This window comes from Phragmites australis, chromosome 23 (assembly GCF_958298935.1).
Source record: "Phragmites australis chromosome 23, lpPhrAust1.1, whole genome shotgun sequence".
Lineage (NCBI taxonomy): Eukaryota > Viridiplantae > Streptophyta > Magnoliopsida > Poales > Poaceae > Phragmites > Phragmites australis.
This window is the reverse complement of record NC_084943.1, coordinates 16,910,480-16,982,568: the sequence shown is the minus strand read 5'-3', so window position 1 is coordinate 16,982,568 and position 72,089 is coordinate 16,910,480.

Sequence of the window (72,089 nt, the reverse complement as noted above, 5' to 3'; positions counted from 1 at the left end):
CACAATAGACTTAGGTCAGCGGCAACTACCTGCGCGCATACCGATCGGGATTCTTTTATCAACGGGAAAAATGAGAGAGCATGTTTTTCTCGCACAATTGAGCATCTCACCAGACAGATTAAACATATGGATTCTAGAGAGAAAATTTGAAATAAAATTCGAAATAAGAACTGGAAAATGAGATTATATATTGACAATTTTGTACAAGGTTCGGTGACTTACATGGTTGGTGGTAGCCCCCGGCCAACTTGGGCAGGGGGGACCCCCGGCCTTGTTGGTCCGAGCACAAACATATCCACCTAAGGATAGAACTTGCACAGATGCTCGATATTCCACGCGTTTGGGAGCGGCTGCCCATCCTCTGCAGCCAGCCGAAACGAGCCTTGTCGCGGGACACCGATCACAGTAAAGGGGCCTTCGCACATGGGGGACACTTTATTCCTTCCTTCGCGCGATTGAACACGTCGGAGAACTAGATCCCCAACCTCGAGTGACCGGGCCCGGATGTGACGCTGATGATAGCGCTGCAGGCCTTGCTGGTATCTGGCTGCTCGGACGGTGCCATGTCGCCTGTGCTCTTCCAAGTAGTCGACGTCGTCGTGCCTTCGCTGTTCCTGTTCGCCTTCGGAGTAGGCATGCACCCGAGGGGAGCCAAGAGCGAGCTCAGAGGGGAGGACCGCCTCAGTGCCGTATAAGAGGAAGAATGGTGTCTCTCCAGTGGCTCGGCTTGGCGTGGTCCGATTGGCCCATAGCACAGCAGGTAGCTCATCGATCCACCCTTTCCCGTGCTTTGCGAGCACGTCGTAGGTCCAGGTTTTGAGCCCTTCAGTATCTCAGCATTGGCATGCTCGACCTGCCTGTTGCTCCGAGGATGAGCGACAGAGGCGAAGCAGAGCTTGATGCCGAGGTCCTCGCAGTAGTCCCCGAACAGGGCACTGGTAAACTGAGTGCCATTGTCGGTGATGATCCTGTTCGGGATGCCGAAGCGACTTGTGATACCGCGGATGAACTGAAGCACTGTGTTCTTGTTAACCTTGATGACTGGAACCGCCTCTGGCCACTTAGTGAATTTGTCGATGGCGACGTAGAGGTACTCATAGCCCCTGATTGCTTGGGGGAATGGACCCAGGATGTCCAGCCCCCAGACCGTGAAGGGCCATGACAGGGGGATGGTATGAAGAGCCTGAGCTGGCTGGTGAATCTGCTTTGCGTGGAACTGGCACGCCCTGCAGAGCCGAAACAACTCGGAAGCATCCTGGAGAGCTGTAGGCCAGTAGAAACCTTGCTGGAAGGCCTTCCCGACCAGCGTGCGAAATGATGCATGGCCACCGCACTCACCCTCGTGGATCTCAGTGAGAAGCTCACCACCTTCTGCCCTAGTAATGCATTTCAGGAGGACACCGTCCGTGCCGCGCCGATAGAGACCCCCGTCTGCTATGGCATAGCGTTTGGACTGCCGTGCAATCCTCTCGGCAGAGGCATCATCCCTGGGGAGGATATTTTCTTCAAGTACCCTTGGAAATCGTCGATCCAGGAGGCATCTTGAGAACCGCCGGTGAGCGCGGCACACTCACCGGGCGGCGGCACCCTGACGGGGTTCCCCACTGAGGGCGCTGCCTGGGTTCCCTCAACTAGGCTCGAGGGTTCCCCTTCATCCTGGTCGGCAGGCAGGACGGAAGGCCGTGTGAGCCTTTCTTCAAAGGCTCTGACAGGGACGCGCGCATGGGAAGAGGCCAGGCGAGAGAGGTCATCGGCCAGAGCGTTGTCACGGCGAGATATGTACCGCAGCTCCAGGCCGTCGAAGTGCCTCTCCAGCCTCCTGACTTCCGTCACGTACGCCGCCATCTGAGGATCCGTGCACTGGTATTCCTTGAACACTTGGTTGACCACCAGCTGGGAGTCTCCCTTGACTAGCAGGCGACGAATCCCAAGGCCCATCGTGGCTCGGAGGCCAGCGATGAGGCCCTCATACTCCGCCATGTTATTGGTTGCTCGGAAATGCAGCTGCACGACGTACCGGAGTTCTTCACCCGTTGGGGAGGTGAGAACCACTCCAGCCCCCGCGCCTTTCAGCGTGAGGGATCCGTCAAAGTGCATAGCCCAGTACCTGGGCGTATCGTGCCCGGGATATGCGGAAATCTCTTCAAGGTCGATCTCGGGGAGGGGCGTCCACTCTGCCACAAAGTAAGAGAGCGCCTAGCTTTTGATCGCCTGGCGACTGACAAAGTGCAGATCGAACTCCGCCAGTTCCACCGCCCACTTGACGATACGCCCAGTGCCCTCTCGGTTCTGGAGGATCGGCCCCAGTGGGTACGTGGTAACCACCGAGACCTTATGCGCCTGGTAGTAGTGGCGCAGCTTCCGGGAAGCGACGAGCACGGTATAGAGTAGCTTTTGGGCTTGGGGGTACCTTGTCTTGGCATCTCAGAGGACTTCACTGACGAAATACACTGGTCGTTGTACACGGTGGGCCCGGACTGTGGGTTCACTCGAGGGTTTGTCACAGCCCCCGAGCTCTGCGGCGTGGTCGGGGCTGGCCGAGTGCTCAGGCTAAACTAGGAGCCAGGTGCTCGGGCTCAACTCCCTGCTCGGGAGGAGCCAGGTGCTCGGGCTCGACTCCCTGCTCGGGAGGAGCCGCGAGACTGTAGACTGCTCGGGGGCGGTCGGGAGCTGGGACCAACACCTTGCCCTGAGCCCTTGTCACGCTCCACCACCAGTACCATGCTCACGACCTGAGGTGTGGTCGAGACGTAGAGCAGTAAAGGCTCGCCATCGAAGGGGGGCTACCAGGATGGGTGGTGAGGTGAGGTACTTCTTCAAGTCGTGGAAGGCCTGCTAGGCCTCCGGCGTCCAGTCGAAGCGACCGGTCTTCTTAAGGAGTTTGAAGAGGGGGAGTCCTCGCTCCCCGAGCATGGAGATGAAGCGCCCGAGGGCTGCCATGCAGCCGGCGAGGCGCTGAACTTCCTTGAGTTGAGCCGGGGGTCGGATTTGCTCAATGGCCCGGATCTTCTCCGGGTTGGCCTCGATTCCTCAGCTAGAAACCAAGAAACTAAGGAGCTTGCCTGCGGGCACCCTGAAGACACATTTCTCAGGGTTGAGCTTCAAGCGGGTAGTGCGGAGGCTGTTGAAAGTCTCAGCCAGATCTTCCAGCAAGGTGGCGCGGTCTCGGGATTTGACCACGAGATCGTCGATGTAAGCTTCGACGTTGCGACCAACCTGCGAATTAAGGGTAATGCGCACAGCATGCTGGAAAGACGACCAGCGTTGCGCAAACCAAATGGCATTGAAACATAACAATAAGTCCCCACCGGAGTGGTAAAAGAAGTTTTTTCTTCATCCTCTACGGCCATGCGGATTTGGTGATAACCAGAGTTTGCATCTAGAAAACATAAAAGATCGCACCCCGCGGTTGCATCTATAATCTGATCTATGCGGGGTAAAGGAAAAGGATCTTTGGGGCAAGCCTTGTTCAAGTCGGTGTAGTCGACGCACATGCGGAGCTTGCCGTTGGCCTTCGGGACGATGACTGGGTTTGCCAGCCACTTGGGGTGGAGGACTTCTGGGATGAAGCCGGCGTCAAGGAGCTTACTTACTTGCTCCCGGATGAACTCCTGGCGCTCGGGTGCCTGCCACCGAACTTTCTGTCTCACCGGCCGTGCGTCCGGGCGCACGGCAAGGTGGTGCTCGATCTCCTCCCTAGGGATCCCAGGAATATCGGACGGCTGCCATGCAAACACGTCGATGTTAGCTCAGAGGAAGGCGATGAGTGCGCTTTCCTATTTGCCGCTCAGGTCACCGCCGATTCGGACGACCTAGGAAGCGTCTTCACCCACCACGACCTCCTTCGTAGGAACGGAGGCGTTGGCGGCGAGTCGGGGTTTGGATGAAGAGGGCCCCGGGCCCCCTGGGTGTCCTTCGACCTCGGCCCGAGCAGAGACCAAGGCCGAGTATAGCTGCTCGGCACAGGTGATGGCGCTGCCTGTCTCGGCGGGCACGGAGATGGGGCCTGCTGGGCCCGGCATCTTAACCGTGAGATAGGCATAGTGGGTGACCACCATGAACCGAGCGAGCGCCGGGCGCCCGAGGATGGCGTTGTAGGGGAGGGGGACTTCCGCGACATCAAAGATGACATTCTGCGTTCGAAAATTGTCCCGGCTTCCGAATGTTACGGGCAACTCGACCTGCCCGAGGGGCAGGGTGTGCCCGGGTGTTACCTCGTAGAAGGGGAGCGATGGCTTTAGGCGCTTGGAAGGCACCTGCAGCTTCTCGAAGGCCTCCCGGGAGAGGAGGTTCAGGCCTGCACCCCCGTCGATGGTGGGGGACACTACCAGTGGTAGTCGCCCCACGCCCGCAGTACTTGCGAGGTGGTCGGCTAGGCTGAACATGATTGGGGAGTCCGACCACTTCAGGGGCCTTGCGGCCTCCGTGCTCGGGGTCGCCGAACAGACCTCGCGCCGCATGGTCTTGACACAGCGGCGGGAGGAGGGCGAATACGCGCCTCCATCGATGAAGGCGACGGTGTGCTCAGGCACTTGGAACCCGAGCTCTTGGTTGTCGGGGGCGGCTCTATCGCCGTCGTCCCTTTGGCACTCCTCGCGGTCCTTCTGGCGCCGCTCGATGAGGCCTTTGACTGTGTGGCACTCCGTGAGGTCATGCCACTCGGTCTGGTGGATCTGGCACCACTTCCCCGGCTCGGGCCTCGCAGGAGCGGGGGCCCTTGTGGGAGCAGGAGCCCTTGCGGGAGCCGGAGCCCTTGCGGGCGCAGGCCTTCTGTCGGTGGCCGCCCGGCGCGCTGGCCAGCGGTCATGCTCCTCGGCCAGCCTACGGGCCGGGCCCTGAGTCGGCACGATAGGGACAGCTCCGTGCCTTCTTCTCTTTTTCTTTTCCCGCCTGTCAGAGCGGGAAGGACCTGGTTGATCGGCAGCGGGTTGCTCAGGGCGCGGAACGTGCCACGCCCGAGCCTCTGCCACCTTGGTGCACTTGTCGGCCAACGCGAAGAGTTCCGCGGTGGTCTCGACTTCGTGTGTGCCTAGCTTCTTGAGCATCCGCTCATCGCGGACACCCTGCCGGAATGCGACAATGATGGTGTGGGGGGTTATCCGTAGGATGGTGTTGCGGACCTGGCTGAAGCACTGTATGAAGCGCCGCAACGTCTCCCCCTCTTGCTATTTCACGGCATGGAGGTCGCACTCCAGGCCGGGGCGCATGAACGTGCCCTGAAAATTAGCCACAAACTGGTGGCAGAGGTCATCCCAGGAGCCGATGGATCCTGGGGGTAAGTTCATAAGCCAAGAACGGGTAGAGCCCCTCAAGGCTACATGGAAGCCTGTGTCGTACCCGGCACGGCAAAGCTCGCTGGTGAAGGCACGGCAGCCTGTGTCGTACCTTGCTGCGCAGGCAGCGCCCTTGGGCAGTGAACGCCGGCGAGCCTGGGAACCCTAGCGGTCATGGGCCGGCATAGAGGAAGCTTATTCCTCTACCTCAGCCTCATGCCGAGACTCCCGTTGGTGCTCAAGGGTAACACGCGCGTCTTCGACGGCCCTTCGCTCGTTGATATGCAAGCGGAGGTCCTGAGCTCTGGTAGTGGCCAGGGGGCGGCACTTCGCTTGGAGGCCCCCCGGCCGGTTCGGCCGCCACCTGAGGATGGACTGGCCTTGGTTGCGCCGCGGTGGGAGGTAGCTCGGGAGCTTTCGGCCAACACCTGACGGTGAGTCATGCCCACCAGAGTGGCCACCTCCTGGAGCCAGCGGCCCTTTGGGGTTTCCCCCGCCGCCTGGATTGGCGGGTGCCTGAGGAGAGCTTGCCCCGCAAGCAGCGCACTCCCAGGACTGGCATCGCCGAAGGTGAGCCTGCACCGTAACGGCGCCCGACGCTGTACAGACGTGGACCTCGTGGCAGGAGTTTTTGCCGCTTGCTGAGGGTTAGGCGGTGTGCTCGCAATGGCGGTGGCAGCTCTGCTGGGCCCATCTCCATGGTCCTCGTGGGAGGGGAGCGCCGTGAGGGCGGACTGGGGCTGCTGCTGAGGAGCAACAGCGACTGGGGCCTCCTGTGCGACGGGCTCCATTTCTTCACTGGAGCTGGAGCCGGTGCGTCGAAGACGATGGCCACCTGCCATTTTTTCCGCAGGAAAACAAAACAAATTCAGAGATGCAACCCCCCTGCCTGGCGCGCCAGCTGTCGGAGGGTGAACTCCTCAAGCAGGGATCCGGAGGGACCCCCTTTGAGATTCAGCCGGGGGGATGATTCTGAATCTGTTTTACGGGTGAAATAAATGGAAGTAAATGCGAGGCAGGTGGGATGGAAGGATCGGATGCAGAATGCAGTAAATGCTCAGGAGGTTTTTAGATAGGTTCTGGCCGCACTGAGCATAACACCCTACTCCTGTGTGTATGCTATAAATGCTCTGAGAATGTCTCTCAGAGATATTGCTGGTTACAAGAATATTTATCTAGCCTAGAGCTTCGGGCTCCTTGTTCTTCAGTGATCTGAGCTTCTGTGCTTGTACTGAACCTCTGTCTTCTTCCTCGACTTGTTGTCCTCAACCCCCTTTCTCTGGGGAGCCCGCCCCGCCTTAAATACTCGCCGAGCGATAGCGTGCCTAGAAAGGGAGGGCGCGAGCTCTGAGGCGCCATAAATGGAAAGCAACCACCATGGGCTGCTGCGCGAAGTGATAGGGAGGGTTGAAAACGCGCCCCCGTCCGGTCTTGTTCGTCATCATGCCGTTCTGCAACGGGCGCTGCGGAGAGCGCCCACCAGGCAGCCACTGAACAGCCTGGCGTGCCCGCTCGGTCTTGTATACCTGACACAGTAGGGTGGCAGGCGGGGCACCTTGGGCTTCGCGATGCTATCCTGAGGCGCGCCAGATGTCCCGCGATGGGACCTGTGCATTAAATGTCCCCACGCCTCCCTGCCAGGTCGTGGCAGGGATTGACAATGAGCGTGGCAGGAGCAGTTAGAAATGACAGGCCACGCGCCCTCTTAAATGCGGCATTGGGCCTTTCACTGGTTGACACCTCACCGCTGGACCTTTGTGGGGGCCACCGGCGAAAGACTTCTGAGGCCGTCGGGGAACCGAGTGCTCAGGGGTCACTGTTCACAACCCCGAGCACTCTCTCCCGGATATGCCCTTTCTTGGTCCTCGGGGAACCGAGTGCTCGGGGGCTACTATTCACGGCCCCAAGCACTCTTTCCCAGAACTGACTTCCCTCTGGTCCTTGGGGGACTCGGGTGCTCGGGGGCCACTGTTCACGGCCCCGAGCACCCCCTTCCCGGCACTTGGCTTCTCGGGTCGTCGGGGGACATGAGTGCCCGGGGGCCACTGTTCACAGCCCCGAGCACTCTCTTCTCGGCACTTGATCTTCTCGGGTCATCGGGAAACTCGGGTACTCGGGGGCCACTGTTCATGGCCCCGAGCACCCTCTCCTGGTGCTTAGTCTTCTCGTACCTCGCGGAGATGATCCCCGCAGGAGGGCGCCACGTGGCAAACTGCTGATCTGGCCTCGGGACTCGGGGACCCCTGGTTCCTGTGTCACCAACAATTGCCATACTTGTAACAAGTACATGAGCGAGGTGAAGACTTTCGTGAGTGCTGCGGTGGCAGATATGGAAGGTTGGGGTAAAACGGCAATATGAGTCCATGCTGTGATGATTGCAAGAATGAGAAGAAGTTTTCAAAACCTGACAATGTGTACGATCACTTGTTAAGGTGTGGATTCAAAGAGAGATATCACATTTGGAACAAACATAGCGAGGAAGGCCTTAACGAAGGGGAAATGGATCAGGTCCTCCCGGACGACAGTACAGATCAAGGACTCCCGTTAGCTAGTGATATGGATGATTATCTCAGGGACACAGATATATTAGGATTCAATGATGACTACATGGATTTCATAGAGAATATGAACCAAATGGTGCGTGATGCCAAGGGGCACGGAGAGTATAGTGATGGTGAGTTTGCCAAATTCTAGGAACTCAAAGACACCATTTTATCCGGCTGAAAGGAGAAATACACGGTGTTGTTTGTGGTGCTTACGCTTATGCAATTGAAGGAAACCCATCGTTGGTCTAATAGGAGTTTCACAGCATTGTTGCATCTGCTAAGGATATGCTACCAGAGGGGAACAAGGTGCCCAAGACTGTCTATAACACGAATAAGATAATTTGTCCTTTGGGATTGGAGGTAGAAAAAAATACATGCATGTAAGAAGGTTTGTGTGCTATTTCGTGGAGAGTATGCAGACCGGGATCAATGTCCTATTTGTGAAACTCATTGATACAAGCGTAAAAATGACGGTGGTGACGTGGAGGAAGGCAGCAAGAGAAAAGAGCCTCCTAGGAAGGTGTTGTGGTATTTTCTTATAATTTCTCATTCGAAGCGTTTGTTCTATAACAAAAAAGAGGTCTAATTGCTGTGGTGGCACAAGGAGGGTTGTAAGAACAACACAATGATACGACACCCTGCAGATTCAGCTTAGTGGTGAACAATTGGTTTTACATTTGGTTGGTTCATTGAAAAATTAAGAAATATTAGGTTTGCTATGAGCACAAATGGCATGAATCTATTTGGTAACATGAGTACCTCACATAGCACCTGATCTATTGTACAGTTTATCTACAACCTTTCACCATGGCTTTGTAAAAAGCAAAAATACATTATGTTATCGACCTTAATTCCTAGTCCGAGGGAACCTGGTAGTGACATTGATGTGTACAATATGTCTTTGGTGGATGACCTTAAAGCACTCTAGTCTGAAGGTGTTGAGGTTTAGGATCAGTACAAACGAGAATACTTCACCTTGCATGCCATGTTATTCATAACCATCAATGATCTGCCAGCGCTTCGTAACTAGTCAGGGCAGAGTAAAAGAAAAGGTGAAGCTTGCCCCCAATGCTTAGATGACACTGAGAGTATGTGGTTGAATGAGTCAAAGAAAATAGTATACATGCAGCATCGATGTTTCCTTCCAAGGAACCACCCGTACCAGAAAACGAAGTCTCAATTTGATGGCACAAGGGAGAAAGCATTAACTCCAAGGCATTTTAGCGCGTAAGATGTCTATGATAAGGTTAAGGATATCAATGTTGTCCTTGGCAAGCGAAAACAATCCTCCACAAGTGATGAAAATGGATTGTGGAACAAGAAATCAATTCTCTGGGAGTTTGATTATTGGAAATACTTAGACATTCGTTACTCTATTGACCTCATACACATAGAGAAGAATATCTATGATAGTCTCCTCGGTAGAATGCTCAATATGAAGGGGCAAACAAAGGATCATGAAAATGCACAAGCTGACCTTGAAGAAATGAGCTTAAGGCCGGAGCTTCATGTCAAGGATACGGATAAAGGGAAATTCCTACCCCCATCTTGCATCACCCTATCCAAGGAGAAAAAATAATTTTGCGAGTTCTTGTACGGTGTAAAAGTTACATCCGGTTACTCGTCCAACATTAGAAGACTTGTTTCAGTGAAAGAGCTGAAAATGATTGGCGGTATAAAAACTCATGATTGCCATGTGATGTTGATGCAGATGATTGCGATTGGATTAGAAACATGTTAACAATTGGTGTTCGAGAGGCTATCATGAGCCTGTGCTTTTTTTCCAATGCAATTGGTCAGAAGGTACTTGATCTGGAAGTGCTAGCCGAGCTAGAAAAAAAAACTTTAAGACTCTATGTCTTCTCGAGATGTATTTCGTGCCATCCTTTTTTGATATGATGGTCCATTTCACAGCTCACCTTGTGAAGGAGATTTATTTTTCTGGCCCTGTGTTTCTGCATTAGATGTATCCATATGAGCAATTCATGGGCATTCTCAAGTCATACATAAGGAATTGAGCTTTGTCTGAGGGTTGCATCACACAGGGTTATTCTACAGAGTAGGTAGTGGAGCGGTGTGTTAATTACATAGACCCAGATAACCCAATTGGTGTGCCTCATTCTCGCCATGAGGGTAGGCTCGCAGGGCAAGGCATTCTGAGGAAACATGCAATTACTCTTGAGCCGAAGGCATACAACTAAGCTCATTTCCTCGTGTTGCAACAAATGAGCAAAGTGTTCCCATATATCGAAGAACACAAGCAGTTGCTTCAAGAGAATCCAAGGAGGACCGAAGCTTGGCTTGCGAAGCAACATGTGCAAAGGTTCAACACTTGGTTTCGAAATTGAATCAATGAATCGAGTACTTCTACAAGTGATTTGATCAGGAAACTAACAGCAAGCCCTATAATGAAGGGATACATGTAATATTTGTAATATTCAGTTAAGACTCCATACCTACGTTCTAGCCATAATGAAGGGATACATGAATCAATGTAACCTCAAATGGTGCATATATATGTTTCCTGGCATGATATGTTTGCAGGAGAAGACAACTGCCAAATCATGACTTTGCTTCAGGATGCAGCCATTATATAGGTAAATCCCTTAGAGGGATCAACACATTAGTGACGGGGGATAAAGTCACATGTCACTAAATATATCATTAGTGATAGGTGAATTTACCACCCATCACTAATGACTGAGTCCCAGTGCTGGGTGGTAAATCCAATCATCATTGTGACCCGGTCATTAGTGACGGGTGGTAAATTAACCCGTCACTAATGATGTGTGTATATAATACGGGCTCGGGAACTCTAGCTACTGATTTTTCCTAAGTCCCGATGCCTAAGCTCCCTCCTCGACACCCTCAGCCCTCCTCCTCGCTATCGCGCCGCTCGCTCCTCCTTGCCTCCTTCTTCCTGCAGTCCCTGAGGCCTCCACGATCTCCCTGCCATCCCCATCCTCCTCCCCAATGTCGTCTTCCCCTGCGCCCTCATCCCCGACTACCCCGACATCGAGGATCCCATGCCACCATCACCGAGGACCACCACCCTGATGCCGAGGAGCCCACCGCCTTCTCCCCGATGAGCACCCCGACACCGAGGAGCCTGCCACCTCCTCCCTAACGAGCAACCCAACACCGAGGAGCCTATGCCACTGTGCTCTGCACCACCATCATCCACATCCGTCGAGGTAGGCCTCCCACCGTCCCCTCCTCACTGACACCTGCCGCCATCATCCTCATCCGTCGAGGTAGGCCTCTTGGCTCACTTACTGTAACCAATTATCTGCGTGAGGCCACAGGTATGTGCTTACTTGCTTGCTTGAGCACTCTAGCTTCATTGATTTTTAGTGTTTAGTGATAGATTGAAGGCTATGAAGTTAACATTGTTTAGCAATATGAGTGTCAGTTCTTGTATACTTGGTCGTGGTGAATATGGTTCATGCTTAAGCGTATTATGTTCTTAACTTCTTATGCTGCTAGTTTGTACATGATCTTGTGGACCACAATGTCTACTGATATTTAAAAATTGTATTGGATCATTCTTGTTCCTATAACATCTTGTTTTTTATTAGCTAAAGATTAAGAGAATGTCATGCTGTCTTTATATAGTTTACTTCTCTTTGTGATTTCTATTATACAAAGCTTACAGTTTTTGTTCCTTCTTTGTGACTGTTGGGATGAATTCTTTGTGACTATTATTTCAGATTCTCGTATATTTCTCTTTACCAGTTACTTTCAGTTATGCAAGATCATGTTATTAGAATGCATTTGCTTCAATACACATGTTGTTACCTATTTTTTCTTTGATGATGAAATTTTGGAAATTAAACTAAATTTGTAAGAAAATCCCAAAGTGTTTGACTATAAATATGACCTGTCCACTCATCATATTTATGAGAAGATGCTCCTGAATTGTCCACATACTTTGGATAGTTCGAGGATGTGGCCTGATTAGTAGGTTCCTGTGCTCTTGTATGGTTCTAGAGAGAATTTCGGTGACATCTTCCTATTGTTCTCCGGATACACACCCTCTCGGCTCGTTGTTGAGATGTGTATTTGGAGAATAATGGGGAGGTGTTGTAGAAATTTTTTCTAGAATCGTACAAGAGCATAGAAATCTACTCGGGTCACAAATCCTCGAATGGGATTAAGACCTATCTTTGCCTATTAGAAATTATCTAGGGTCCTTCTCTTTAGATAAGAAATACATCCTATTTTCATAAATTCATGTAAAAGTGAATATAGTTACTAATCCTGGATCAATTGTATTTGCATATTTGTATCTATTAGATGTCTGCCAACCAGTCTTCATCGGGATCCTCTGACGAAGCACAAGCTCCCAGTCAGATGTCTGAGCAACCAAGTCCTAGTGGAGCAACAGTATGAATGCCAAGGGCATAAGCAAAGTGTCCGACGGACAAGATTACTGTCACAGAAATCGATGATGATAGCAAGCCTACGGAGAAGAAGGCCCTACAGATATTGCAGAAGCTCACAGGCCTTAATGCTAAGCAAAGGGGCTATTGACCCTTCCGAAGTTCGATGACCTCACAAGAACTCCTTGTTCAATGATGGTGTCAATATGTTTCTGGAATTTCTAGAGAACAAGAAGGCGAAGGCTTGTAGGGCTGCTATGGAAATTATCACCAAACTTTGGAGAAGCCACAAGAGCAAGCTTGTGAATGAGTATATGGCAAAAGGGTTGGAGCCTTGCAGCAAGTGCCCATATATTAAAAGATAGGAAGCTTTTGTGAGGTTGAAGACCTCAGAGGCATTCTAAATGGAGAGTTCAGCAAAGAAGCAGCTTCGGACAAAGAACAAGCAGAACCACAACCTACGCATAGATGGGTACGTGGGTGAAAAGGATGCAAAGTTAGCCAACGAAGGCTGTGTGAATCCTTGGTTGCAATTCCTGGGACGACCACAATCTTACTTGCGAGAGAGGGGTTCACTGTTAGATAGTGGAGAAATCACTTTTAAATCTAGCAAAACTGAGTCAGCCACTGAAAAGGTGAAAGAAATAGCAGCCCACTCCTCTGAAGGTTCATTTACTAGGTTTAGGGAACATGACGTGCTCTCCATTGCGCTGGAAAACCCTGAGCACCCAGGTCGCGTTCGAGGTGTGTCTAGTTCCTAGGGTTGGAAGTTAGGCTTCCTCGAATACGTCATGATATATAAGAAGAAGAAGAGGTCGATCCCAATCGATGTGTAAGCACTGACTTAGTCAATAATAGAGATCATTTATCAAGATGTCCTGAAAATGTTTGTGGCACGGGGAGTCATAATTCTTAGTGCATCAATGGGTGATAGTCCCATTGTTGGACATAAGAGTAGTCAAGCCTCCAAGGAGGTTGAACAACATGTCTCTCCATCCATGGGCCTCGATACTATAGACCTTCTCGATGGGCCCACACCTTGCTCGCTGGTCACAAGACCTGGTGGCTACTATATTTAGGTTGCAAAGGGCCTGGTGCATCCAGAGGTCTAGGTGTTACATATGGTCCCGATATGTCCTGGTTATGTCGTGGTCTTCATGGATTTTGTACATACCAATGCCATGGACACAGATTTGCCCATCCTCTCCCCCACCCCACCAAATGATGATCCAAAAACTAGGTCAAGCTCATGTTCAAAGGATCCAATGGAAGAGGGGGGACATCGTGGTGCACACAGAACAATCTAGGAGCCATCCGCATGGATGTTCAAGTGCACCGAATTTCCTACCCCAACCTCAGCCTTGAGATGCGCTAGTTGTGTCGTCTTTGCTCACTCCGCCATCTCTAGTTAAGCAACCTGAGGGCAGCCTAGAGAAGAAGAAGAAGTCCAAGCCAGGGTCCAAGAAGCAGCTGCCGAAGAAATCCAAGTCCTCTGGTAAGGACTCAATCGCCGAGAAGCGCTAGATAGCGGCAGCTTGGACTCAAGACAACCCAAAATTCAATATTTGGAAGCCCATGCTACCAGCAAATCCACTTCGGAGGGCGGGACAACCTTGTGTCTAGTTGCATAATTACTGCCTACAAGGTTGTAGAGAGAATAAGATGTAGTCTTTTACCAAAATCGTCACTTCTTACAAGGCGATGCTACTTCCTCGTGGGCTTCAATGACTTATACAACCTTTTCAACCTCGATAGCTTGGACATGGGGTTATTGTGATGCTTTATATTGTAAGCCCTTTCAAACTAGATGTTCATTAATTATTACCACTAGTTCTCCAATCTAACTAATTTCTTATATGTAGACACTCGATGCAAGAAACGAGGAATAAGGAGCCATTCACATTTCTTGACCCCCAAATTATGACGATTACTGTGATGGAACAACAAAGGGGATTAATTGTGGCAAATGTGGCTAACACAATGAGCCACTTTTCAAAGAGGGACTAACTGACGGCCGCCCAAAACACGGGTGACCATTGGATCTTACTGGTCATTGTCTCTAAGTGAAACTTGGTCTGGTACCTCGATTCATCAAGACCAGTAGTAGGACCTAATGGTGAACTGGGAGTATATGACTATACTTTGGTCAAACAAATCCTTGACGACTAAGTTTTTCATGATTTAGGTTACATATTGAACTTTTCAAACTTACACCAAATGTTGACTATTGGATCTCTCTTCGTATGTAGGGCTTTTGACAGGTATATGCGATGTGATCCAAAGTATGATCTGAAGAAGCCCCGCACACTCACACATAAGACCGCCTTCACGGTAAGTGTCAACATACATATTTGCAAACACTCTACTACTACTTTTTTTTGAACTGACTGCTTTTTTCCCTCTCCAGTGCCACCAACAACCACCGGGCAACGTCTACGGCTTCTATGTTGTGCGTCACATGCTGCTAATCTTGGCAGTGAAGGATATGAAATCCCCAGATGTAAGATAATAGCATAGTATTTTTGTAACTACTTTTATTCATTACTAATATCTGGTGATAAAATGATTTTGCTCACGCTAATTGCATACTTTTTCCACAACTACTTTCATTCAGCAGGAATTTGGCTTATCGGACGATAACATCGAGGAGTCTGCACTCGCCAACATTTGAGGAAAAATCGCCGCGTTCATAATGACTGAAGTCATCTCTTCAAAAGGTGAGTTCTATTGTAGGGACACGGTGTCCTGACTTATGTAATTTGTGGTTGCACTTTCGACTATGTAATTTGTAGTTATCTTGATGTGGACTTGCGCCTTTGTACATTCTAATTATGTATATAGGTATATCTCATGACTTGGTCCCTACAATGTGGGTATCTTGAAAGGCATGGTGTGGCATGAATGTTTTGAGTGATTTTGATGTGGGTATCTGGATGTGTCTTGTTTACAGGAGAAGACGGCTGCCAAAATCCTGACATTGCTTTAGGATGTAGCCAGGAAACAAGTAAATTCCTTCAGGGGATAAGACTATTAGTAACGGGTGAAAATTTCACTCGTCACTACAAAGGCCACCAGTGACATGTGGTAAATTCATCTATCACTGATGACCGAGTCCCAGTGACAGATAACTTTTCAATCCCTCATTTGGACTCGATTATTAGTGACAGGTGGTAAATAGACCCATCACTATTATCTTGATCATTAGTGACCGATGATAAACAAACCTATCACTGATGACTCTGTCAACAGTGATGGGTTGTAGTTACCATCCATCACTAATGATCGAGTCCCTAAGACAGATTAGAAAGCTACCCGTCACTGGGACTCGATCATTAGTGATGGGTGGTAAATACACCCGTCACTAATGACCGAGTCTCTAAAACAGGTTGGAAAGCTACCTGTCACTGGAGCTCGATCATTAGTGATGGGTGGTAAATACACCCGTCACTAATGACAGTCACAGTGACGGGCAACATACCTTCTCAGGTCATAGGAGACGCACTTTAGTGATGGGTCTCAACTATGATCCGTCACTGGTGACAGTTATTAGTGATGGATTCCAACCCGTCATTAATGTTTCATCATTAATGATGCAATAAAAGTGACGGGTACGATAACCGTCGCTAATGACGGTTGTCACCTGTCCCTAATATGTTGTTCTGTTGTAGTGTATAGCAACGGCAACTTAACAAGCTAACTGCAGAAATAGAAAATGAGCTCTGCGGAATTTTTTTTTTTGGACAACATCATTGTCGATGTTCAACCTGCACAACTTGTTAAATCCGTCGCAACTCTGCACCTACATTTGATGCACTACACTGTTGACATATTCTGTTTTTCAGTTTCTTTGGTCATGCAAGTGTCTCTGCATATACTTTTGTTTCAGTATACTATCGTAATATATATGACTCAGCTCGTGGACTGGACTAAGTTTTACATTAAGTAACTATCAGAAAGCATGCCATCTCTGTTCTGTTACATACAATATGTGATTGCTTCTGTTGTAATAATTACAGTTGCAGATGATTCAAAACAAACAGTTAATGGAGAAAGCATGCATCTGAATGTGCGGAATACTTGTTCTTGTTTAATTGTGCACCCTTCTCTCCTATCATCATAATCCACCAAACGGAATCAGATTCCTTTTCCACCTTGGCACATGCCTGACTCTCTGAAGCAAACTACATCATACACTTGATTTTAATAGCACATATTCCAACAGCATGGTAGGCCATGTCATCATCCAAGTAGACCAAAATCACTTAAGTCACAATTAAGAATTGTCATATTAGCAATGCTCTTTTGTTTAGCTGTTAGGTTACGATTCTTCAACATCTTACAGCGTAGCCTCCTGCAGCTTCAGACCAAGTGGATTAATCTAATTGCAAGTAGAGTCCTTCATAGTCTCTATCTTACCTTTCTAATTCAGCTAGCCCTTGATGTATCTTCACGCCATTCAATCCAACAATTCAGAACCCGCACTTGCAACTTGAATCGATCCAAGCCTTTATTGATTTGGAAACGAATAAGTCCTCTCCAATACAAACATGCGCCCTGAACTTGCATTGCGTGTTGCAAAGCCACATAGCATGAGCACCCCAACGCTCATGCTCGTATGTCTTCGTCACCGGTCTTATCATTGTCTCTACCATCCGCGGTATGACCGGCCTATCACTGGAAGTCTATCCGCCTTGCACCATGGTTTGTTCACCCTCCAAGTGAACTATCCGCTAGCCATCCCTAGATTATCCTCCTAGTCCTACGAACTATTCGGTCCTAGTCTCATAAGACTATGGCTTCCTTGGATACACACAAGGTGAATTCGTTCATCATTGTTCATATTTTCTTAGTAAAGAATAGATTACTACTAAATTCTTGTGATGTTTTAATGCTTAGGAATATGGAAGAAGCATCACAAGCTCACCTGGATATCATTACTCAAAGGCCAAGTCTACTTAGAGTCAAAAATGAGTCCTAGTCGATCTCCAAATTCGGCTCGGAATCTCAGGACAACACGTCAGTAAAACGGGCATAATTCTCCCATACGAAGTCCGATTGAGGTGATATTGGACTTGTTGGAAAGCTTATGAAGAGTTCTTTGCAATGGATCTATGCTCGACCAAATATTCCTTATAATTTAGTCAGGGTAATAAGGCTGTTTTGGGCCTTATCAGGTCTTATAATCGTGTCGGGATCGGAGACCCAGTTGTGTACATCTCTATCCATAGTTGCACAAACCTAGGTAGACCTCCTCGCTTTCTGATATGGAAGGTGTCTAGATCTTCACGATGTAGGATCACAAACAAGATAACTAGCTTCAAAGAAGCCGGATAACTAGCTGCAAGCAACCGGATAACAGTGCAACGTGGCAAATAAAACTCAAAGCCAACTACCATCTTTAACTGACAACCTGAATCGAGGATTCACCCAACCACACTCTAAGTTACCAACCAATACAACCTACAACCAAATGGAGTAGGAGCACCAATTGGGAGATGTCGAACGTCCGCTTATGTAATTCCATAAGGAAACCACAAGAGCAAAGGGGTACGCGGAGCTGCTCGAGGAAAGGAGCACCAATCGTGGTCACTGTCTCTTCTTCGTGGTTGAGGATCTCGAGGCACTGCTTGTGGCTGGTTGAGGAATACACGACGCTGCTCAGAGATAGTCGAGGATCACATAGCGCTGCTCGGAGCTGGTCGAGGATCACATGGCGCTGCTCAGAGCTGGTCGATGATCACGCGGTGCTGCTCATAACCCTTTGCATCCAGATCAATGTCCTTCTCTTCATGTGTAAATCTTAGCAAAACAAATGTACAACATTTAGGTAGTATAAAATTCTCATCAATATTAAAGTTCAACTCAGTAAGAAGCGAATTCACCTCTTGTTGTATCTTTTTGGCATGACCTCATATAATTGGTCCTTGGACTGGGGGTGAAGCATCTTTGTTTACATGACTAGCTAGGATGTCTGCATCATCCTTCCCCTCTTGAAAAGGAGTCATCCTTGACTCTGACTCATCTCTATCGATAAAGGGTGACAAATCAGCAACATTAAATGTTGTGATTACACCATATTCTTCAGGAAGCGCAATCTTGTAAGCATTATCATTGACTTTGTTCAAAACTTTGAATTGTCCATCTGCCCATGGCATCAACTTGGGTTTAAGCTTGTCTGGAAAGCGCTCTTTGCGTAGATGTACCCAAACCAGATCACCTGGTTCAAGGGTTAGCTTCTTTTGATGCTTGTTGTCCTTTACAGCATAGCATTTTGCTTTCTTCTCATTTTCTTCCTTAGTCTTTTCATGTATCTTCTTGACATATGCAGCATGCCTTGAGACTTCCATGTTACTTTCTGCAATGGTAGAGACAGAAAATCGATAGGAGCAACCGGTTTGAATCCATATACAATTTCAAATGGACACATGTTAGTGGTAGAGTGTACTACGCTGTTATAAGCAAATTTCACATGTGGTAAGCATTCTTCCCACTCTTTCAAGTTCCTCTTGATCATCGTTTGCAGCAGCATTGAAAATGTTCTATTCACCACCTCAGTTTGCCCATCCGTTTGTGGGTGACATGTTGTGGAGAACAGCAACTTTGTTCCAAGTTTTGCCCACAACGTCTTCCAAAAAGAGCTAAAAAATTTCATGTCATGATATGAAACAATTGTCTTCGGCATCCCATGTAATCTCACAATTTCCCTAAAAAATAGATTTGCTATACGGGAAGCATCATCGCTTTTATGATATGGTATAAAATACACTATCTTTGAGAATCTATCAATAACAACAAAAATTGAATCCCTTCCTCTCTTAGTTCTAGGTAATACCAACTCAAAATCCATAGTAATGTCCTCCCAAGGAACACTTGGAACAGGAAGTGGAATATATAAACCATGGGGATTCAGTTTTGACTTAGCTTTGTGGCATGTGACGTAGCGTTACACGAATCTCTCAACATTTCTTCTCATCTTTGGCCAATAGAAATGGTCGGCCAGTAGCTCATAGGTCTTATCATGTCCAAAGTGACCCATCAATCCACCTGCACGTGCTTCCTGGCTTACATTCACAGGAGTTGGCCGGTCCTTGATTGCCTTCACCTTTGATTCATCCACTTCAATTTTCTTTCCTGAAACAACAAAGCCAAGAAACACAACATGTTCTGTACAAAAGGTGCACTTCTCAAGGTTAGCAAATAATATTTCTTTTCTAAGCACATCCAAAACTTGCTGAAGATGATCAACATGCTCCTTAAAAGACTTGCTGTAAATTAGGATATCATCAAAGTAAACCATAACAAATTTTCCAATGAAATCTCTCAAGACATTGTTCATTAATCTCATGAAAGTGCTAGGAGCATTAGTCAAACTGAAAGGCATAACTAACCATTCATACAGTCTAAACTCTGTTTTGAAAGCAGTTTTTCATTCATCACCAATTTTCATTCTTATTTGATGGTAACCACTTCTCAAATCAATTTTAGTTATATTATGGAACCACTTAACTCATCTAGCATATCATCTAGCCTAGGAATATAATGATGATAGCGAACAGTGATATTATTGATGACTCTACAATCAACACATATCCTCCATGAACCATCTTTCTTTGGCACCAAAATCATAGGAACAACACAGGGACTTAAACTTTCACGCACATAACCTTTATTTAAAAGTTATTACACTTGCCTTTGAATCTCTTTTGTTTCTTCGGGGTTGGTGCTGTAGGGTGGTAGATTTGGTAGTGCAGCACCTGGGATGAGGTTGATTTGATGTTCAGTGCCACGCAAAGGTGGAAGTCCAGCTGGTGTTTCCTTTGGAAAAACATCTTCATAGTCCGGCAAAAGATGAGACACAGTACTCAGAAGAGATGTTATGTCGTTAGCTGAAAATAATACATCTTTTTACACAAGCACAAAGAGTACTTGATCTGCGTGATTCCTCGCTTCTCTCATTTCAAATTTGCTGGCTAACATGACTAGATTCTCTCCCTCTCTTTTCTTTTTAATCTCTCACATTTGGCATGTGGCTCTCACTCATCGAATTGTGGGTGGGACTCGGATTATTCCTTTTCTCTCTTTCTTGCTCACGCTCTACTTTCACTTCTGAACTCTTTTGCAAATGTTCAACCATGATTTGTTGAGGGGTCATGGGCTTAAGCAATAAATCTTTTCCTTTCCACTTGAGAGTGTAGCTGTTGGTGCGTCCATAATGAAGGGATGATCGATCATATTGACAAGGCCTTTCCAACAATAGATGGCACACCATCATGGCACCACATCACACTCGATGGTGTCAATATATTCTCCAATCTTGAATGGAACTTTTACCCTATATGCAATCTTGATATCTCCTGAATTATTCAACTATTGCACATGATATGGGTGTGGAAGCTGCAGCAGCTTCAACCCAAGCTTCTCAACCATCTCTTTACTTGTAAGATTATGGCAGCTCCCACCATCAATGATTACCTTGAAACCTTGCCCTCAACCTTGGCTCTTGTTTGAAACAAATTATGTTGTTGTCCATTTTTCGTTTCCTTCAGCTGCACAATCAAAATTTGAGCCAGAACAAGAGAAACTCCACTCTCATACTCACATAGTGTGGGATCCTCATTTTCAAGAGCATCCTCAAATTTTCCATCTTGTTCAACAACTTGCTCTTCTTCACTAGTCGATTCATAATCACCATGCTCATTAAAAAGTATGATGCGGTTATTTGGACACTCTTTTATAACATGATCATGTCCTTCACACTTGAAGCACTGAATTCTACTACTCTTAGCGGTAGAACCCATGGAAGAAGTGGTAAATGTTGTAGGTTTACTGCTTGAACTTGTAGCAGTGATTTCCTTTCCACTAAGAGTATTGGAACGGAAACCATCACTCGAGCATGTAATGGTTCCTCGAGCTGCAGTAAACTATGAGGCATTCTTGCTTCTATTGGCTGCAACTCTAGTGCTATAAGGGATGACTTTTCTTGACTTCACATCTTGCTGCAATTGACGCTCGACTTTGCTTGCTTGATGTACTAGTTCAACAAGATTTTGATATAGCTAAAATTCAACAATGCGCTGAATATTATGGTGTAAACCAGACATAAACCGCACCATAGATTGTTCTTCATGCTCATTTATATTAGCCCTGATCATGGCCTTCTCCATTTCCTTGTAATACTCTTCAACGGAAAAATTACCTTGCTTCAAATTCTGCAGCTTATTAAAAAGATCACGCCGATAATGCCTCGGCACAGATTGAGCTCTCATTTCTCTTTTCATTTCAGTCCATGAGACAATAGCAGGCTGTCCCACTTCCTTAGGATCATGGATAATTTTCTCCCACCAGATTAGAGCATAATCATCGAACTCGAGAGAAGCCATTGCCAACTTCTTTTCTTCAGAATAGTTATGCATGTGAAATATCTTGTCAATTTTCAGCTTCCATGTGAGATAAGCTTCAGGGTCAGATCCTCCATCAAATTTAGGCATGGTAAATTTTAGTTTACCAAACCTCTCTTCTTGGGGCTGATTACGTGCTCGATTGCCTTGACGTCGGCAACCATTATTTTGTAATGGTTCATACTCAACCTCTTTTTCTTCTTCATAGTCATTATTCCCTCGACCACAGCCTCTTCCCCTGCCATGCACATAATTGTTTTCATGTTCTGGATGTGTGGTTGATGACCATGGAAAGCATCACGTTCTTGTTATCATCTTGCACGTAGTGCATCAGCTTCTGCATCGGTTTCATTGACTTCCTTGTTTTGATTACTCTCACCATCAAAGGCTTGTTGACGACCATGAACAAGATTCATGAGGGCTTGAATATCTTGTGAACTCCTCTCCAGTTTCTCCTCAAAGCTTTGCTTCAGCTCATTAAATTAAGCAAGAGACACACATTCCTCTGGATTAATCGCCATCTTTCCTGCACGTCAGTGATACTCGAGTAGAAATATATATGGAATAGGACAATATGTGGAATCGCACAACCTCACCATCTCTTACCAACCCAAGATCTTATGTTTTCCTTACAGAATACAGAAGTAGCATGTGCTAGTAAAAGTGATGGTTAAGCGAATACATAACTAGTTTTCCATTTATGGTGGCTTGTTTGTGGTGCTTGGTGGGGAGTATGATGCATAAGGAGCAATATGAAATTCTAGTTATTGTAAAGCTAAGTAACAATCCAAACTAGAGATTCAATACCTAGTGCTGATCACAAGATATGAATAAAGTATATGGATCAACTCACACACAAAGAAAATTTAGATTTGATGCAAACAAGGAGTATGCCCGGGATGAAAGTGTTTCAATCAAACCGAAGCAAAAATTTTGCACCAAAGAAATGATAGCAAATCGGTTGTGCACTTAAGGGACAGTTTACACTCTGCATACTTTGACGAAAGTATTACAACTGATTGCACAACTCGATTCGAGGTTTACTCACTTGTTTGAACTGACCTTTCTCACTTCTTTGCCAATATCTCTTTCTTTCTTTTTTTCAACAACTTTCTTTCTCTCTTTCTCTCTTTTTTTGACACTTTTTTTTGAACTCTAACACCACAATACTAGATATATGACTATCACAGATTAGAAGACAAAAACCCAACACAACCAATAGCTAGAACTTGATGGAATCAAAGTTTTCCCAAAGGGTGAACTTGGCCTATGACTTTTTTTGTGGGATTTTCACTTGTAGATATGAAACGACACAAGAATATAGAACAACACAAAGAACACATGAAGGATGGATGATCAACAACTAAAACAAAGGCTCTAATGGACAGAAACTTAACTAAACTCACCAAAATAACATATGCAAAAACAAAGGGTTATGACAATTTTTTTTTTGGCTTTTTACTGGATAGGATGAACACAAAATATATGTAGATAGGGGTATGACAATTTTTTTTTGGTTTTTTACTGGATAGGATGAACACAAAATATATGTAGATAGGGGTATAATGATTCTACCATGGCAATAGAGGCTCTTATACAAGATGATATGGAGGGTATCCTAATATTCACGACGTAGGATCACGAACAAGATAACTAGCTTCAAAGAAGCCGGATAACTAGCTGCAAGCAGGGGGATAACAGTGCAACCTGGCAAATAAAACTCGAAGCCAACCATTGTCTTTAACTGACAACCTGAATCGAGGATTCACCCAACCACACTCTAAGTTACCAACCAACACAACCTACAATCAAACAGAGAAGGAGCACCAATTGGGAGACGTTGAATGTCCACTCATGTAATTCCACAAGGAAACCACAAGAGCAAAGGGGTAGAGATCACTCTCTCTGAAATTGTTAGCACATAGCTAAACAATAGGGGTGGCGTGGGGTGGGGTTTCGATTATCAAAAGTCTGCGTATAATAGTATACAAGGGTTATTTATACTAGGAACAACCCTCTAAGCTAGGTGTAAAGGTTGCTTAAGTTTCTTTAAAGATAAGCTAGCTGAAAGATCTAAAGCTGAGGAGCCTCGCACAACCTGTTTAGCTTCTGGTAGTCTTCAATAAATTGGCCATTACTCCTTATTGGGAAGTCAAAATGATGAGCCAATTGTTGAGTATGAAAGTAGACTTGATTATCTTTCCAACCATGTGTATTATGCATGCTGAATCATCACAGGCTTGGTCGCATGACTCATGAAAGTTGAAGCAATTGTCACAAGACTAAGAGTGTTGAAGGTTGTGGAGGCAGATGAGGCCTCCTTTTCATGGTCGACGAGGTGGTTGATGAGATCGACCACTTGCTCTTCATGGTCGCTGTCTCTTCTTCATGGTCGAGGATCTCATGGCACTACTCAAGGCTAGTCGAGGATTACACGGCGCTGCTCGGAGCTGGTAAAGAAGCACGCGACGCTACTCGGAGCTGGTCGAGGATCACATGGCGCTGCTTGGAGTTGGTTGAGGATCACATGTGATGCTGCTCGTAACTCTTTGCATCCAGAGCAATGTCCTTCTCTTCAGGTGTAAAACTTAGCGAAATAAATGTACAACATTTAGGTAGTATAAAATTCTCATCAATATTAAAGTTCAACTTAGTAAGAAGGGAGTTCACCTCTTGCTGTATCTTTTTTGGCACAACCTCATGTAATTGGTCCTTGGACTATGGGTGAAGCATCTTGGTTTATATGACTGGTTGAGATGTCTGCATCACATTCCCTCTATAAATATATATTAGCCATCATAGTTTAGGTTTGGATTTTGCTTAGATTATTCTGTTTTAGACTGTTTCACCGTATATCTATTTGTAAAGTCCTAACTCGAGTACTTCATTGGTAATCAACAATATTCAGATTGCATCTACCTGTTCTTGCTTGTGTTCTCGATTCACTTGCAGGAAAAGCCTTCTTGGCGAGGTCAATCGCGTCTTGGAACGGTTGATAATCACAGAGTAGTGGTGTAGTGGTTGCGAAGGTTTTCGATCTATTCTGGTCAAAGCCTTTGGATCATCAACGTCAAAACTCCACTAAATCGACTTATCATATTACCTTTCAGAAGATCGGGCACCCCCACCTCCCACCAAGTGGTATCAGAGCTTCAGTTGCATGTTAGGTAATCTCGTTTATCCACTTTATTTTGTCATGTTCCATTACCTAGAGTCCAGAAAATTGCCCTACAAAAAGATTTAGATCTTAGTTTTTCTACTGTCCAAACCACTTTGTATCTTTCGCAGTTTTGATTTCAGTTTTCGCGTTGTTGAGTTCGAGTCCATCATCGGTGTCTTTGTTGCTGGTCAAGTCATCATGTTCTAGTTCATAGCGTCGAGTCTATGTCATTTAAGTTGTTGAGTATTTTGGGATCGATCACTAGTCGTTTCGACCGCCTACTTGGGTTTGATCACTAGTCGCTTTGGCCATCTAATCGAGTTCGACCACTAAATGATTCGATCACTAGTCGGGTTCGACCACCTTTATGGGATTGATCACTAGTCGCTTCGGCCACCTACTCAGATTCGATCACTAGTCGCTTTGACCACTTCTTCGGGTTTGAATACTAGCCAAAATCCGACCACCTACTCGGGTTCAACCACCTAGTTGGATTCGACTCCACAACCTAGTCGGAGTTTTTCTGTTTTTGGTTACTCTCGAACACCCCCATGCACCCTTCATATCGAGCATTTTAGACAAAGTTCGAGTAGCAACTCGATAGACTATATAGTCAAAGACAAAGTTTAGAGAGTAGTTGAAGAGTTTTGAGTTTGTGTCTTAGAAAAAAGTTTGTGACCCACATACCTCTTTGGAACTAGAAAAGTTAGTCGAAGAGTTTTAAGTTTGTGGCACATTCGAAAAAAAAAGAAAGCAAGCAAGAAGCAAAGAGTGCCAAAAAAGAGAGAAGCAAAGAGTGCAAAAAAAAAAAGCAGTACAAAGAAAACAATCAGAGAAAGGAAGAAAGAGAATTCAGTTTGTATTGCGATTTTTGTTCCATTGTGCTTGTGTCTATCTTATTTTCGACTTGCTTGAGCTAGTTCTAGGAACATGTTCGGGTCAGCAACTGTGATGAGTACTGTGGACTTTTATTCACTTTACTAATTTGATTTCAATTATTGCTATTCCTTGCTACTAAATATTATCTGTCCAAGCTCCACCTTCTCTCAATCAGAACAGTTCTCCCTTTGCAACCACCTCACTCGCACTTGATAAGGTATCACGAATCAGCCACCGGTTGTGCCACATGTTGTGATTGGTAAGAACACTTGCAAGAGTGTGGTAAGATGCTTGAGAGTGTGTGACTCCACCTCCACTACCTAGTAGTCAATAGGGATAATTTATTTTTTTATTGTTTTTATCTTCGACTAACCATGGCATGAGAAACATCCGATGCCCAAGAGTGTGCTTTGAGGGAAAAACTCACGATGGTGTTGGATGAGCACCACCATTCTTTTAATGACACTATTGATAAGAAGTTTGCAAAAACAAATATTGTATTGTAGTGACTCAATGAGAGTATTGCAATGTTCAATGCACGCTTTGATCAAGTGGTTAATTAGTCACTAAATCATGGATGTGTGTATTCTCATGTTGCAGCCCATGAACATAAGGTTGTAAATGATAATGAGATGTGCAGCCTTGACGTCTTTGATGCACGACAATGGAACCAATTGAACTTCAACCATCAAGGTATGGGAGGTAATAATATTTAGCAACATAATGCATGTATTAATGATGATCCTTTTGCTAATGTCAAGTTTACCATACCATCTTTTGCGGATGCTTATGATGCGAAAAAGTATTTAAATTGGGAGATGACGGTAGAACAGAAATTTAATGCTCATTTAGTTCCTAATATTCATAGAGTTAAGCAAGTCACTAGTGAATTCAAAGGTTTTGCCATCAACTGGTGGAATATGGTATGCAGTGAAAGGTTAGTGCCTACTACATGGGATGCTTTAAAGGTAGCTATGCGTAACAGATTTGTTCCACCCTCATTTAAATGTGACTTGCATAAGAAACTGCAACACCTAAACCCTATTGCAAAATGTGGAAAAGATGAGCATCATTCTTGTGAGGAGGAGCCCTTTGTTATGCCTTCTCCTATGTCTAACCTTTTATAGGATAGTAAAATCAACAAAACAATGGATGAAGAGAAGAAGAAGTTGATTGAGAGCCACACTCATACTGCTACATCTCCTCCCACAGGTCGTAATACCCTCTCATCCCTTCCTTCTTATGATGTATTTGGTGCCGATGAGTACTTTGATTGAGAATCAACAATAGATAAATTTTTTGAACAATGTAGAATATGTGAAAACAGGAAGATTAGAAATGCCGCTAGTGTTTTAACTAATTGTGCATCAATTTGGTGGAAGACTTTATGTGCATCTATTGAGTTCCCTTGAACTTGGAAATAAATGAACATTCTTATAAGAGAAAGATTTATTACTCAATCTCATGCATCTAACTGTAAAGAAGAAGTGCATCTTTCGGAGAAGCAAACCCTTGCTGCACCTCCACTTGTACCTAAAATTTTGCAGGAAAATATGAACAAACAAGAGGAGAAAAATGAGAAAAAGAGCAAGGGGATAGAGGAGCAATTTATTGCCCCATGCATACTTTAAGAATGTACAAATGCTAGTGCACCGATATCAGCTGAGGAAGAGAATAAAGGTAATGAAGAAGGTGCTACAATCACTCAAGGTGAGAATTATTTTGATATGCTGAAATTGCCCACCACCCATGCTATTGTAGAGAAACCATTAATGGATCATATTGCTGATTTACCTTTGTCACAAGATGATTTGCTTGTTGTTTCTTGTGATAAAGAAGAGTTATGTGGTAATGCTTCATTTATACCACAACCATAACTTGTGCATGAATGTGTTAACTATATTTTAGCAATGAATAGTTGTTCTAAAATTAAACATGTTTAATGCATTGCTAGTGAGGAAGAAGAGCTGAAATTGCTATCTTCTCTAAATATTTTAGGTCATATTAAATTTAATGTTCTTTGTAATCTAAATATTTTAGAGGAGAAATTAAAACTTAATTTTGATTTGCCATGCTTGTCACATAATAATTTTCATGTTATTGGCAAATACAATGATAAATTAGAGTATATGGTGCATTGAGTTTATATTTGTTTAAATATGAAATCTTCTATTATTGTGCCACAAAGTGAAGAATTAGATGACTGCAGTAGCACTATTAAAGTTATGTTAAGTTTTTCTAGTTCTATTTGTAACTCATCAAATAGTTCACAAGAATGAGAGCATTGTTAGCTGCTAGCATACACCACAACCATCACTTCAACTTTCTTTGTACAGAAGAAACAAATTGATATCAGGTTATAATACAAGACACTTCTTTTAAAGGAGGGGACCAAGATGTGACACATGCATATATTGTATCAATGTTGTCTACTATGACTAATTATGATTATGTACAATTATTTCAAAGAGAATTATAATTGTTTGCTAAAGAACTCATGATATTACATAACAAGAGTTCCTTGCACATTTTGCTATGTGTAGAAGTTTATGGATAAGACAATGCTATAAGCAAACCAATGATGGTTTGTTGTAAAGAATGGGAGGATGATAAGACCATAGCTCCCTTGGATACATACAAGGTGAATTTGTTCCTCATTATTCATATTTTCTTCATAAAGAATAGATTACTACTAAATTCTTGTGATATTTTAATGCTTAGGAATATGGAAAAAGCATCACAAGATCACCTAGATATCATTACTCCAAGGCCAAGTCTACTCAGAGTGTCGAGTCCTAGTCGAACTCCAAATTCGGCTCGGAATCTCAGGACAATACGTCAGTAAAACGGGCGATATGAAGTCCGATTGAGGTGATCTTGGACTTGCTGGAAATTTTATGAAGAGTCATTTCCAATAGATCTGTGCTCGATCAAATATTCCTTATAGTTTAGTCAGGGTCGATGAAATAAGGTATTGTATCATTATTTTGGGTTTATTAGGTCTTGTAATCGTGTCGGGGTCGAAGTCCCAGATGTGTATGTCGCTATCCATGGCAGCACAACCCTAGGTATACTCGCGTGCCCCCTATATATATATTAGCCATCATAGTTTAGGTTTAAATTTTGCTTAAATTATTCTATTTCAGACAGTTTCACTGTATATTGGTTTGTAAAGTCCCAACTCGAGTACTTCATTGGTAATCAGCAATATTCAAATTGCATCTATCTGTTCTTGCTTGCGTTCTTGATTCGCTTGCAGAAAAAGTCTTCTTGACGAGGTCAATCGCATCTTGGCACGGTTAATAACCACGAAATAGTGGTTTAGTGGTTACTAAGGTTTTGTTCTTTTCTAGTCAGAGCCTTTGAATCATCAATATGGAAGCTCCACCAAATTAACTTACCTTTTGGAAGATAGGACACCCCATCTTCCATCATGGTCTGTCTGCCTCTAACAAAGCGCCGGTGGGCTGATTTGCTCCTCAACCATGCTAGCCTATCATCGGACTCTACCACTAGTTAGCCCCGTCCTAAAAACACCACTGTCAAGCTCCTACCAGTTACCACATATACCACGAACAGACACCGCCGATAATCTCTGCTCGTCGTGAGCACCGCAACAATGTCTTGAGGTTTAGCCGACCGCAACAACGTCTTGAGGTTTAGCCGGCCGACTTCCTCCCCTCATTCGCATGTAGCAATTTTCATTAATGCCTGCTACCTCCTGTCGCACTATCACACCCACGCACCTCGCATGTAGCAATTTTCATTAATGCCTGCTACCTCCTGTCGCACTATCACACCCACGCACCTCGCATGTGTGTCTGCATGACACAACTCATCACCATGTATGTCGGTCTGTCTAGCATCTGACCAAATCATTGGTCTCGCTGATCGCCAGGTCTATTGCCAAACCTGCACGTCATCCTCGAATAGCTGCATCATTCTAATACCACACATATAGCTCCATTGATTTTGCCGCAAAGTTCATGCCGATCTGTCGCACGCCGCAATCTGCCGCATGACCTCCTGAGCCCTGTTGTCCTCACGCGTGAGTCGCCATGCCCACTGGTCCGCTCTCTATGTCAATCCCATGACAAGTTCACACAAGCCGCACACCACCAGCACCTGGATAGATTCAAGATTAGGGCTTGCAATCGATCAGGTCAGATTTAGTGGAGCAAAATTATGCTCGACCTAAAAACTCGTCTGCCCTAACTCGATCCGTAGCCAAATTACTAAATGCGTGAAAAATCAAACCTAAACCCGAACCCATCGAGTTTTTTTTATGCCCGTCAGTTTAGTTTAGCAGTCTTGTGTTTACACGTGGCGGTTGCTAGGCGACGACAACAACGGGGCGATAGGGTAGGGCAGTGGGGTAGAGTTGCGGCCAGGCGATGGAGGCGGGGTGGTGTGGCGGTGGCCAGGAGATGGCAACGGCAGGGTGGCTACAACAGTGGCCAAGCGACGACAACGACATGACTATGACGGTCTGGACTTGTTGTCTAGATGGTGGCCAGGCTGCAACCTCCAGTTAGGGTTTTTACTTTTCATGGGCTAGGCTATAATGCGGTGGATTGGGTTGCATGCAATGTACTGCATCTAATATCCTTAGGCAACCTATGGGTACCTGTGGATAAAATGTAAACTAACCTGATCCTATTCCGATACCCAACCTACCAAACCAGCTGACGCCAATTTAGATCTAAACCTGGATTCATAAGGTGCAGAACGTAAATATCCGAACATACTGATCCAATTGCCGGCAGATAGAGAATAGAATAAAAAAGAACGATGCTACCCATCACATTAGCATCCTGCTATTTTCCCTTTTCTTCCTTTTTCTAATCGGCCAACCCCCTTCAGCAACACCACAGTCCCTTTGTTTTCTCTCTCTTTCCGATCCGCCAACCTGCAATTGCCCCATCAGCCCGAAAATAATCACAATAATCCTGATCTCATGCATTTCATTCACGAGGTGACACGTGATGTAACTATATTTTTTAATAGTGAAACTTATTTCTACTGTCTTCATTAGAAGTAAGGTCGTGCCATCGGGATGTGAGTCGGTTCGTAGGTGCAACTACCTGTATAAATAATACTATGTGAATTAGTTCCATAGCACAACATAAATAGAACCCAGTCATTAAATATATGAGACTAAAGGTCTTAATTTCCCTGCAACCCTATGAAAAATCCATGGGGGGCCACGTGCCGCACCTTCCTTCGCCTCATAGCCGTGCCTGCTCCTGCGCACGCTTATTGCGCCAACTGCCCCATTGCGTGCAGGACCAGGACGACTCCGTTCTTGGGTCCGCGTGCTCCACCTGCACGAGCCACCGCGGCTAAGCTCCGCCTCCGCCTCCGCACGAGTCACGCCTAGCCTGGCCTCCCTCGCTTCGTGGAGTTCGTAGAGGACACCATGGCCCCACGTAACACGCGCTCCGCAGCCTTGGCGCATGATCAGGTGTCGAATTAACTTCCTCCAGCCGTCCATCCGCGCCCACCTCCACGCGCATGCCGGTCTCAAAGTGGACACGCCACCGACGCCGCCTCTGGTCCACGTATGTAGGCAGCCTGCGACGCCGGCACCTGGCCCCTCGACGCACATAGCAGCGCTGCCCTGCTAACGCACCGCGCTCGCCCACAGCATCCTGTCACGCTCTCCGCAGCCAACGTGCCACGCCGACCGAGCCGACCTACAGCCAACGATGCCTTCGCGACGCCCTGCTTGGAGGCTTCAATTCTTCCGCTACATTTTTTATGACCACATCCACGCCGCCCTCAACGATGGCATCCAGCTAAAAACCCTAGCTACCGCCCACACTCAAATCGACCCGTGTGCGGTCGTACGCGCAAAACCTTTGTGCACTGGCCGCCGTCATATTTCACCTTGTACCGTGTCCGCTCTACTCTATATGTGCATTGCACGATACCTTATAGTTATATAATCCTCACCTCCATATGATCTTCTGTACTGCCTCTAGATCTAATCAACCATGACTTTTAATACCACTTGTTAAAAAATAAGCTAAAATAGTGACATAGATCTACTAAGACAAATGATACAAGATCACAGATGACATAGGAGATACAATGTTTGTTGGTGAGGTTCATCAAAAGCCTATATCCTTAGGGCACGATTACAGATACTTTTTCCCATAGTTTCAACATGTAACATCATGAGTTTTTAGTATTTAGAATATATCAAAATTCACTTCTTTTAAAACAAATTCTAATTATTTTACATAAAATTGAGGATATATATATATATATATACTTGTATATAAACTTGTTTATATATATTCAAATATATTATTTTGGCTAAGTATTCCAAAGAGCACCAAATTAATTTTAAAATTAATATTTACAATAGTTTGAATCATATGTATTTTGATTTATTTGTTTTTATGGTTCTTTAAGTAGAGATTTGAATTTCAATATCTCTCAAATTCAAATCTAATTTTAGATTCTTTTTCAACTCTAATTCTATTCCTTTATGACCCTATTCCAGAAACTAATACAGGAGGCATAAGAGATCCTAATAATACACAACATTGGCTGCCAAAGATCCTGGCAGAACCATATGAACGTCCCTATGAGCCTATTGTGCTATATTATCATGCTGATTACAACAACAGTCCTCTCATATTTATAAGAAAAACAGGTTACAAGAGTCCAATACTAATTCTAACTTGTACTACTAATTAAAACTCGAGATCCCAACATAACCGAACTCGTACAATATATTCAACACATATTCAATAATGTGGATAAGTGGAGGCAGATCATCTGTGAGAGACCTGGCGCTGTAGCATAGCGTGAACAAGTTGGGCACACTAATTACAAAACATAATCACAGCCGATTCATAACCCCATTCCAGACAGTTTTCAAACCAACTAAAACGAACGACTGTGAACCGTCGCTTCTGGCTTGACTTAGATAGAACCGACTAGGAAAATCATTATCCCAGTCGGTTTACCGACTATGATATTATTTCACAAAAAATATTATTTTAACACAGAAAAAATGGCAAAACTATTTTTTACCTGGGAAGCTACCCTCACTATCGCGCATTGCAAACGATAAGTCACGCGATTTTTTGTATGAAATACACGTGCGTGCAGTTGATGGGATTCAAACTCGCGACCTTTTTCATATTGTATGAAGCTTTCTTACCATCTCAAATCATGTGTTGCTGAAAGTAATGGGATTTTTTCTTTAGACCCTTGTTGTCCAAAAATTTAGAGGATTATTTGGGCATGTAAATGACGTAAGATGAAAAAGTTATCAACTAGAAAGCGGTAGATCTCATCGAGAACTATAATTTTTATATGAATGTTTTTTCCATTTGATTTTTTATGAATGTAATTATGAACTATCAAATATTTTACTACAAACTTAGAACTCACATAAGTTTCTCTTTCTCTTCATTTCACTAGTCTCTTTACTACAATCAATGTTACAAAGCCTCATTGTTTCATTAAAACTAAGTATGTGAAAATATTATTATAATCTCTTTAGTTTGTATCTATAAGGATAAATATTGTCCTTTTTACAATTCTTTTCTCTATATTGGGGTTATAATGTTACAAACCACAAGCATACAAAATATTTATTGCAAAAAATAAATATGATCAAAAGTATTAATTGGTAGAACATTTTATGTTGAAATTATTAATTGAAAAAAGTATGTTCATCAAAATGGTACTTGTGATAATATTAGAATGGTCTCTTTAGTTTGTGATTATAGTAGGATAAATGTCCCTTTTGACCATTCTTTTCTCTATATATTTATTAAACTGAGTGAACCGACTGATATAATTGCATTTTTATCCTAGTTGGTTTTAGCCATGAATCAACTAGAATGATAGTGCTATTATTCCATCATGAATCGACTAGAATAATACCTTATTATAGTTGGTTTTTAGCCTGTTGGCCATCTCAGATGGATAGAGCTTATGAACCTATTAAAATAAGAGTATCTAACTGGTATTATGTTTTTTTATAGTGCCAACTGGGATTTTTTTTAGTAGTGCCAATACATGGAAGATGCAACTGGCTCACTGGTAAGAGAATGGCTGCATGACTGTCCAATCTGACATCAACTGAACGAATTTTGAAGGAAAACCCTAGCTTCCGTATGAAGAAGTGCTGTTGAACATATATATGTTGTTGAACCAATGAACCTAGTATATAAATTCTGACGAAAACATGCAGAAACCACGTGTCATTGACAATAAAGACACTTCCCTTAAGATCATAATTAAAGTACGGTCACATTGACCCATCAAATTAAATTGCCTCGATATAAAGATCGCGTGTAGAGAGTTTCTAGGTGTGCGTGCATGCCAGCCGTTAGCAAGCTTTGTATGTGGTAGCTAGAATTGGCATAGAATGTCTTCTATTTCCACGGACCATTTCTATTTGCTTGGGTGTTGTGAAAATTCTACTTAGAGAGGATCTTTCATGGCTATGCGTGCTCTAATTGCGTATTACAGTAGCATGTAGGCTTGGGAGGCATAGGGAATAGCAGACACACACCACTTTGCAATACATGGAGCATTTTGCCTCTAAAGTTAGTGTGCACCTGTTCTGCTCCCTGCATGGCGCAGTAGGTTGGTTGCCAACGATGTCAAGATGGAGCTCCACCTAGTCTAATGGTTAACTAGTTAGGGTTAGATTGACAAGTTGCCAAATCGAACTCATGCGTAGTCCTACAGAACAGAGATAGCGTGCATGCTTTTGAGTTCGGGCCAGTGGTGGAGCCTGAGAGGAAAAGTTGATGAGGGCAAATCTAAGATATGCATCTAAATATATAGTTAATTTAGTGTTCTTGTTAATGTAAATATGATGAAAATTAATATTTTCTATACAAATTTTCGACCAAAAGGGGAGCATGGCCACCTTTGGCATTGATGAAGCTACGTGCCTGGTTCGGGCAAATGGAAGAGCAAAGGAAATGGACACCTAGCCGCACTGTTAAACATACTGGTTGAAAAAACTTAGCAGTAAGACCGGCCACCGGTCTTTCCAGCCGGTTTACTGGTCAAACTGTTTAAATAGTTTATTTTTGGCAAATAATTTGTCAAAATTTTGACCAATATTTATCCAAATGCAAACAGTACTGGCCAGTAGAAACCACTATTGGAGGGTATGTGTAGGGCTGCTAACCAGCGATCACCGGTGGTTACCGGCCGAAATTGTTTCCCTCTCATGAAGTACGTGGGCTAGGCTGCTGCTGGTATAGTTCGGCCGCAGGCTGAGTCTGCAGGTTTGTTCGGTGAAGTTAGGGTGTTTTTGTTTTAGAATAAGGTTGGATAAAATGTGATTGTTTATGTTTTGTTGGATGAGATGATCTAATTTTTTATTTGATGGCATGGATAGGGAGATTCGACTTCTTATTTAGTTGGTTTGATAAAACTTGGATGAGTTTAGCTAAAATTTTATTGAACTTATTTGTCATATATTTAATTTTTCATCAAAATATAATCATACAAGATCTTATTTTATTCATTTAATTGCAATAAATACAATATTACAATCGGATCATAAATCAAATAAATAGTTTAGAAGATAATATCATTTAAAATGTACTAAAAAAAATATATTTACTCCAACCAATCAGAATATGTCACATCAGCAATGATAAAAGTCATCAAGAACTTTAATAATTCTGTCTGGCAGTTTGTTAGATAGCCTAATCCATTATCTAATAAGAATATTCTGTCTAAATAGGCATCTCATCCAACTTACCCTCCAACCAAATATTTTAAAAACTAAATGATCATATCTGATACGAAAATATTCCTCGACCCAATCACACCTTAAAAGTTAAAGAGTGTACTACCATGCTTCGGATGGTGCGCTACCCTCGTGTATCCAATGCCACTTACTAGGGCATTGCTCAAAGTATTACGTATATATAATTCCCAAGAAATATTCGGACGTTAAAACTTGATGTACTAAAGAGTGTGAAAGCAGATGGTTGGGGAGTGGCTTCAGAATCAAGAATTGCTGACTGAATTCTACCAAAAGAAGAAATGCATGTGAGTAGGACCGAATGTGAGAGTTAGCAAGATGCTTCACATTTGAGTGCAAGCTGCAAAGGAAGGATATATTTTTTTTCCTTCTATACTTGAAAATGAATATGTAAAAGAAAGTGATCATGGAAAAAACATTAGCCAAACTTCTTATCTTACGGCCGTCAGCATAAAAAAATTGAAAAAAAAAAACTCAGGAAAAACAGAATTTGTTATATCAGTGCACCTTGTCAGTATAAACATGTTTGTTCCTCTACCTCTGTGGTATACGTGGGGACTGAAACCCATTTATTTGTTCATTCTACCCTCTGTGCCCTCCTGAAAGCCACAATCACTTGCAGCTTTTCTTGATCAATTGGACCCCCCCCCCCCCCGTCCTTAAGTGGTTGACACACACGCGGACGGAGCACGAGAGATTTATTGCACAATTGTCACATCTTCACTTTACTCCACAATATGTTGTCACAGATTCTGCAAATTACTCATTAATTCTAGTTCGTCACCAATCAAGATTGCTTTCATGTACATAGGAAAAAATGTTGTTTATTATTAAAGTAAGTACAATATTTTAGTTCATCCCAGGCAAGAGACCAAGCACCTGACTCAAACGAAAAAAAAGTCGGGTTTGGTAAAGGACACTCGAATGTTTTAAGCTCCTGCATGCGGTCCTACAGATGTCTTTGCAACACATAATTTAATTTTGCCTCAGATGTGCTCGGAGAATTGTTTCCTGTTTATTTAATTTGCTACCATGGTACAACCTCGTGATGTAGTCCTACACAACTCGAGATGTAGCTCAGGATCATGTCTAACCTTCCAAGTTGTTTTCCACTAAACCGGTAAGCTACCATTTTTCCCTGATTTTGGCCACCCTGGTACCAACCACAGGTCTTCATACTTTGTCTTGGTTCCACAAAGTGGGATGTTACAGTACATACGGTTTCAATCTAGAATCCGTCTGAACTAATATTGTTCCATTCATTTGGAGCGTAACTTTTTTATACATTATTTTTATACAATGATAAGCAAATAATGATAGGTGAGATGGTAAGTAAGATTCGCACAAGGTTAGAGGTCGCGGGTTTGACTTCTAGAAAATGAACATGTGGTATTTCACGTGAAAAACCGTGTGACCTATGACCGTGCCTACATAATAACATATGGGGCTGGTATGAGTCGGAATTTTTTTTTGATTTTTTAGTTTAGAAAACTTAGTACAGATAGTTTCAAATTGAACCGTCCGTACTAATTATTTGTATAGACTGTTTAAAAAACAGTATGTACAAATATAATTTGTACAGACCTTTTAATATACACTATTAAAAAAAGTATCTCACATGGGGTTTTTGAACCATCTTTACAAATCATTTCTCTAGAAGTGAATATATATAGGTAAAGGTTGGAATGCTTAATTACTAAGACCGTATTTCATGTTCCTGCCTATATCCAAATATTTAACACTCTCATTGACTGTTATATGATTTCTCATAAGTGCACATGCCTCTGATGCCACACTGGTCATAATTTGTTAAACATTTGCTATTAGTTTTTGAAAGAAAATGATATGGATCCTTAGGCACTATTGTCTGTGTGTTTTGCATATTCCTACCATGAATAAAAATTCTCCGTCTTCTGCGTTTTACTTTGGAATAGGCCAGTGTAGGTGAAGGAATTCTTTCATTTTGTCTTGTGATCCAAATGATCTCAATGAATTAGTTTTTAGTTGAGTGGTTAACTGGTTTATTTTGTTAGTGTTACAGCCAAGAGATATCACATTATGGAATTTTACATGATATAAAAGTACATATATACATACACACATATATACATATACATACATACATATATACATATACATATACAAACATACATATATATACACATATATATAGACATACATACATACATACATACATATATTTGATTAATTGTATTGAATAGCTCTATAGAAAAATTTTCGTTCTTCCATGTGGTTTAAAATGATGTTTAAGTTATAAGAATTCTCTTTCAGATACCTTCGTGTGTTAAAATAAACTTAAGCTTATCTAGATCATTATGCCAAGCCCTGGAATTGAATACGAATCATATCATCACAGCGGAAGCTCTTTTTTGCCACTCTGTCTCTTTGGAGCATGCGTTTCCTCATATTATCGATTCATAAAGGTTCATGAAAGGAAAGAAGACTGCTTTCCCTTGCTTCGCACCTAGTAAGCTTACCGGTGCCCGATGAAGCCATTAGCCAATTGGAGGTGTCTCGAGGCAGATCGACAAGTAGATGTGCATGTCGATGTGCTTGTCGCTGTCGAGATGTTGATGACGTGTAGTTCGTCAGTGATGCCCGTAGTAGTCCATGCAATGCCGGCGTGATGGAGTCACTAACCATGACGGTGATGCAGCGGTGGCCTTCACCCCGTTGTTGTGCATGTCAAGATCGAGCTACTAATATGGGGGGTGTCGAAACTAGCACGTACACCCTTAGCCCAGGTGCCATCACTCCCCTTTTATTTATGTTGTGCAGCGTGGGATCAGACCGCAATCAAGAGTTGGTTGTGCTCTCGATCAGAGCGCGTGTGGGGATCGGTCTCCCTCTTATTTCTCAGTCAGTTAGGGTGCACATTAGTTACGTGGCTGAGATTAAATCCAATATTCTCTCCCTTGATCATAAGGCTAACATCATAAGCCACTTTCAATGAAACAACACACCAAGGCAAAACGTTACATCAACTATTGAAATGCCACTGAAACCCAAATACCTATAGCGCACCACTCCATCTCGAAATAGATATTAGTTATGCTCAACGGGAGTTGGTTTGTTTTATGGTCCTCTTAATCTAGAATTGTAGACTTTCCTATAACCCCATGTCGGCAACATAATCACGAAAAATATGGGGTGGTAAGCCTTTCGTTAGCAGCGTCACAAGCATTAATTTAGTATTTATATGCTTGACACTGATGGTTTGATTTTGGATTATATCTTTCACAACATAATACTTAATGTCGATATGTTTGGTAGCACCACTTGACTTGTTGTTACTCGTATAGAAAACTAAGTATAACATAAGTGGTTTATAATGCTGTCTTGCATTCTTAATTCCAAGATAACACAAGTTATTTAGTCATAAAGCCTTCCCCGTAGCCTCATAACATACTACAAACTCAGTTTGCATCATTGATGATGTCGTAAGTGTCTATTTAGAGCTTTTCCATGAGATAGCTCCTCTAGCAAGGTAATGATAAAACATATCGTAGATTTTCTTAGTATCCACACACCTCGCAAACAGATTATGAAACATGATCATGTAGTGCTTACTACCTTTTAAAGAGCGAAAGGATTTCTCAATGACTTTCCAGTAGTCCAGTCCTGTTTTTTTATTAATATCTACCAAGTATCCCAATTATGAAAACTAAATTAGGGAGTGTACATAATGCTTCTTACAGCTAAAACATAAAGAAACTGACTTCATGGGATCAGTTTCATAATGGTTCCTCGGACATCGCATATTAAAATGTCCCAAACTTATCTCCCTTTATAATAAAAGTAGGTGAAATAGAGCATTTATGCATATTGTATTTCTTTAGTGTTCTATCAATATATGCCTTTGGACCTATCTCGGTGAATATCATTATAAAGGACGTAAAAGCTTCACCGAGATCCTTCTTATGACTAAGATGGCAAAATTTCCCCTTCTAAACTTTACTTAAATGTAGTTGCTAATTTCCTTATGATTTGGACCAAAACGAAAGGAATCATTAGTTGAGCTTTATTATTATCAATCCCTTCTCTTTGAGCGTTGCTTTGAACCGTTTGATGTTTTCCCTTAGAGTCATGATTTGTTTTGTAGATCCATTTACAGCCTACTATTTTGGCTATGTCGGGAGTTTCTACTAAGTCACATTCATCATTATCGCTCATAAATTTTAATTGATCCTTCATGGCATTAAGCCACTCAAGAGAATGTTCTTTATATGAGTTGGGATTTTCTGGGACTATGGAGGCTCATCATTAGGTATATCATTAGGAATTTTATAAACCTCAATCTTCCCTGCAAACTATGCAATAGTCAAAATTAGAGAAGTCTAAAGGGTGGAGAATCACTTCTTTGATGAGATGTTCTATTCTCCTCCCTCGAAACGTGATCTAAAAGACAATGCTATAGTTTCGAACAACTCTCATTATTCCCATCACAAACATTCAGAGATATCAAGAATTCATTCAGAGGAAGCAAGACTAACAATTTCTAAATTTAAACTTAATGATACACATATTGTCTTTGAAATTACATTAATAACCATAATCGTCCAACAAAGAAACTAACATATGATTCCTCCTGATTGAAGGAACATCAAAAACATTATTAAGTTGAAGAATGAAGCCATTATCTAATACTAATGGAAGTGATCTGACGGATTCAACTTCATATTTCTTCTGTTGGCAATTCTAAGACTTTGCTCCGCCTCTTTTATGGTTCTCACAGTATGGAATGCATATAATGAATTGGCAACATGCACAATAGCACCTGAATCAATGAAATATGAGAGAAATTAACATAAGAAGATTCATTAATAAAATGTTATTATATTATTACCCTTTCTTGCAAGCCACTTCAGGAAACTAGGACAACCTTTTTGGTAATGTCCTTTCTTATTGCAGAAGCGGCAGCCATCATCCTCAGTTTCTTTAGTGTCAGGGACAGAAGGAGCAGGTGCCTGGGGTGCCCTCTGCGCTACTTTGTTATGTTTAGCAATGAAAATCAATTTCCTAGATTTATAATCTGCTTAGAATTTTCTTTTGTTTCTAAGGCTGCTTACTTAATTAATAGAATCTTTATTTTCAGCCCTCAGCCTCCCTTCCTCTTGGACACACATCGCGATCAAGTCGCTCATGGTCCATTTATCCTTCTGAGTATTGCAGTTGATCTTGAAGGGAGAAAAATCATGAGAGAGAGAGGTCATAATGAAGTGGACAAGAAAACCATTAGAAATTTCCATTTCGATGCTCTTGAGTTTAGCAACCATGTCTATCATCATCTTAATGTGTTCTCTTATACTACTGGACCCATAATTGTACTTAGTGTTCAGAAGCTTGTGAATTAGTGTATTGGCATAAACCTTGGAGGTGCCGTTGAATTGCTCCTTGACGGATGCCAAATATGTTTTAGCTTTTTCTGAGGTTGAGATTGCTCTGCTTATAGCTTCTGAGATCGAGTTCCTCATAATCGTTAGTGGTATGTGGTTGGACCGCTCTCCCACTTCTTAGAAAGTGTGCCATAAGTTTTCCTTAGTTTATCATAATTCTTCACACCAATAGTGGGAGTAGTAGGAGCATCAACCCTGAGTGCATAGTCAAGGTCCAAAACTCCAAGGACAATAGTCACCTTAGCTTTTAAAGCAGGAAAGTTATTCCCCGTAAGTTGCTCTATGCCGTCAATTGTGACGTCAATAAAGGAAGCATTAAGAGCTGACAAAAAATATTTGACAAGATTAGAGAATCATCATAAAATAATATTTGCACAAAATTAATCCTACGTTGATCTAATTAAAAACATGCAAAACTCGATTCCAATCCGTATCACCATTGGGCAAAAAATAGAAAAGAAATTAATAAATACATAAATGCAACATAATTACAGTCAATGTTGGTCAGAAAGTAATTATGAACCTAAGTAAATTAATCGTAAAATTTTTAAACATGATGGCAAACAGCGTTGGTCAGTATGCAACCATGGCCAAAAAGACATCAAAATTCTCTAAATAATTTTTCCCGTTGGTTCCAATTTATTCAGAGAAAAGTTCGTAAATTTTATACATTAAACATAAATTAATTGGGCTATGTTCATTAAAGATTCCAGTGCTTAAAAGAGAAATATCAAAAAATCATTGGAGATTCTAGAATTTATTATAGCCCAAAACGTTAAAGACAACTCAGACAAAAAATGGCCGAGCCGACCTCAACTCGCGCGTGGGCGTCCACCTCCGCACGCGGCCCAAACATGAGGAGCATGGCCCAACTAAACCTCACGCTGGCCCAATTTTGTGCCTCGGCCCAACAACACATGGCAATCGATTTCCGGCTGTTAGATCGCATCGGATGGCTCTTCGGGGTTTTTGCCAGATCAAAAGTGACGATGGCCAGCCTAAACCCTAAACCTAAAACATTTCTGCCTCCTCGCTCCACTTCGGTTGCGCCTTTCGTGAGCGATAGCAGATTCCGGTGTTGCATCACCGTCAACCTTATATTAAGAGAGACGGAAGAGAGAGCATGGCGGAGAAGACAAGGCGGCACTGCCGAGGCTCTACCCCCCAATGAGCGCGCATGACTTTGGTTGTGCGCACTGCAGTCGGTGGAGCCATGATAATGCCCAAAAGATAGCGTGCACATGGTGAGAAGGGCAGCAATGACGACTAGAAGGTGCCGGTGGCTAAGGATTCACGTGCACGATAGAAACCGAGCGGAGAACCATTGGAGAAGTAGGTCGCAAAAGGTCCGGCGTCCACATCGGCGAATAAAACGTAAGTGTGCCTCTTCTTACGTTTAGTGTTAATAATTTTTGGGGGTTAGGGTTCTTGATTTGGGATTTTTGTGTTTCGGATTTGGAAATTGGGTGCAAAAAATTGGGAATTAGGGTTACGGGTGGAAAGGGGATTCTTAGTGTTTTGCGAAATTGCTTAATCCCCTCCTTCTATCATGGTAAACCCGAGCCAGATTAACCCCATCCGATCCTTAAAACCGCCTAACCCGGGCCTAAAAGATCGAACCCGAGCCCCATAAACACATAAACACACATGTAGATGCATAAAGTCAACCAATCCAGGCCTAATTATCTTAAAGCATGAACATGTGCACTTGTATTGCATTAATCCGAGGCATAAAGAGCTAAATCATCATTAGTTTGAGACTAATTCAAATCAACTAAGCCTAACCTTGAATATTAGTGGATCTAAACCATCTAATCCAAAACTAACTATGCTTAAACTTGACAAATTATACCTAAATCATGACCAATTAGCGCTAATTCATCTGATCCCTAGACTAAACAACTCAATTTTGATTCAATCCAGGCTAGGCTGACTCTGATGCCACTGTTAAAATAAACTTAAGCTTATCTAGATCATCATGCCTATCCCTAGAGTTGAATACGAATCATATCATCATAGCGGAAGTGTTAGGCTTACCGATGCCCAATGAAGCCATTAGCCAATTGGAGGTGTCTCCGGGTAGACCCACAAGTAGATGTGTGTGTCGATGTGGTTGTCGGAGTCGAGATGTTGATGCTGTGTAGTCCATCGGTGATGCTCATAGTAGTCGATGCAATGCCAGCGTGGAGTCAGTGACCACGACGGTGATGTAGCGGCGGCCTTCACCCCGCTGCTGCGCATAGCAAGATCGGGTTACGAATATATGGGGTGTCGAAACTAGCGCGTACACCCTTAGCCCATGCGCCATCACCCCCTTCTATTTATGTTGCGCAGCGTGAGATGGGACCACAACCAAAAGTTGGTTATGCTCCTTATCAGAGCGCGTGTGGGGATAGGTCTCCCTCTTATTTCTCGATCAGTTAGGGTGCACGTTAGTTACATGGTCGAGATCATATTCAACATCTTGATGTAGCTTTGAGTACTAGGTTCTACTTTAAAAATAAATATAAAAATTAATATCTTGTTTTTTCTAAACGATATACCTATAAGCAGACTTCGTTATGATATATCCCGGCAAAAATCCAAAAGTAGACAACATACTCGACCGTATTTACCGAAATAGACAACATGTTATCATATTTATAAATTTAACATGCGTATTCGGTACCGCATTTACCGAAAATGGTGAACAGTGACATATTCGACACCTCATGTGCCGAATATGGCACTATTCACCATTTTCGACATCCGAGGTACCGAATATTAACTGTATTTGGTACCTCGGGTGCCGAATATATTGGGCACCTGACCTGCCGAATACAACCAGCCCCGTCAACTCCCGTTCGCCATGAACAGTACCACGTTTATTAAATTTTGTCTTCTCTCTCCTTCAAAACGGTGGTATTCTGTTACTCCAAAAATTTTAAAACTTTTTGTACGTGTTCCATAATTCATGTAGAACCCATTTTAATTCGATTCACCCAAAAATCCTTTGTATATTTTAAACTAAAATTCTCCAAAAAAAAAACTACTTTTATAACTTCTAACAATTGTTAGTGCCTCAAATAAATTCCCAAAAATTATTTCTAGCCCTGGGTTATATGATGAAAAAGTGAGTTCCTTTGTAATGCTCCATTTGTATGCATTTTTATCATTTCATGTGATATTCTTCTTTTAATTCAATTTGATAAAAATGCATACAAATGGAGCATTACAAAGGAACTCACCTTTTTATCATATAACCTAGGGCTAGAAATAATTTTAGAAATTATTCCATCATATAAGAAGAATATTAATGAATTTTCCCAGATTTTTGGGAATTTATTTGAGGCACTAACAATAGTTAGAAGTTATAAAAGTAGCTTTTTTTGGAGAATTTTAGTTTAAAATATACAAATGATTTTTGGGTGAATCTAATTAAAATAGGTTGCACATGGATTATGGAACATGTACAAAAAGTTTTAAAATTTTTGGAGTAACAGAAGACCACCGTTTTGAAGTAGAGAGAAGACGAAATTTAATAAATGTGGTATTGTTCATGGAAAAAGGAGTTGACGGGGCTGGTTGTATTCGGAAGGTCAGCTGCCGAATATGACACTGTTTATCATATTCGGCATCTGAGGTACCGAATACAGTTAATATTCGGCACCGAAAATGATAAATAGTGTCATATTCGGCACTTGATGTGCCGAATATATCACTGTTCATCATTTTCGATAAATGAGGTACCGAATACGCATGCTAAATTTATAAATACGACAACATGTTGTCTATTTTGATAAATACGGTCAAGTATGTTGTCTATTTTTAAATTTTTGCCGATATATCCCAGGTGCATGCATATATGTAAATTACAAACAATGCAACTATATGACTACACGATGTGTGAAAGTACTGAACTCTGATGCTGGCCCTTTATAGGCCTAACACAGGCCCATTCCACTTTAACCGCCCACAAGCACATATCTATATCCTTTGTTTTCAGTATTCGAGCTGCTTTGAGGTCCTACAACAAAATCGTTTTTCTGTATTTATTCTGAAATCAATAGTTCAGTCATGGATCTTCTAAAATATAGCGACTGTACCATGCTGTTTTTCTTTTTTGCTTACTATGTCAAGTATATTGCTGTAGTTTGTCAGGCAACAAAGGTCAGGTCTGCGGTAATTTTTTTCATGAACACATATGCACAAAATGACATGGTACCAGGGCATTTGTTTGGACCAAACGAATTAGTGGAATCACTGAATTTCATCTACACATTTCTACAGGCTATACCAAGCAAATTTACAAAATATTTCAAAGGCAGGGTACCAAGAAACCTCTACTAAAGGTACGTGGTGGTCAAATTTTTTATGTCCAAATAAAAAATAAGAACATCTTGATTATAGATTATGGATGGAAGTCATTTATCAAGTCCCATGATTTAAACCAGTTGGACATCCTAGTATTTAATTATGATGGCAATTCTCAATTTCAAGTCCTCATGTTTGATTGAACTGGCATTGAACCTTTGAGCTTCTCAATTTAAATTCTCAATTCGTCGCTCTGCACATGTCATCCTTTGCGCTCCATCGATATATCCAGTGTAACTATCTATTCTTCATTCATTGTTTATTTCGAAACTAAATCTAACATACCTAACAGTTGCATATATTTTCTGCAGGATGAAGAAGATGATCAGAACGCTAACTAGCAGGCCGACAATGATACCAAGATTTTCAGAATGAGCTCTACATGCACATGATTAAATTTCTATATAATATGAAACAAATTTTTAATGTTATTTATGTGCACTTAAGTACCAATGTGTAAATATATACATGTTGATGACAAGATTTAGCATCTAAAGTGGTCATTACAATGATTATCAACTCATTAGGATATTGTTGGATGTTGTCGAATATGTGGGAGGTGATCTACGAGTAGGTGGCCTTCGACCATGGTGACCACTGACCAGACGGCCACCGACCAGGTGACCATGGTGATCTCCGACTAGGCAATCACCGACCAAGCGACCACCGACCAGACAACCACTGACCAGGTGGTCTCCTACCAGGCGACCTCCGACCAGGTGACCTCCGATCAAGTGGCCTCCGACCAAGATGGTCTCCGAGCAGGTGGAAGGACTGGTCAAATTTTGAGAACATGGCTGGACTGAATAGGTGGTACGTGAGCAGGTGTTTGGACTGAATTGGTATTAGAGTCCAAGAAGGCCAAACTACACAATAAAAGATGCTTAGGTAGATATATGGGAGTTTACGTAGTTAGCTAGGAAATATTTGTTAGGTATAGAAAGTTTGGAGATCAGGTGATGGAACCGAATCATATCTGTAAGTCCTGCTTGGTTTTAATTAGGAGTCCTGATCTGTTATGGCTAAGACCTATTGCCCTTTAAATATGAAAGGGTCAAGGCCGATTGAGAATCATCATCCACTCAATCAAACAAATTTTACATTACCTTTTGTTTTATCTATTTTTCCTAGCCCCTATAGTCCTGTTCTCCTTTCTCATCTACATTGCTACTTGTTCTTGATCTCGACGATCAAGGACAAGCCATCGGCCATCTGCGCTCTGACGGGGTCCCTCCTGAGCGTGGGTGACGATGAAGGTCAGACGATGCAGTGCCATGACCTGGGTACCCTGGGTGCTGCTCACCAGATATTACACATGAGGTGCTCAGTGTTTGGCGTGTTATCTTTTTGTGTCAACACACTTTTGGCGACTTCACTAGGGATTTGAAGCTTTCGGTTGCCTTTTAGCCGAATTCCAAAGCTCTGGACATGTCTACTTCAGAGATTGACAAATATAATATCATCATGGCATCCTACAAACGAGTTGCCGGAGGAAGCACGCCTGGTGATCGAGGCTGACTTGGAGCAACGTCGGCAACAACTGCTCTCAAGCTACGTAAAGACTCAGCAAGGTGTGTTCAAGAAGGAATATTTGCTCGCCAACCAGTACCCTAAGGTATTAACCAATGTAAGTGATCAATCCTCTCTCTCTCATGAGGACATTGCTAATATGATTCACCAGTCTATCGATGCAATGATGGCTAATAGTATTCAAAAGATGATTGAGGACATGTTGGTTAGTAAGATTTGGCCTTTAGTTTTACAAATACATGAGAAACAAAGTTTGAGGAAATATGTTGCTAGTAATGCTAACGCTCCAATTCCTTTTGATGTCAAGACATTACAAATACATGAGAAACAAAGTTTGAGGAAATATGTTGCTAGTAATGCTAACGCTCCAGTTCCTTTTGATGTCAAGACATTACCTAGTGCTTCTTATACTTACTTGAATAACCCTTATGATGGCCAAAATTATATGGGTAGTGTTGCACCTAATCATGTCACTTCTCATGATATTAAAACTGATGTGACATAAAACCCGTATCAAACACCATATGTTAAGCACTATGCTTCAACTTCGGCTGCAGCATATAGAGCCAAAAGTTATCCTAATGTGCAGACGCCATATTACCAAACCATAGCATATAGTACTCCGCATATACCTCTGCAAGGGTCTGGTATCCCTTATGGGCTGACAAAAAGGACAATGATATCACCTAAAGGGATGTGAATAGGCGTTTTAACAAAACTTCGCCCCTTTTACTATTTGGCCCAAACTTGCTAAACTAATGGATTTTTCACAAGTGAAAAACCTAAATATGCTAGCCTCAACTAGTGCACAAACACCCTAAACTAATATTAAGCTTACAATTCTAGAGAGAAACAAAGATTATTCAAATCAAACAAGATAACTCTAATATGAAATCCTGAAATTACTGTTCATATGAAGTTCCGATTTTACTATTCATCAGAAGTTCTGATTTTTCAAATCAGACGTTTTGATCTATTCAAAATAGCAAATTTCAGAAGTACAAAATTAACTCTATGCACATACAAACAAGCATACAAGTATGGATATCAAAGTAAAGTACAAGAGTAAGTAAATACATAAGCAAATGATTTGTTACCAAAGTTTGGATATCCACCGATATTCTACGTCTTCATTGAGGAAGCTCTATCATACTTGAGTTGGGTCTTTTTCAACCCTTTTTCTCACGAGGTTGCACACATGCACTCCTCGCCTCCACTATGGCCACTCTTCCTCCACTCCGGAGATGGTGAGTTCAGCAACCACTTGCAAGCCTCCTCTCAATCTTTACTTGAGGAGATCACTAGCAATCCACCACCATGCCGTCTATGATACGGTGGTCTCCAAGAGTAACAAACTCCCAAACTCGTGCACGATCAACACTGAGTGCTCAAACACACGCAACCTATACGGCAATCCATGGGCTACCAAAGCACCACACCCCTTACACACCTCTCTCTCTACTCACTAAGCCACCAAGGCTTGATTTTCACCAAATCTTGTTACAAAGGAAAGGGGAGCACTCAAGGTGGAACACCAAGTTCAAAACACCTCACAAGAGCAGCACAAAGCCCTCTTAGCAACCAGCCCCATGAAATGTGCCTAAGGGGTATTTATACCCCACTCTAAAAAACTAGCCGTTGGGCAGATTCTGTACTGATCGGAACTTCCGATCCCCCGATCGGAACTTCTAATCTCAAGAATCCTAACAGTTGGAAACTAGCCATTACAACCTTTTCCCAGCACATATCGGAACTTCTGATGCTTAGATCGGAACTTCCGATTAGCAACAACCCCAACCGAGAACCTAAGTCTTTCAGGATATCAGACAGTTTAATTTAGGTCAGAACTTCCGACCAAAAGATCAGAACTTCCGATTCTAAACTAATTACAAACTGAGAGCCTCAGATTCCTAAAACATCAGAATTTCTGACTGACATCAGAACATCCGACCTTACACATCGGAACTTCCAATTTCAGCACAGCTGACACTATGAAAACAGCGATAACTTTTGATTCTGAAGTCCGATTTCAGACTCTACAGAAAGCTTATTCAGAGGGCTACATATCCCTACAGAATTCATGATCTTAAACACATTTAATCAAAGTTAGGAACACTCTGAAGACCGATTCAGACACTTTCACCCATTATCCAAAGCTTAATCCCCCAAGATTAAACTAGGAACCACATGGAACATGCCAAACACCACTAAGACTTGGCTACAACCACTTTTCACCACTAAGACCAACAATACAAAGGGTTAGATCTAAAACACCTTTTAGATACCCTGTACTCCTAAAGAGAACTCTCAACACAAACCCACTCCGCACTAAGCAAATGGCGTGAGCACTCAACACAATAATCGAGCAACGCTTTCGGCAGTCCCTCTTGATAGTACGGCTATCAATCCTATAACACTATCTCACACCAAACTCCTTGAGACCGGCAAAACTAGAAAACCTATTCTAGTTATACCTTTGCCTTGAGCAATCTCGTCGGAATTGATGAACACATCATCCAAGCCTCAATGCTACTCCACCTCTTATTACTTCCTATGCGTCGAATTTGCCACATCACAGCTTGAGCCAATAACTAACCCGGCTTGGCCTGTGGACAATTATGCTTAAATCATGTGATAACAAGTAGCTACCGTGCTAAGAGAACAATTTGGTGTGGAGCTTAGAAGAAAAACTTGTGCATACCAAAAGCCATATCCTGAGCACTATGACACAATCCCATACCCCCGTAGTTTCTATGTTCCTAATTTTGTGAAATTCATCGGAGAAGATAATAGAACAACTAGGGAGCATGTGGGTCAATTTCTTGAGTAATTGGGTGAAGCTAGTTCCAATGATATCCTAAAAATTAGATTATTTCCTTTGTCAATGTCTAGAACTACTTTTACATGATTTACATCTCTTGCTCCTAATTTTGTACATGTGTGGTCTCAATTGGAGGAAAAGTTTCATGAATATTTTCACAGTGCTGACACTAAATTGATACTTTTGCATTTGACATTGATTAAACAAAAATACAATGAACCAGTTGCTGATTATATTATGAGGTTTAGAGATACAAAGAACTGATGTTTTAACTTGACGCTTTCTCAAAAATACTTAGTCGAATTTGCTTATTCGGGTTTATTGTCACATCTTAAGGAAAAGCTAGAAGGTTATGATTTTCAGGATGCTAGTAAAGTCTTGCAAAGAGCTTTGGCACAAGAGACCCATACTGAAGACTCTAGAAGTTTTCAGAGGTCAAATTATAAAATAAGAGTCTATCATCCTAATGTTCATTTGCTTGAGTACGAATATAAAAATTTGGACGATGATGATGCTATTGTGTGCATGGCCAAATTGGCCTGATCCTCTAAGCCTAAACCAATCGTTTGCATTGCTCTTAAGCCGATGCCTCCAAAGAATCGGCAAGAAGAGATTAAATTTACTTTTGATGTAGCAAAGTGTGATCAAATTTTTTATTACTTGCTACAAGAAAAACAGATTAAGTTGTCCCAAGGTTATGTAGTTCCACTGCTAGATGAGTTAAAGAGATGAGCTTATTACAAATGACACATTCTTATTCTTATGCCACTAACGATTGCAATATTTTTTGTGAATAGATTCAATCGGCCATTAATGAAGGGCAATTGAAATTTGCAGAGATGCAAATAGATAAATAGCCGTTCCCGGTTAACGTGGTCGATTTCCATGACAAAAGCGTCCTAGTTCAGCCAAATCAACTAAAGGGAAAAATGTAATCATTGGTGAAGAAATACCTACGCCTTTGGGGGAAAATAAAAGCTTGCTAAGAGAAGTATTACTCAAGAAAACTCCCAAAGGTAAAGAATCAGTCAAGATTATGGTGCACACTTCAGCTACCGGGAGGTATGATCATGTTGCTAGGCAAAGAATGATCAAATCAAAAGGCCTGGAAGTTGGCAAGTGGAAGGTTAATGAAGCGAGGAGACATGACAAAATTGAGAAGTTGAACCCACCTTAGACCAACTTTTGTCTAAGTATGAGAAATACAAGGCCGACCGAGCACATAAGAACCGATCAAGCGGGTTTAAATGACTAGAATCATCTTCAAGGCATAGAGTGTGTGATCATCATCGACTGTACAACTGCATTTTTACATAGGACAAGAAAAAAAGAAAAGAAACAAGGAAAAGAAGGAGACCTCTTGTGGTCTAGGTATGGTCGGCCCAACCCCTTCTCCATTTCGTCCTCTCCAACCCAGGCCGGCCCAAGGCCTTGGCCCTTCCTCCCTCTCTCACTTGAGCAGGCCAGCCCCTTTCTTTTCTTTCCACCAACTAGACCGAGTCTGTCTCCCCGTCCTCATACTCTCCCCCGAGATTTCAACAGTGCCGCCTGCCCATGTGGCTGCCACTACACCCTATCTCCCTCAGTCGATCCCCTCTCTATCTCTATCTGAGCAGGTATCAAAACCGGGTGAGTCCAAACCCACAAATCAAATCATCAACTAATTTATCTCACCTGATTCAATTTTGATCTAGAGTGGATGGATTCAACCGAAAGCAAATTCTATAGGACCTAGTCCTACAAAAGACCCTCTCTCCTGTGATGACATGTGTCCACTTCCTCTCTCTCCTCTTCAGCCCCGGCATTAGATCATGAGATGGATGGCATGGATAGGGTCTCACAAGGGTCTTCCTCGATAGAGTCCTATAGAATTTGCTTACGATTCAACCGGTCGTTCTCCAAAAAATCCCAATGAACTCGCCGCTATTTCATGAGCCTGAAGCATTGGTTGTGGCCTATATAAGTCACAAGTTTTAATCTATTTAGGGGGAGGAGGAAGAAGGGGTGTAGGTGGAGCCCCTGCTACCACCACCACGGGGAAGAAGCTGGTTGGAGGCCCTGCTACAGGCATGCAAGAGGCCGCCCTCTGGCTGCGCTCACCGCCTTGCTACCGGTGGCCTTGTGTCACACCGAGCCCCTACTCTCCCTATCATGTGCCAGTGGCCACATCATCCCTGTTGGCTGCCCTATGTGGCCGTGCCACTCCTATCATGCACTCGTTGCCACGTCGCGCTTATTGTCGTGCTCCTGTACAGCCATTGCCCATAAATGAAGATGGACAGAGCTCCGGGCCGCCGCCTCCATTGATTCCATCGTGCACCTATTGTTGTCGCCCATGGAGCTACTCGTTCACCGGCAGATTCAGTTCACCGTGCTCGCTCCATCACCATCGAGGTAAGTGCTTGTTGCTATCATGTCATGTCGTGCCATCGTAGCCAGTGCTCCGATCGAGCCATGGTCCTTGCTCTTGCTCTGTGTTGATGCCCAGCCATTGTGTCATCAAGCCTTCGTGGTGCCGTTGTGCCAATGTTGAGCCTGGCCATTGTTAATCTCTCTATCCAAGTGTCGTTGTGTGTCGTTGAAGCGTGCGCTCCGGCTTCATGCTGTTGTAGTGTGTGCTCTGGCCGTATGCACATTGTCGCTACTATTGATTGGTTAAGTGACAATTGCAGCCCTATGTTGCTTAATCCAGTGGCTAGTTGATTCAATTGTCAAGTTATGCTTATGGCCCGATACTGTTGGCTCTGATATGTTTATCCAGGAAGGATTGTTGGCTCTGGTCTTGAATTATGCCCCTTGTCGTTGCCTCCCAAAGTTGAGGCTTGTTGTTGCATGCCCTATGCTGAGTTCTATTGTGCCTCTAAGGCTCTATTGATATACATGCCACTGTGGCTGGAGCCTTCGTGGCCCACAGTGATCATCCTGCATGTGTTGCTTTGCCTTTGTGGCATTGTGCTTGAGTGGTTGTTTGATAACACCAATCGTAGAGAATATATGTGCCATAGTGGCAGGAGCCTGTGTGGCCTACAATTATCACCTTGCCTTTGTGGCTTAATGCCTATGTGGTTGTCCAATCTTGCTAATCGTAGAAAATATATGTGCTATTGTGGCAGGAGCCTTCGTGGCCCACAATGATCACCCTCGCCTTCGTGGCTTTTGCCTTTGTGGCACGCCGCCTGTTGCCTTTGGTTGGCCTATGAGGACAAGTCTGAGGTCCGAATAGGGAGTTAGTGAGTCAAGCGCAGTGTAGGGCTCCTGGTTGTTGTCTCGCTGCCACTTCCAGTAGAAGCTATGCATCGTGTCGCGCTCCTAGCTCATCTCTTCATACATACTCCAAAGGGATCAGTTGCGTCCTAAGAGGGGGGGGGGTGAATGTACACTTAAAATCTATTTGGCTATAAAAACTACACAAGATAAACCTATATCAATTTCTATCTAAATGTGCTTTAGGTTTATCTAGTGAGTCTACTCTACTAATCAAAAGAGCTTGCAACCTATCTAGGAAGGTAAATTGTAGGAAAGTAAATGCGGAAACATAAATAAGGTAGAGAGAGCAAATTCGACATAAGGATATTTATCCCATGATATCGATGACATGAATGCCACCCCTAGTCCACGTTGGATCTTCACAAAGGATCTGCTCTCGGTCGGCACCCGGTCATGGCTCTTGAGCCACGAAGTCACAAAGATAAGGCCTCCACCCAGATGAGCCACCAAGCCACAAAGGTAAGGTCCACCACTAGCCTCTCTTCTAGTTCCTTGCCGTTGTGATCACTTTGGAGCTGGAGCCACCAAGGCAAGGGTCTCTACGTCCTCGTATACACCAAGTCAGAGGGTCAACAAGTTTACCGGTGAGTCATCAAGACTCCAAAGCGCCGGTGTACTAATAGGTACAAGCTTGGATCGCTCCTTGATCCAATCTCTAGGCAGCAATTATCTAGCAACACTCTCTCCATGCCTATAACTACTAATCAGTCTCTAATGGTGTAACACCCTGATTTTCAGATTTCTCAAATTTCTAAAATTTTCCAAGAGTATTGAATAGCTTCACCAGTAGTATAGGTTTAAAACCTATTTTCTTAATCAATCAATCAATATAGGTTATTATTTTCTGTGCATTGCATGCTGAGTTTTGTTAGGAGCCAGGTAAATGCATTAGAGTTCCTTTTCCTTTTCTTTCTCTTTGGTGTGTTGAGTGAAAAAGATTTTGAAAAGGTTTTTACAAAACTCAGTAGTGAATAAGTTAAGGATCTTAATGGTTAGAATTCAAAATCTTTGAATTCATCATCTATTCAATCCTTGATCATACTTGATCCTTCTCTAGTTCAATTCAAATCTTATCCAAATCCTTGTTTAAAGTCAATCACTCATCTTTCTCAAATTTTTCCCAAATCTAAATTCAAATTTCTTATCTACTCCTATTCTTGTTCAACCTCATCTTTTTTGTTTCTCTTAAATTCACTCCGAACACAATTCAAATTCAAACCCTATTCAAATTTCTCTGCAAAAGTTTCTTTTCTAAACCCAATATATATCCAAAATGTCTTTGGGATCAATCTTCCTCAAGTCCAAACCTTTAGCCAAGTCTTCTAGATGGCCCAACAAAAGATTCATGAAATCTGCAAATTTTCGCTGAGTCCTGGATAGCCTTATTTTCTCATGACGTTTTGAAGTTTAAAACGGCCTCAAATGCAAATCTTGAAAATACCAGAGTTGTAGGTCTCGTCGAGAGCTTCGATTTGAACCTATGGAAGTCCTCTTTTGGATAATGGAGCTAGGAGTTATGGCCCCCGAAATCAGTACTGCGCAGAGAAGTCCGAGTTCAAACAGTTTATCTTGTGGTGCATTTTTGGAAATCAATACGATGTTTTCAGAAGTTCCAATTACTAATAAAGTTGTAGATCTTTTCGGGTACTACAATTTAGAATCAAGAAACGTCCAATTTGGAGTCCAAATGATGGAGATTTCATCCTCGAAATACAGAGCTGCGAAAAAGTAAATTGTAACCGACTCGAACTCGAATCCGATTCGTGTTCGGTTTGGACTCTACCTCAACCAGCCGCCCCTAGCTCTATATATATGAGTTGTATGCCCTCTCCTACCCCTATTATATGCCTCCAAGCCCTAAAAAGTCACTGATGCCCTGCCTGTGTGTCGCCGGAGCACCGCCGTTCGCCGGAGCCGCCGCCGTCGCCCGTGATGCACTACGTCGTCTTCTCCGCGAATCCTCTTTCCTCGACCATCAAAGCAAGGTGAGGACCCCTTCTTCTCCTCTCTTACTACTGTTTTAGCATCATACTAAGTCCCTAACCAAGCCCTAGCCCCGGCCAAAGCCCGATCTATGCCGCCTTGGTCGTCACCGTCGCCGACAGCCGTGAGACAGCCGCGTTGTAGCCGATTGGCATCGACGTTCCCAACCGACCAGAGGTCAAATCACCAAGCCCTTTCACCGGTGCATGTCCCATGATGTTCCCCACGCCCTCACCAACCAGTTTGGCCAGTAAAGCAGCCAAACTACCGCAATCAAGGTCGACATACCCGCTGTCCGGTTTCTGGACGTGTTTTGCACGCGCACCGGATTTGCATTCGCGTCCCTCGTCAATCCGAAAGCCGTATGGATGCACCAACCACGTCACGGCGTGTCCCATGGATTCTTCTACGTTACCCTAGGAGCCCATCCCCGTTTGTGCAGTGACACGACCAAGACGCCATTGCCAACCACAGCATATCGTAGTTATCACCCGTTTCATCTATGCTAATCGTTCTTCCTCTCAGTGGATGATCTACCGAAATCCATGCCATAGAATTGTATTCCCACGATATATGAACATCCTTGTTCAAACGGTTTCTCAAATTTCATAGCCAATCTCCTAAAACACGAGTGTCTTCATTCCTACATCTGTTCACGGTCACCACCAAACCTAGAAGCAGTCATCGCTGATTTTCCGCTACCTCGGATGACCCCTTCCAAAACCAACCATACCACTGAGTTAGTTTTTCCGCGTTCTATGCCATGCTTCCCTCGTTTCACTGAAACACCACTGAAGCCGACATCGATGTCTGTGGCCACGTGCCCGATCGCCATCTCCGACGAAACCCAAACCACCACCGCTACATAGAGTCACCAGTAGTATCTTTAACCTAGAAGCTCGACCTTCAGCCTTTTTGATCCATCATAGGTGGTCGATACTAGATCTCAGCGTATCCCTTCTTTAATCCAAGATGTTACTTGCATAGCATGCCAAGTCAACGCCCCATCATTCTCTTTAGCCTAGTCAGCGAAGTCTAGTCTGCCCTACACTTCTTGAATCTTGTGCAATGATGTTGTCAAGCCTGACACAGTGATTGTGCAATAAACTCTTTACCTATAGGAAGATAACTCCAGTAAACTAGTTTTTCCTTTTTAGTCTAATCCATCTCCCGAAAGCTATTCTCTTTTCATCTTAACTCCGATTTAGGCGATTCTTGCATCTAAACGTTTCTAAAATCATCCCTATCCAACCATAGTATTTTTAAATTGTTTTAATGATGTTTGGTATGTTGTTCTTAGTGTTTGCTTTGTGTTGTTTGTCGGTAGTTCTCGTGATTAGGTGATAACGTTCCGGAGCAGTTCGAGGGACTTCAAGACCAAGATTTTGACAACACTGAGCAGCATTGGGAAAAAGGCAAGTGTCCTTGATCATATTGAACCTATGTTTTTAAATGTTTTGTTTCACAAAATTGCATGCAGTGTCAATATGATGGGTAGTCACCTATGTTAGGGTTTTCCCTAGATTTTCCCTTATAATCCCTTGGAACCTAGATGGTTTATGGTTAGATGTCTTTGTGGGTAGATTGCTTAGCCATGCTTTTGGGATACTGGGAAGTGTCATAATCTTGATTAATGAACATATGCAACAATGGTGGTTAATTTGTTAATGGTCTAGCAACATGGAACCTTAGGCCTTGAGCAAAGTAGTTTTGATGGTTGTTATGATTATGATGTTGGTTTAGTATTTGCTCAAGTAACCTAAGTAAGGACCGGTTCGTGGAGCGACAACCCAAGAAGTAACGTACCAACCACGAGGCTGATATGGGTAAGGCGTGACATACTGATTAGAGTATATCCAGTGTGTATTGGGTCAGCACAAAAGGGGGCTTCTGGGTAGGATCTTTGCTTGCGTAAAGCCTAGCGGTGAAACCTAGTGGGCAGACATATACTGGATTAGTCTCTGGTTAGTGGAAAGTGTCATACAGTGATTCTTGGTGGCACACCACTGGCGTGTGTTAAGTGTTTCGCGAACACGGCAACATGGAATTCACTGACTCATGGGGAAAGCTGGACAACCTCTGCAGAGTGTAAAACTGTTATAACAGCCGTGCTCACGGATATGAGAGACTTGGATCCTCACATGATTAGTGGGTTGTGGTTATGAGTTTGGTTGTGGTTATGGTTCTGGTACAGGGAGTACTAGATGGTTGTGGTTATGGTTCTGATACAGGGAGTACTAGATAGTTGTGGTTATGGTTCTGGTACAGGGAGTACTAGATGGTTGTGGTTTTGATTATAGTATATGGAGTACTAGAAGGTTATAGTGTGCAAGGTGGGGAGCCTTGTATGCTGCGTATTGGACTGTATGGGTTACATTTACTTAATAATTGCTTAATGCTTTTGAGTCCAAATATATTTTCATTACTCGCATTTACGTAAATATACCATGTGTTAGCCTATTCTTGATATAAGCCTGCATATCATTACTTTTCCCCACTTGCTGAGTACTCTATATGCTCACACTTACTATTTTCCCTATACCATGCGACATGTATGCTGCTGCTCAGTGAGTGAAGATGTTGAAGACTATCAAGACGAGGTTGTGACGTTCTAGGCGCGTGTCTCCCGGTCGGTTGCCTGCGGTGTTGTTGGGCACCAGTGCTTCTGTTCCGCTGCAGATATCTTCTTAGAAGACAATATATGTCAATTGCTATAAGAGTTTAACGTTTATTTAATAAAAGTATTACTTTTGTTATTTCACCTGTGACGTCCTTATGTGTGTTGAACATCCTGAGCACACATAAGTCGCATCTGGTTTTGACCGTTAAAACCGGGTGTGACAAATGGTGTGCTTAATCACCTTGAATGATCACTTTAAGCACTTTGGTGGCTTGGATGTCTTCTCATGTGTGAATAACTTCTCAGGACGCCAGCAACCTCAAATGGCTGAGTGGAGGGGTATTTATAGCCTCAAACCCGCACACTAGCCATTAACCCAACGGCTCAGAAAAGTTGTTAACACCAGATGATCTAGTGAGAACAATAGTACTAACACGGATCATCCGTGAGTACACTCTCACAAACTAGTCATTGGAACCCCCACTCAAGCTTCTGTGAACACCAGACACTCCTATGTATACTTTATCTCCATCCCCGGACAATCCGGTGAATATATACGTAGCATCTGAGTCAACTGCATCCTATCTGTGTAACTTGCTCCGGTGTAAGCATTCGGTGTACATCACTTCATCACCGGACTATCCGGTGCCTTGAACTTCATTTTGCCTCTTTGCATTGTTCATTGTCTGGTGTGTTGTCCGGTGTAGCATTGCTTCATCATCGGACCTTTTGGTGTATTGATCTTTGATCTTTCATGACTACAATTTTCTCTAGTGGAAATGCTCAGGTGTGTATCTTCCTCTGATCACCGGACTATCCGGTGGGTTGTTCCATTCTGCCTTCTGGACAAAAACACTCCAGTATTACCATGGTTTGATCACTGGACTTCTCACTTGAGTAGTAGTCTCAGGGGTTGGCCAGCTCTTTATGGCTTCAATTTTTGCTTCATCCACGTCTATTCCCTGTGGAGTAACAACATAGCCAAGAAAAGAAACTTGATCCGTGCAAAAGATGCACTTTTCGAGGTTACCAAACAAACATGTATGTCTCAAAGCGTTAAAAATAGCACATAAATCAAAGTGTAGTTCATATGACTTGTTGTAAATCAAGATGTCATCAAAGTAAACCACCACAAATCTCCCAATGAAAGCACGTAAAACTCGCATGAAAGTACTAGGTGCATTAGTTAACCCAAAAGCATTACTAACCACTCATACATACCAAACTTAGTTTTAAATGCAGTCTTCCATTCATCTCAAAGTTTCATTCTAATCTGGTGGTATCCACTTTGCAAGTCAATTTTATTGAAAATTATAGAACCACTCAACTCATCAAGCATATCATCTAACCTAGGGATAGGGTGAAGATATCTTATAGTAATATTATTGATGGCCCTACAATCAACACACATACATCAACTATCGTCTTTCTTAGAAACCAAAAGAACAGGAACAGCACAAGGACTAAGGCTTTCTTGTACGTACCCACGATCCAATAGATCTTGGATTTGTTGCTGAATTTTCTTAGTCTCTTCCGGGTTGGTCCTATATGCAGCATGGTTTGGTAAAGTTGCTCTCAGAATCAAATCAATTTGATGCTCAATCCCATGAATCGGGGGTAATCCTAGGGCTATCTCTGCTGAAAATACATCCACAAACTCCTGCAAAAGATTAGCAACAGCAGGAGGTAAAGAGTTAGATATATCCTCAAGTGAAACTAAAGCATCTCTCTTGCTGATTTTTAGATTCATTCTCAAGCTCTTTTCTCTTATTTTCAGTCATCTCTTGCTCACATTTCACAATTTTAGCAAGGGTTAAAGGTAGAAAACTTATTTTCTTTCCTTTATGCATAAGAGTGTACTTATTACTTCTACCATGATGTGTTGCATCAGTATCAAACTCTCATGGTCGTCCTAACAAAAGAGAGCATGCTTGCATGGGAACTACATCAAAATTAACACAATCATGGTATGAACTAATATAAAAATGCACCCTAGCTATTTGTATTACTTCAACTTACCACTGTTGTTGAACCATTGAATATGATATGGGTGAGGATGGTTTCTTGTCGGCAAGGAAAGCTTCTTGATCATATGTGAACTTACCAAGTTGTTGCAGCTTCCTCCATAAATAATGACTCGAACACAATAATTCTTGACTATGAGGAACATCTGAAACAAATTATGGCGTTGTAGTTGTTCCGCTTGGTCCATTTGAGTACTTAACACTCGTTGCACAATGAGTATCTTATAATTCTCTATAGCAGCTGCACTCAAGTCTTGCTCATTGTCGATATCCATCTCACGTCCATCCTCATCACCTGCATTGTTAGCTACAAGAGCATATTCATCCTCAACATCACTAGCACTTACATATCCACCGTCTTCTGTTACATTGTACACTCACTAACTTGAGCAATCCTTCATGACATGGCACATTTCCTTGCATCGGTGGCATACAATCCCGGTTGATCGACCTGTAGAAGTAACTGAAGAAAAGCTCTTGGCTGGACCTTGAACACTTATGGATCTGCTTACCTCAGGAGCGTGTGACGGTGTCGAAGGTACTACTGAATGCGCCCTACTCGATAAGGGGGCAGCAGACCGTGTAGCTGAACGTGGGGCTATTTTGATTTGTCTCGGTGTTGATTTTGAAGTGGTCATGCTTCCAAAATTACTCCTTACCTCTATTGTCGTTCTTGTAATTCTTTTTCTACCAGACATGCAAGTTGGAACAATCTAGGAACACTATTGTATTCTTTGTAATCAATTATGCTTTGAATTTCACGCCTTAACCCTCCATAAAAGCATGCCATTGCAACCTCTTCATCCTCAATAATATCACAACGCAACATAATAATTTGTAGCTCCTGGTAATATGCTTCTACGGATCTATCACCTTGGTTTAAGCGCTGCAATTTCTTATGCAAATCACGTTTAAAAAAGTGTGGAATAAATCTATTATGCATAGCAACAATTAAAGCATTCCAAGTAGCTAATCCGTCAATCCATTTTCACCAGATGATTGCAAAATTTTTAAATTCACTAGTGGCTTGCCTAACTCTATAAACTTCAGGAACTAAATGAGCATTAAACTTTTGTTCTACCGTCATCTCCCAGTCTAAACACCTTTCAGCATCATAAGCACCCTCAAAAGACGGTATAGTAAACTTAACCTTAGCAAATGGATCATCATTAATACGTGGGTTATGTTGCTGAAAATTATTACCTCTCATACCTTAACGGTTGAATTTCAATCAGTTCGTCTGTCATTCATCAAAGGCGTCACATTCTTATCTCAAAATTTCATCATCCGCGATGGACTTCTCTTGTTCATAGGCTGCACCATGAGGATCCACTCGACCATTGTTCGGTGGTGAATTAACCAATCGATCAAAGCGTATATTGAGTATTTCAATGCTTTCATTGAGTCATTGCAATGCAGTATTGGTTCCCGCAAGCTTCTTGTAGATGTCGTCATTAATAGTTTGTCGATGATCATCCAACTACATTATGAGTTCTTCCCTCAAAACACACTCTTTTGCATCTGATGCTTCTCCTGTCATGGTTAATCGAAGATAGAAAACAACGAAAGATAAATTATCCCTATCAACTACTAGGTGGTGGAGGTGGAGTCATGCACTCTCAAGCGTCTTACCACACTCTTACAAGTGTTCTTACCAATCACCATAGTTGGCACAACCGGTGGCTGGTTAGATCAAACCTTATCGGGTGCGAGTGAGGTAGTTGCAAGGGGAGAAACCGTTCTGATCAAGAGAAGGTGTAGCTTTGATAGGCAATATTTAGTAGCAAGGAATTGCAATAATTGAAATCAGATTAGCAAAGCTGAATAAAAGTCCACAATACTCGTCACAGTTGCTGGCCCGAACACGTTCCTAGAACTAGCTCAAGCAAGCTGAAAACTATAACAGACACAAGCACAATGGAACAAAATTCGCAATGCAAACTGATTCTCTTTTTTCTGAATTCTCTCTCTCTCTTCTTCTTCTTTTTTTTGCATTATTTGCTTTCTTTCTTTCTTTTTTGGCACTCTTCCCTTCTTGCTTGCTTTTCTTTTCTTTTTCTTTTTTTGCAAATGTGACACAAACTCAAAAACTCTTCTACTGCCTTTTCTAAGGCCAGTGAGGTACGTGGGTCATAAACTTTTCCCGGAGAGAAGGGGTGTAAAGGTAATAAAAAGATACTCTCTCTGTCTCTCTTTGAACTTTGGCTACCTCTGTTTGGGCTGTCGAGTGATACTCAAACTTTATCGGATAATACTTGATATGATGAGTACGTATGGTGTCCGAGAGCAGCCAGAACAGGTAGACTCCGACTAGATTGTGGAAGCAAAAATGAGTGGATAGTTGAATCCGACTAGGTGGTCGATCCTTGAAAGGATGGTCGGATCCGAGAAGGTGGGTGATTCCAACTAGGGTGTCAGAGTGATTGGTCGGGACCCCAAGTGGGTGGTCGGAGTGCCTGGTCGGACCCTGAGTGGGTGGTCGGAATGACCAGTCGGGACCCCGAGTGGGTGGTCGGAGCGACTGGTGGTCGAACCCGAGTAAATGGTCGACTCGACTAGTGGTCGAATTCGAGTAGATGGTTGAAGCGACTAGTGGTCGAACATGACTTGATGGTCGACTCGACTAGTGGTCAAACTCAAGTAGATGGTTGAAGTGACTAGTGGTCGAACATAACTTGATGGTCGACTCGACTAGTAGTCGAATTCGAGTAGATACATAATCGCGGCTATAGCAAACAAGGCCAGACCGAGATATACGACGACTAAGCAGCAAGACTCAACACTAGAAACTAGATCATGATGACTCGACCAGCAACAAAGATACCGATGATGGACCCAAACTCAACAACGTGAATACTGAAAACAAAATTGTGACAGCTCAAAGTGGTTTGGACAGCAGAAACTAAGATCTAATTATTTTTGTAGGGCAATTTTATAGACTCTAGGTAATGGAAAACGATGAAACAAAGGGATAATTGAGATTACCTAAGAGGCAACCGAAGCTCTGATACCACTTCATGCATGTTTACCCGATCTTTCGAAAGGTAATATGATAAATCGATTGGTGAAGCTTTGACGTTGATGATCCAAAGGCTCCAAACAAAAGATCGAGAACTCTCACAACCACTACACCACTATTCTGTGGTTATCAACTGTGCCAAGACGCGGTTGACCTTGTCAAGAAGGCTTTTCCTGCAAACAAATCGAGAACACAAGAAAGAACAGGTAGATGCAATCTGAATATGCAATCTGAATATTGCTAATTACCAATGAGGTACTCGAATTGGGGTTCAACAAACCGATAAACGGCGAAACTGTCTAAAATAAAATAATCTAAGCTAAACTCAAGCCTAAACTATGACAGCTACTGTGTATATATAGGAGGGATATGAGTTGGTTAACCTAGGGTTGTGCAGCCATGGAAAGAGGCGTACACAACCTGGACTCCGATGCCGATACGATTACAAGACCCAACAAGGTCTGGTACGGTGGCATAGCACCTTATTTCTTTGACTCTAACTAAACTATAAGGAATATCTGGTCAACCTCATATCCAATGGAAATGGCATCGTAAGCTTTCCAGAATGTCCAAGATTGCCTAAAATAGACTTCGTATGAAAGAGTTATGCTCATTTTACTAACGTGCTATCCTGAGACTCGACCACGACCACGACCACAACTAGAGCTCAGCCTCGAGTCTGAGTAGACTTGGCCTTCGAGGGGTGACATCCAAGTAAGGTTGTGGTGCTTCTCCCACGTTCCTAAGTAATAAAACAGCACAAAAATTTAGTAGTAATCCATCCAAGAAAGCATGAACAACGAGAAACGAATTCACCTGGTGGTCTAATTATCATGCACATGCTCTTATGATTGGACCTTGTATGATTTGAGTATTATTGGCAGTATTGATCGTATTTGAAGGAGCCATGGGCTCATCACTTAATCATATTCAATTGTCTTTAAATCTAACCCATTGATCTCATTGACAAGAATATTTAAATGTGAGTACATGTCATTAGCATTTTCATAGGGTAGTTTCTTGATGCTATTGAGCTTAGTAACAATCACATGATATTTCTCATTGCGCACATCCTTTGTATCTTCATGTATTTCAATGAGACTAATCCAAATATCATGTGCATTGATGAGAGAATAAACAGGATGCATCAATACATATAGATGATATAAGGATACTCTTGCCAATGCATCTACTTGCCTCTCCTTGTTGGTGATACGAGGTCTCATCCCTTCCTCGATGACTCTCCAAATATCCAACCCTCGAGCTTACAAATAACAAGTCATTAGAATTTTCTACCAGGGGAAGTATGTACCATCGAAAAGTGGAGCACTATAGGAATCCATCCCAACCTCGAATATCACAACTCACTAGGCGGTGAAGCCTAACCGATCATGATGAGTCTAAGGCTCAAATGCCACTTGAATTGGTGAAACCTTGTGAAAGGTGTGAAGCTCTAACATAAATTGTAGAGCTAGATGTGAGCCCTAGCTCTGATACCAATTGAAGGGATCGATGACGTCCTAAGGGTGGGTGAATTATGATACTTTAGAATCTATTCGGCTTAGAAAACTACACAAGATAAACCTCTATTAATTTCTATCTAAATATGCTGTAGGTTTATCTAGTGAGTCTACTGCACCAATCAAAAGAGTTTGCAGCCTTTCTAGGAAGGTAAATTGTAAAAAAGTAAATGCGAAAACATAAATAAGGTAGAGCGAGCAAACTTGGCACAAGGATGTTTATCATGTGGTATCGATGACACGAATACTACCCCTAGTCATCATTGGAGCTCCACAAAGGATATACTCCTGGTCGGCACCCGGTCATGTCTCTTAAGCGACCAAACCACAAAGACAAGGTCTCCACCCAGATAAGCCACCAAGCCACCAAGGTAAGGTCTCACCACTTGCCTCTCTTTCAATTCCTTGCCATCGTGATCACTTTGAAGCTTGAGCCAACAAGGCAAGGGTCTCCGCGTCCCTATACACGCTTCTCGTCGCCGCTTCACACCAAGTCAGAGGGTCAATAAGTTTGTCGATAAGTCACCAAGACTCCAAGGCATCGACGTACTAAGAGATACAAGCTTGGATCACTCCTTGATACAATCTCTAGGCAGCAATTATCTAGCAACACACTCTCTAGGCCTATAAGCACTAATCGCTCTCTAATGGTGTGCTCAATCGCCTTGAATGATTACTTTTAGCACTTTGGTGGCTTGGATGTCTTCTTATTTTTGCATAAACTTATCAGGACTCTAGCAATCTCAAATGACTGAGTGGAGGGGTATTTATAGCATCAAACCCACACATTAGCCGTTAACCCAACGGCTCAGAAAAGTTGTTAACATCGGATGATGCAATGAGAACAATAGTACTAACACTGGAATCATCCGGTGATTACACTCTCACAAACTATCGTTGGAACCCCCACTCAAGCCTGTGTTAACATCGAACACTCCGGTGCATACCTCATCTCCATCACCGGACTATCCAGTGAATATATACTTAGCATCCGAGCCAACTGCATCCTCTTTGTGTAAATTCCTCCAGTGTAAGCATCCGGTGAACATCACTTCATCACCAGACTATCCGATGCCTTGAACTCCGTTCTGCCTCTTTGTACTATTCATTATCTGGTGTATTATCTGGTGTAGCCTTGCTTAATCACCGAGCCTTCCGGCATGTTGATCTTCGATCTTCCATGGCTGCAACCTTCTCTAGTGAAAATACTCCGGTGTGTATCTTTCTTTGATCACCAGACTATCCGGTGGGTTGTTCTATTCTGCCTTCTAGATATAAACACTCTGGTGTTGCTAGGTGTGGGAAAAAAATACCCGAGACCAAAAACCAAGCCCGAACTACCCGAGACCGAATCTGAATTACCTAAAGACCGAAATTTCGGGTAGTATTTTAGTTATGGTTCCCAGATGATTTTTTTTTTGTTTTTTGGGTATGTTCCTCGGGTACCTGAAATACCCGAAATATCATTATGTTATTTTCATTTAGTGTTTCTGGGGAGGAAAAGTGTTCTTTTTTATTTGATGTTATACTATTTCATGAAGAGACATATACATATATATTCCTATAGAGCATGTTCCCTCATTTAGTGTGTGAATTGTGATACATTATACAAGATTATGAGACTCAATTTCATTGTCCGGTCAATATGGGTAGTTTAGGACAAACAAATTTGATAAGGTAGTAAGCGACAACTTTACTAAGGGCATGTGGCAAGTTTTTTCTTTTTCTTAATAATTGTGCATAAATCGAAAACATCAAACCAAAAATAACAAAAGGAGTACCATATAAGAAATTTGGGTATTTTGGGTACCTGAACCGAAATTTTGAGTACCCAAATTTTTGAACCATATTTTGGGTACTAGTTTCAGAAGACCGAAATTCAAATACCCAAAATACTCGAACCAACAACTCGGGTATACCCGAACGCCAACCCCTAGGTGTTGTCATGCTTTGATCACCAGACTCTCCGGTGAGGCTTAGCCTTCATTCTTCAACACGGCACCCTTCTCTGGAAAAAATGCTCCGGTGAGCACACTTGCTAATCACTAGACCTTCAGGTGAGGTCTTCAAGCCTCTCTCCCGCTTTGTTAAATATGCTCTGGTGAGCTCAACATCCACAACATTGAACCATCCAATGAGGCAAATCTTCCTGAGATTTCTTCAATTCGGCCAAACTTTGTCCCATCTATGGTGGCTTCTTTATGTATTGCATCCATGAGACTAACATATATTCTTGACAAACATGTTAGTCCAATTGACTAGTTATCATTAATCACCAAAATCACAATCATGGCCTAATAGGGGCATTTTCACTACATACTCAATTATGAGGCTGTACAAGGCCGATGATGACCCAGGATGTATAAATAGTCCAAAAAGCTCATGCTAAACTATTATCTTGTTTCTTTACTGCTTTTATTTTTAACATTTACTTTGCTTGGTATTTGTTGCGTGTGATTGTAGCCTTGCAGACTCGAAGATGACCTTAATATGACGATCGCCAATGCATCTTAATCAGAGGTAGCAAGCGTAATTAACCGAAGTTGCTTCACGAAGCCCTGAAAACCAAGACAAAGCAATTCCAGATGACATGAAGATAGTCAGATAATGTGTGAGTTGTGGAGTAACATGTATAATAAGATAAACTTGTACTTTATGATTTTGACATGAATGAATAAAGTTTACATGAACGTAATAAACTTGTACTTTATTATTTTGAATCTGTGAAACAGAATGGCACACCCAGTGAGACATGGTTCTCCTTCCATCTTTGTCGAGTTGCGCTGGTCGTCATGATGGTCTCCCGAGTCTCCAAGTGCTACTTGCAAAAAGGTCGTCGGGAAAGTACTAACCAAGAGATGTTGTTGTTGCAGGTGAATTTGTCCCTACCCACGACTCAATTCCCACGACCCTATAGTTCATAATGCTCCTGCCCGTGGTCATCTTCGAGCACGAAGGTGAAGTCTACTCAAGGATGACCTAAGAGCTAACTCAAGCTCTTGCAATAAACAAGTCTTAGAAGAGGGCCTTTGCACATGTCGAAGAATGCCACAGTGTTATCGCTAAGGCTAATACCATGCTGAAGGGATCTACCCTCACAAACAAAATAGAAGCCGAGTTGGTTGTCGCTTTAGATGCAGTTTGTAAGAACTTGCATCAAAGCACTGCCCTCACCCGTCAAGCCGGAAGACCACATTCATGTTGAAACTGGCGATGAAAGATCGTTAAGGCCACAAGGCTCTGACAACGGATTGCATCTCATCTCACATCAGCTGATACTACAAAAGAAGAAGAGGTCCCAAGTGAAGCCATTCCCCAGGCATGGACTTACCATGCATTGCAAGATAGGCTCCATGCTCAGGAAGCTATAGGAGAAGAATTCCTATCTCAATGCCTTGGAAGGAGGCGCGGACTCTACAACCCCTGTATAGCTGGCTTCCAACATTGGGTGCCCTATTTCCACATCGGTGCAACGTCCAACCCGTGTACAACCAACCATAACACAAACAAGTTCACCGTACTTCCAAGTGAAGTGTGGGTGCCTCGTCTCGATGAATTACAAAGATAGCTACAACAACTTAGAGCCAAAATGAATGGTCTCGAGAGGCAACTTCGCAGTATTACTGCACTAGAGATTCTGTGGATTGGGGGCAATCCCTGTCCTACAAATAATTATGAACAGCAAAATCGTCACGCTGAAGCTCCTCGACAAAGATGTCCTCCTCCTACATCACATCGATCACGTCAAATGCGGCTAGCAACTCGTTGGGATCAAGAGTTGTGTTGTCAAGATTACGCATATCCATGAAGCCCCTTTGGGTGCGACCGAAGACCCCCTTACGAGGTGGCTTCCTCCAGCCGTGAGTCCCCAAGGCGCGAGGCTCCTATAGGACCGGCACATCATCCTTCTTCACCTACGAGGTACTTAGCCCGTATACTCTCAATGAGAATCAATGTAGGTGTGAGTGAAGAAAGAGAAACCTACAAGCCTAGTTCTGAGAATTGCTAGACCTCATGTTACGTCACGTGCAAGTTCGTGTCTAGGCAAATGGTCAAGTCCACCTAGAAGATGGAAGAGTTAGCATTTGGATAACCCTGAACCTCGAACAGAACATGAAATACAACTTTCTCTTAGAACGCCTGGCTCCAAAGCCACATCAAGCACAAGACAATGGAGCTACTCCTATTTCAACAGGGCCTGCCGCACAATAGCAAAGGGTTGAGCCACCTCAACCCTCTCTCATCATCGTTACTAAAGAAAGCGAAAAGATAGCAACAGAGGACAAACCTACAACTATCCTCGAGGAAACGACACCGCCATCTACTACTGAAGCACCATAGCATCCTATAGATCCAGGCTCGGATGCTTCATCGAATTATGATACTACGTCCGAAAGTTCAAAGAAGTCCAACAACAGAGACATCATGATGTGCAGCACCATCGGGGTCTTGAACCCCAAGGAATCATATTCTGACTAGGAACCTCTTCTTGTCACACATGAGTTAGAATACTCCTCTGAGGAATTTTTGTACCAAATCCGAAGGCTTGCTTCAGTAGGTCCTCCTAAATTGCTGCAAAACTACAGAAGGAGGCCATAGTTGCCCATTGCTTTCCCGTGTTTGGGAGATACAAGTTATTTGAATGTGGGCCTTCTTCGTATGACCACCTCGACGCCTACATGATTATTTCTTCACATTTACCGCAAGATAAAGATCATCTACACACAGTGGCCACATGTTCCGGCCCCGACACACACTTGAAGATGACTACTCGACACCGAATAGCGAGTAGCCCTGTTACATTCGAGGACGAGGGACAATATAATCCTAGGGCTCTCATACATCAGACTCTCTTGAAGCATGCTCTTAGTTGCCACACTACTCTCAGCTAACACATTCAGTTTTGTCCGAAGATAAGGGAGATCCAGAAGGCAATGTTGCACCTATGAACATGGGCACAAAAATGATGGCATTCACGAAGAACCACCCGTAGGTGCGGGTACAATACCATCTACCGTGCCCCTAGGGGGTACAAGCACTCAACATCAACAGGTACATTCATCGCATCCAGGCACTCAAGACGAGCATAATAGCGCCCTTGAAAGACAAGTAAGTGAACTGTACGCAAGAGTGGACTAGCTCTGCGTCATGATGCCACACTTCACGTCAGGAAGCGCACCACCACAACCACCTAATGTACTATGGGTTCCTCAAGTTGTCCTGCAGTTTGTCAAGTTCAAAGCTACATCTAAGTTACGCAATCCTCCTCCGACTAGGACAGGAGCGTGCCTAGCCATCAAATGGGTGCCACTCCTTCACATATCATGGTCGTGCCAGCAAATTGAGCCACACATGCTACACCGGCCGTGACGCTAAGAGACTATCACAACATTATAGAAGATGTAGTCAACAGAAGAATGTGTCAACTAGCGACCGAGCAAGCCCCAAGACCACTAGAGAGCAAGCTCGACAAGCCATATGAAGCATGGCATGATCGAGTTGCATTCCCCACTGGATGGCATCCATCAAAGTTTCATTTGTTTGATGGAACTGGTGATGCCACTGAACACCACATCAACTTCGAGTTAGTGTGTGGAGACACCGCGAATAACTCATCACTACTACTACGTCAGTTCTTGGTTTCCTTGAAAGGAGCTGCCTTCCACTTGTATAGCCGTCTACCTGCGGGTTCCGTGCCCAATTGGATCACTATGAAGGAGCTATTCAAATCACATTTTATCACGATGAGAAAAGACATCTCGATTCTTGAGTTGTCTCAAATTAAAAAAAAAGCAGAATGAGAGGATCAAAGGTTACATCATGCTCTTTAGAAACAACTACATCCTTCTTGCAAGGGAGATGCATCTCAAAGACACCGTGCAAATGTGCATCTACATCATGCTACAACACTTGTTGGTTAGCGTATCAAGACGCGACCCTAAGACATTCATTTCGCTTGGCGATGTCGTTGCAGCTACCAAGCTTAGTTTGAGAAAGTACCACACATTATGGAGATGGACAATAACGTAGGCTCCATTGACAACACTAGACAATTCAGGTCTTCAAGCAAGCCGGCTAGTAACGGCAACAAGGAGAAGGTACCCGTTGAGTCAAACAATACGAGTACCGTTCCAGTCTTCGGCCTGAAGAATGAGCGGCCAAGATCAGGTGTGTTTCCTAATGTCTGAGAGATGCTAAACAAGCAGTATGTCTTCGACATGACCTCATTAAGAGTCTCTTTGAATAGATGAACGAGCAAAGGCTCGTGAACCTGCCTACTCCGGCAAGACCCGATCAGGCCGCTATGACAGATAACCCCTGCACTGTCTGTATCATCGGCATGTAGGACACATCATTGAAGATTGCATTGCTTTTAAAGAGTGGTTGCAAAGAGCGTTCGACGAGAAGAGGTTGGCTTTTAAGCCCGAAGCCACAAATCTAGACTACCATACTGCTTATATGGTAATGGTGAGACATGAAGGCTCATCATCTATTCATATAAACGAAGAAGAAGAGTATTGGGTGTCATTCGCCCAAGTAGAAGATTAGTTCGAGATGCTCCGACTCACGCTCGTTACTCATCGCGTGAGGGGGCAATAGTGGCAGCAGGTGCCGCAAGGCGCCCTCCAAGAGCTCAATGACCAAGCTCTCAAGCTAGTCCTCCTCCAGCACCGGTGTAAATTGCACGGCGCGACCCAAGTCAATGACGTATGCCTCCCCGATTTGTTCTCGAGTCGAAGGTAGATGAAGCTTTCCCGTAGAGAGTCACCATGTTGCCTACACTAGGTCAGTTCTTTCCTAAGGCCTGGGAGCAGCCAACAACATCAAGTGATGAACATTCTCTCGATGCTACTCCATCCTCTAAGGAGGCACCACGTAATGCCATTGCCGCGAGTGAAGATGATGAAGACTCAAACTCGAGAGTCGTTATTACTCTAGAAGAATGCAAGGCCCTAGAAATGGAAGCTACATTTCCCATAGAGGGAGAAATTGAAGAAGTAAATATGAATTTGAGAAACGTGAGAGAACTTCCCGAGCCAGTGAAGCCTCAAGAAGACAAGATCGATGGGTTACAATGCTCAAAGCTCCCCATGCAAGAATCCAAACCTTCATCGCCAAAGGTGCAGGCTAAAGAAGACAATGTGGAGTATAATGTCATTGCTCATTTAAAGTGTATTTTAGCGCTACTGAGTGTCTATGACACATTGATGTTGATGCCAAACTTACGAGAGGCCTTAATCAAGGCTCTACAAACTCCTCAAGTGTACGAGATAGCTATGGCCAAACACCGGCTCCTCAGTACCCTTGTTGAAGCCAACAATATTTCATTCTCTCAAGAAGACAAGATGGTCGAGACCAATAATCATAATCGACCACTATACATCAAAGGAAATATTGGGAGCGTACATCTTCATCGTGTGCTCATAGACCCTAGCTTGGTGGTCATATGTGGGTATACATATTTGCCTATTTGCAGTTTGACATGAGCTGGGTATACAATGGATGATCTTGAGCCAACTAGCATGGTCATATGTGGCTATGACAGCAATGTGAGCAAGGCATTGGGATCCATCATCATGAAATTATAAATGCTCACCTTCAGCTTTAAGGTGAGTTCTTCGTCATTGAGTTTGTGACATCTTACTCGACGTTATTGGGTAGACCTTGGATACACAAATACCAGGTTGTCCCCTCTACGTTGCACCAATACTTTAAGTTCGTGGATAACAAAAGAGAGCAACATCGAATCATCGATAACTTGTTCCCATATATGGTGCAAAAAGTGCATCACGCAGATGCCAAGTATTTCTTCCCCAACACCGGTGAGAAGAATGTTTGAGTTGCTCTACCCCAGCAAGGGATGTCATGATCACACCCGACCTAACGTCCTCCAGTTTTGAGATGGAGTTTCTAATCACACCATGCTCGAGACAACGAGGCTCTTTCCCTCGCATTCGCGGCAGTAGGGACCAAGGAAGACCTCAATTGTACGCTCCCGTGTCTCAATGACAACATGAACCAAGGCAATCAAAGAAGACAATTTATGCACGTTCTGGAGATGGAACTCCACGTCGCCCACCTCCATGACGCCCCTAATCATGGGGAACTTAGAGGCCTCTTCATCAGCATCATCAAT